Here is a 64,342-nt window from a genome sequence, read left to right as displayed (position 1 = left end):
TGTTTCATTTGTCACTGTTTTTATTTTAATATACATAAACTATCTGGTAAAATAGTTGGATTTCTATGCACTTCTGTGATCGTAGACGATGCATGACTTTTATTTTGGAGGTACTGCATGACGTCATAAGACTGCGCAGGGCTTCTGCATCTGCTGTGATTCTGCTGAAGAAAGATTTGAATAAAGGTCTGAATAAAGAATTTAATCTGTTTTAATCGACAGAAATAGTTTTAATGGTTTTTAATAGTTTTACAAGCGATGTGAAATTAACTATTTATTGTAACATTGTGATTCTTTATCTAACTGTAATGAAGGATATTTGTGTGAGTAAAGCTCATATCCACTGATGAGAAACAGTAAACCTGCGTCTCATTTCTCTCTATATATATCATAAATCGGTTTATCATGAACACGAGTTCAGTCTCTGGAGAGTTATGATGGAGGGTCCGTGTACCTTCGGATAATTTATTTGGGTGATAAATGTATGTGTATACAGAAGAAACCTCTGTCGGCTCTGCCCTGGCACGGGTTGTGTTGAGCCATTGATTAGTCTGGCTGTTTGATGAGAATGAGATTAAATGTAGTTGCAATAAACTCTGTAATAATTTGTACAAATGTATCAGATAGATATAGGCTACTATGGAGCTGATATAGGGAAAGGGGTTCAGCGGAAAGGGGTGTTTTATTCCCGCCCTTGTAGAGATTGAATGTTCAAGCTGTTTATCCATTTTGGTTTTATTGTTTTTCCATTTGGCGGATTAGAACAAAGTGTGATTAAAACGAAAATAAAAATATGAAAAAACGACTCGAGATTTGTTTATTTATGCTCATGAGGAGGGTCGAATATGTGATAAATGAATGCTTTCTTCGTTTTTACGTTTAGAAGACAAAAAGGAGAAAACAAATTATCCGAAGGTACACGGACCATGGAGAAACTGAACTTTTCAACTCCAAGTCAATTTAATCGAACACTTTGAGAAATAATTCAGTGAATCATGACTAGGGCTGCAAAATTCCGGGAATTTTCAAAGCTGGAAACTTTCCATGGGAATTAACGGGAATTAAAGGGAATAAACAGGGAATTTGCAAAATTGCAGGTTAGCCTATAGCAGGGTACTTAAATGTAGTTGAAAAATACATCTTGCAACATAATGATGGTTAAAACAACCATATTTAATGCAATTTTAGTTTAATTTTTACCATGCACATTCCTCACACAGCACACTACTTACTGCAGGGCTATTGAGGACACACACGCTGCATGCACTGTGCATTCCCCCAGTCCATAACATGCACATTTGATCAAAAATTCAGAAAAAAACTAATATTGTGAAACATAACTACAATTTAAAATAATGGTATAATAATTGATATACATAAAAATATAATTTACTCCTGTGATCAAAGCTGAATTTTCAGCATCATTTCTCCAGTCATTCTAACATGCTAACACAACTGTTTCCAACAATGATAATAACAAATAAGTATCAAATCAGCAAAATTAGACTGATTTCTGAAGAATCATGTGACACTGAAATAAATAACACATAACAATTGCTGCAATAAAATATATTTAATTTACATATATACTAAATTAGACTTAATTGAATGCGAAAAATAACTGTTATTTCATGTTATGACGAAACAAAATGTTTATATTTGTTTTATATGATGCATTTTATGTAAATATTATAAATCTGTATAAATTTCCCAAAAGTTTCCAATTAATTCCCATAAATTCCTGTTAATTTATTAAAGAGGAGACTGAAGACATAAAGATGGAGTTTATTAAAGAGGAGACTGAAGACATGAAGATTGAAGAAACATTCAGTGTGAAACATGAAGATATTGAGGAACAAACAGGTTGGTTTTATTCTCACAGCTGAACTCAGTCATTTGATCATTATTAAAATGTCCAGCTCTACAGAAATAGAGAATATTATAGAAATAGCCAGAACAAAACAATTATTTTCTGCAACAATAAACCCAATATCATCTTCTGAATAGAGAACAATGGAAAAGATTTTTTTTCTGTTCATGCTCAAAAGAAAAAAAATAGTCTGTAATTTGGTCTTTATTATTTTTGTCAAACTTGCAGTTTTGTGCATTCGTATTTATATTAAATGTTTATAGACTAAATACCATAAAGCAGTGGTCGCAATAGGCGGCCCGTGGGCCAAAACTGGCCCGCCAGCAATAATATCTGGCCCGCGCCCCGCAGCCAGATTATTTGAATAACGGCCGGTTCTGAAATAGATCTTCGTCTCATGGTGGCGTATGTATAGAGCATACATGTTATTGGTTTTGATGTATTAACCCTCTGGAGTCTGAGGCTGATTTGGGGCCTGGAGAAGTTTTGACATGCCCTGATATTTGATATTCTATTATATACTTTAAAATAATGTATTTCTGTGATGCAAAGTGTCTGAACAATTATGTTACCTCTATGACATTTCATATAGGCTTTTAGCTTAAAAGCATGCACATTTGGAGAAATATTGATGGATTCTTATATATTTATGTCAATTTTCTATACAGAGGAGTAATATTTATTCAATATTTATTGTCATCACTGTGTGCGCTGGATACTGTGTTTTCAATTCATACTTGCAGCCGGAGGGCGCTCGGTGCACCTTTAGTCCACAAATGCCTGCTAAAGAAGAATAGACAATCCAGGAACTAACCGAACTAACAGAGGCCAGAGATCGCTAACTATGGCTATTCAAAACACTTTTCAAGACAATAAATACACGATTGAGATGATGTATGCATGTATTGACTGATTTTGCGTCTGAATAGCGCTCCTCCGTGGGCGTGGGCGCATTAGCGGATAATGAGCTGAATCACGGACTTCTGACATATCATATCATACAAATTACATAAACATTGAATATTTGTTTTTGATTTGACACGATTTAAAGGTGATAGAAAGGATTTTTTCGTCGACTGAGAATCCAAAGACTGTTACTGAGTTTTTGAAATGAGCGCATGCGTAAGAACAGCCCCCCTCCTTCACGGCTCATTTCAAAGGAACGCCTCCCAAAACTCGTGCACGAGTATTGGAACACGAGTGTTTACCACCGGCATTCACTGTGTCGTGTTTTTTGGATTCATTATGTCGGACTCACCGCAGGTAACTCATAATCTGCAGTTGTTATTCCTGTCTCCTGACAAAAACACTGCATGCAGTGCCTGTGGAGTGTGGAAAGTTACTGGAGAGCGCAGCCGCTCATGTCTCTCACAAGGAACGTCACGGCAGTGATTGACAAGCCAGAGGGCCAATCGTTTACGCGATGATCGCGTAAACGATTGGCTGATGTTTTTAAGGCCCTACCTCGTGCACAGATGATGTATATTAATATTATTACTGTCAGTGCACCTAATAAATAGTCTTTTATCAGTTAGTAAAGACAGTTTCAAGTAATATTGCAAAAATGTATAAAACAAAACATCCTCTTTAGCACCTTTAAAACCTGACATTTCAATTTTTTTAGACATAAGTCTATTTTTTTTGTGATTAGTATTCACTAAGTTACAGTTCATTTTCTGAGAACTATCAGATTGGACTTCGTTCAGAGGGAGACGAGAGATCACGCATCATGTTAGTTTTCTTTATTTTGCAAAAAGCACAACATTTTGTTTTTACTCTGAGTGTACACAAATAAAAGAAGATATTCCACAGATTAAAAATGGTGTATAACTCTTAATTGTATGTGCAACATTGACGGAGTATTTTGAGTCTCTTTCACACTGGTAAGAAAAAAAAACTGCGGTGGTATCGCCGGCGATACCTCAGACCTCAGAGTGTTAAATGTCTCAACTGTTTTATGTCTGTTTTTGTCCTAGACCTGATGGCACTGAAAGAGGCGAGTCATGAACTTAATGAAAGGAAAAAAGAGAAGGAACATTACGATAAACATCATGATTTCATGATTGGAGAAAGATTAACACAGGCTAAAAAGTCTTCCTCACAAAAAAGAGCTCAAAAGACACGAACTAAAAGTTATTTCACCTGCCAACAGTGTGGAAAGAGTTTTGACCAACATAGAAACCTTCAAGTCCACTTGAGAGTTCACACTAGAGAGAGCCCCTTTACTTGCCAACAGTGTGGAAAGAGTTTTACACATGAAGAAAACCTTCAAGTCCATACAAGAATTCACACTGGAGAAAAGCCTTACACCTGCCAACAATGTGGAAAGAGTTTTACTGTGAAAGGAAACCTTAAAGTCCACATGAGAATTCATACTGGAGAAAAGCCTCACACCTGCAAACAATGTGGAAAGAGTTTCAGTCAAAAAGGAATCTTTAAAGACCACATGAGAATTCACACTGGAGAAAAGCCTTATACCTGTCAAGAGTGTGGACAGAGTTTCACTGTAAAAGGAAACCTTATAGTCCACATGAGAAATCACACTGGAGAGAGTCCATTTGCCTGTAAACAGTGTGGAAAGAGTTTCACTGGAAAAGGAAACCTTGAAATCCACATGAGAATTCACACTGGAGAAAAACCTTTCACATGCCAACAATGTGGACAGAGTTTTACACATAAAGGAAACCTTAAAGTCCACATGAGAATTCACACTGGAGAAAAGCCTTATACCTGCACTCTGTGCGGGAATGGCTTCACACTGGAACTAAACCTTAGGAAACACATGAATACTCACACCGGAGAGAAGCCTTTTACATGTGATCAGTGTTGAAAGAGTTTCAGATTTAAAGGTGACCTTAAGGTCCACATGAGGATTCACTCGAAAGAGAACTGTTTTAGAATTTGTCACTATGGAAAGAGCAGAGGTGTAAAGAGTGTCTGAAAACCATACTTGAGTAAAAGTACAGATACCTGACAGCAAAAAGTACTCCCATTACAAGTTAAAAGTGACATTCTAATACAACTTGAGTAAAAATCTTGGAGCATCTGATTTTAATATTACTGAAGTATTTTACTCATGCTAAATGTAGGCTTAAAGATGCACTAGTCCTCAACACCTGAGAGAAATGCCAGTAAAAATAAACAATTGATTTGATTAATGAGAAATCATGTTTATTTTCTAAAATCAAAATAAAACTGAACACCTCAATATTGCAATAAATCAAGGTTGACACAACAGGCACGCATTTTCGTCAACCAAAAATGAGTGCAGGTCCCCTATCATCTTGATGGAGGTCAATGCAACCAGGAGTACTTAAAGTAACTTTAATCATGCCATGTTTAGTGTCTATGAGTTCATATCGAAAAGATTTAAATGCTTGTGTATACGGTATGTCCATACCTGTGCAACACATCAGTATTACAAGGATCTTTAATAGTTCTTATTCAAAAACTCAGCTTGGTAATCTTTCTTGGGCATAAAAGCCCTGACAGGAGGAGTGTTGTTGCCCGGAAATACAACACCTTCATTGGCTACATCAACTTTAAGAGGTTGGACTTTGACCAGAGGTTAAAAGCTAGAGAACAATGTCACTCCTTCTCTTTTCCTTGCTTCTGGGAGCACTGAACAATCGCCTTGCTGAAAGCCTCTTCAGGCCAAGGCCTACACACCAGCCACGTGCTCAACATCCAACATAAAAAAAGACTGGCAACAACTTCAGATGAAAACCTCAAGATTTATCCTCAACCTGCAGATCCGACGCTCCTCAGCCTAAAGGCATCTTGCAAGCATCGTACATTTTAACATTAAACAGCGATTTAGTATTGATTTGTAAAACTTACCTTTGTCAGCAAAGGTGTTTTTATTACTGAAGAGACTGATGATTCTTTTCCAGATTGCCTTTGACTTTTTCCTATAGCTCTATCAATAGTTCCACTTCCGGTTCAACTCTATCATTGCTCATTCTTACCTATGTATGTGTGTGACCTTGTATGTTATGTGTTTGTTAGTTTAGTTATGTGTTTGTGAGTTAATAAAGATTGTGCACAATACAGCACATTTGAGGGCCCAGTTTATGGCCGAGTCCCTCTCTGTCCGTAACAGCGGACAAAGGTTTGCTACATTGTGATTGGATCTTGGTGGCCTAACACAAACAAACTGTCCAACGCCATCAGATAAAAATGTAAGGACAAGAGGAAGACCTCTTGTACCAAGCCTGGAAAGGACAGGACTTCTCATTGGTCCACAGGCAGTTTCCGCCCTTCACCCATCTAGAGACTACTTCCTAAGGTTGGCCAGAGACCCGCCATAAAAATTCTTCAGGACCTCAGCAGCAATGGGTGTGTCAGGAAATGAACACAGACAGAGGATCCAACTGCAAGTATTAAAACATTTATTGACAGAATTCGCTGTACAATAACTTAACTCCAAATGGACAGTCGATGCAGAGACTGTGGCATGCAGAGACGGTGGCATGCATAGACGGTGGCATGCAGAGTGGCAACGAGCCGGGTGGCGCAGGGCTGCAACGGGCATCAGAGAACCAGGATAATCCAGCCCAGAAAGCAGGGCACACGACGATAGTCCAGAGATCCGAGAACCAGGGAGAGACAAACAGAGAGCACGACACCAGGACAGCCTGCAACGAACTGACAAAGACGACATGAAGACACACACATTTTATAACAAACACTTAACAAGACACGGCTGGCAACAGATCGCAATCAGACCATAATGGGTGACGCCCACACAATCATTCACTCACACACGTACACACACAACAAACACACAAGGGCGAGTAAAAGAATCCATGAACCGTGACAGGGTGAAACAAAAAGAGATCACAAAGATTCATCCGAATCCATTCAAAACTATGTTTGAAAACATTAGAACTGATGCAAACTACACATCCATTTCATACTTATTCACAGAAATAAGTATTCTCAGTGACAGTTATTTGTAGTGCAACATCTGATACAAATGCAGCTGTTAATGTACAATTGAATGACAGTTCAATCTTTTTCCATCATGTTTAGTCTCTATTTGTGTAGAATATTGCCAAAGGTATTCTGGTGGTGGTTTGGAAAGTGAGAAATGCATTGGTAAACTTTAAAGACACTGTAAAGACTTCCAACTTTGTGCTTTATGCAAAGGAGTTCCACAGGGGAGAGAATGGTGGGCCACACTGTGTGTGTCCCCTCTGATGCCAGCAGCCAATCACAGCACTCGAATGGAGAAGCACCAAAATGCAATCTCCTCCTCATCGGAAAGGGATAAAGGTACCCTTTCAACAGACACTCCGTGTTCTGAGTCTGTCCTGTACGGGGATAGACATTAACAGATATACCGTTCTGAGTCTGTCCTGCACAAGGATAGACATTAACAGAAACACCGTTCTGAGTCTGCCCTGCACGGGGATAGACATTAACAGATACACAGTTCTGAGTCCCGGCTTGCAAAGCTGAGACACAATAGATACATCGTTCTGAGTCTCCCATCGGGTGAGACACTAACAGATACAACACTATTCTGAGCCTCTGGTCCATCCAGAGAGACGACAACAGATCCCATGATCTGAGTCTACAGCTTGTGAGGCAGCAACAGAGACGACCACGTTCTAAGCCTCCAGCTTGTGAGGAAAGAGACATCAACAAACACTACGTTCAGAGTTCCCATCTAGTGATACAGTAACAACATCTACAACAAGGTTAAGCTCAGGAGAGCAAACTTTCAATCCAAGGTACCTTCTTCTGCGTGTTCCAGATTGTTAAGGACCTTCTGCACCTATGCCAGGGCCTCATCTGTGTGTTCCAGATTTTAGGACCCTTTGGTGCTCCAGGAGATCAGCATCCCACAGAGCTTCGTGTTCAAGACTGTTGAAACAGATTCTGGCTCCTCTCCCCACTGCATTGTCACCCAGTACAACCAGTGGAAAGACGTTATCGGAATCAACCAAGTGGAACGTAAATATCACTTAACCAAACCTCTTTCCAGAGACCTTGGCATTGTTGTATATTATCAGTATATTATTTCCTAATTCCCATTAGATGTAATATAGCTGATGTTAGTTAATAACAAATAATCTCTAGTTTATTTGTTTAGTGTATAATAAGGTTCTCCACCTTATTATTTCCAGAGAAACAGTTTATCTTTCCGTAAGATAACGTAACTCTTCCATAGCCACACTCAACTTTATCACTTGTATTCTATGTATCTTATGCACTTTCCTTTATCATTCATGGTATTCATTTAGTAGTTGTGCTAGTTATTCTTCTTTATCTTTTGTTAATAAAATTTATTTTATTACACTTGTGTCTTCCTTGTGCTGATAATACAGAAGAGGTTCTACAAGTTAGCAATTTCACCAATCTTTCAGATAAATCAGCTGACCACTTTACATTAATTCTAAATGAATGAAAGCCCCTGTTGGGAGTGTTCTCATACTGCCAAGGTAAAATACCTTGACTGGTGCCCTGAACTAGGGAAAGGGGGGAAGTGGTCATCTGATGTACTCATAACCACACGCTAAGAGATGTGTAATCCTAAAATCACAACATCAGCGGTGAGAACCAATCCCTATTTTACTTCGCGTCCTTGGATGGACACAGTAAAAATCACTACACATGTTTGGTTCTGACTCTGTCTGCTAATAAATTGCCTCTTAAGTGATTTAGATCCTGACTATGTGCTCTGAGTATTACGGTACAATAAGAATGTTATTTTTCCATAACCTGGAAATTAACATTTACATTACATTTACATTTAGTCATTTAGCAGACGCTTTTATCCAAAGCGACTTACAAATGAGAACAGTAGAATCAATCAAATCAACATGAGAACAACAGTATGTAAGTGCTGTGTGAAGTCACAGTTATGACAGTAAAGTGCTTGTAGCAAGGAATTTTTTTTTTAATTAACACTCTGAGGTCTGAAGGTATCGCCGGCGATACCACCGTGGTTTTTTTCTTATCAGTGTGAAAGAGACTCAAAATACTCCGTCAATGTTGCACATACAATTAAGAGTTATACACCATTTTAATCTGTGGAATATCTTCTTTCATTTGTGTACACTCAGAGTAAAAACAAAATGTTGTGTTTTTTGTAAAATAAAGAAAACTAACATGATGCGTGATCTCTCGTCTCCCTCTGAACGAACTCCAATCTGATAGTTCTTAGAAAATGAACTGTAACTTAGTGAATACTAATGACAAAAAAATTACACTTATGTCTAAAAAAACGTTTCACGAGTTCACACTTACAAATAAGTCAGGTAAATTAATTGGTAAACGTATTTGGCGTGCTGTCCGGGGAGAGGGCTCCGAGCTCGGTAATCGGCCGAACACAGAGTACCCCCCCCAAAAATGCAAAATGTTGGCTACGGACAGCAGCCGGGAACTGTAACCCCCCAAAAATATAGAAATAAGGCTGATGTTTGCAAGGAGAAAGCTGTCTGCCGGATCGGGAGGGTTCTATCTGATGGGAGTTCAATACTCACAGCGAACCGATGAATATAAACCTCTTTGACCAGCAAACTAAGATAAGGTTTAGATGTTTTGGCTGGGGGCATCTGCAGCATCCGACGGGAGTTCAATACTCGCGGCGATCGGATGGGTAAAACCCCACCAGCCAGAACACTGAGAAGGAATGGCATCCGACGGGAGTTCGTTACTTGCGGCGACTAGAAGGGTAGCTTCAGCTGAGGGGGCCCCTTTAGGTGTCCGACGGGAGTTCAATACTCACTGCGATCAGACGGGTAAGCCCCAGCTGACGGTGGGGAGGACGTTTAGTAATTGGGGGGCTCTTGCGGCATCCGACGGTAGTTCAATACTCACTGCGATCGACGGGTATGCCCCTGTTGGCATGGGGTGAATGTTTAGTTATTTTAGATTGGGAGGGTTCTAGCAGCATCCGACGGGAGTTCAATACTCGCTGCGATCGGACGGGTAAGCCCCCCCGCTGATGGTGGGTGGACGTTTAGTAATTTTAGATTGGAGGCTCGTGTGGTGTCCGACGGGAGTTCAATACTCATTGCGATCGGACGGGTAAGCCACTGTTGGCATGGGGTGAATGTTTAGTTATTTTAGATTGGGAGGGTTCTAGCGGCGTCCAACGGGAGTTCAATACTCGCTGCGATCGGACGGGTAAGCCCCCCCGCTGGCAGAGGCGTTAATGTTTGGTAAGGGCTCTTGTGGCAGCCGACGGGAGTTCAATACTCGCAGCAATCAGACGGGTAAGCCCCCGCTGGCAGTGAGGTTAGCGTTAATTATTTTGGATTGGGAGGCTCTCATGCGTCCGACGGAGTTCAATACTCACTGCAATCGGACGGGTAAGCCCCTGCTGGCAGTGAGGTAAACGTTTAATTATTTAGATTGGTAAGCGCTCTAGCAACGTCCGACGGGAGTTCAATACTCGCTGCGATTGGACGGGTAAGCCCCTGATGGCATAAACGCAAAACGTTTAGCTATTTTCGACTGGGAGGGCTCTCGCGCAGTCCGACGGGAGTTCAATACTCACAGCGATCGGATGGATAAGCCCAGCCATAGTTGAACGAGAATAGAAAATGTATACTGTTTCTGAGGTTCTTATGGGAGCTCAATACTCATGGTGTCAGATAGAAGTTTGACGGATTTGACTGGGTGGTTTGAATCATCTGTTTAGAGGGTGCAACATTGGATGAGGGTGAGTTTAGGAAGAGCTGGGCTCCTGCGGGAACGGGGTGACATCACTGCTGCGGCAGTGGAGAAATTAGCCAGAAGAACTGATCTGTAGGAGCCGAGGCAACATCACTGCTGCGGCAGTGGAGAAATTAGCCAGAAGAGCTGATCTGTGGGAGCCGAGGCGACATCACTGCTGCGGCAGTGGAGAGAAAAAGCCAGAGAAACTGAGCCCCTGTGGAGCCGAGGCGACATCACTGCTGCGGCAGTGGAGAAATTAGCCAGAAGAACTGATCTGCGGGAGCCGAGGGGACATCACTGCTGTGGCAGTGGAGAGAAGGGCCAGAAGAATTGAGCTCCTGCGTGAGCCGAGGCGACATCGCTGCACTGGCAATGAGATCATTCCCATTTTATTGGAATGATGGTATTAGTTGAGTTTGATATGGCTTGTGGGTATGTGTGAGAATATGAGCTGGAGCTGAAAACCTAGCTGATAAGCGTTTGTTAGGCTTCTTTAATGTGGAAACAGTTTGATGTAGTTCTTAAAAGCTTCTTATGACCAGTGACCAAGTGTTTGAATCTGATGCTGGGAAAGGCCTTATTGAGCAGCTGTGGTTGTTGCTCCTATGGGGAACGAATGACTGGAAAAGTGGTCTGCTGGGAGCTTGGAGGTTCTTAATGCTGTTTACATGATATGAATAAAGTAATGTTGAGAAGAGAAAATCAGGAAAGGCAGGCTGGAGGAACGGCTGGACCGAGGCCACTTGCAGAGGCAGCCTCATGCTCGGGCTGGCCCCTGGAACCTAGGGAGGAACAAGAAGTGTAGAAAAGAGGGAGCTGGGAGTCCAATAAGGCCTCTGGGCCTGCGCCGCTAGCGGAGGCAACCTCACGCTTGGGTCAGTCCCTGGAGCCTGGGGAGGAACAAGAAGTGTAGAAAAGAGGGAAGCTGGGAGTCCAATAAGGCCTCTGGGCCTGCGCCGCTAGCGGCGGCAACCTCACGCTTGGGTCAGTCCCTGGAGCCTGGGAGGAACAAGAAGTGTAGAAAAGAGGGAAGCTGGGAGTCCAATAAGGCCTCTGGGCCTGCGCCGCTAGCGGAGGCAACCTCACGCTTGGGTCAGTCCCTGGAGCCTGGGGAGGAACAAAAAGTGTAGAAAAGAGGGAAACTGGGGAGTAAAATATGGGATCTGGGCCTGCGCCGCTAGCGGAGGCAGCCTCACGCTAAGGTCCGTGGTTGAGCTGTAGACCAAAGACAAAAAAGAGAGTTTGAGACTGATGACCAGGCCTGCGCTATTAGCAGAGGCATCCTCACGCTAACATCTACAGGCCACAGACAATGGATAGGGTAAGAGACGGTGGGATGAAATGGCTGAAACAGCGGAGCTTGCTCTGCTAGCAGAGGCATCCTCACGCTAGGAGGGAAGGCATTCGCCAAGAGGGCGAAGAGAGCTGTATGTGGTGTGGCACCTGGGAAACTGCGGTGTGTGGCTAGGCGGAGGGAGGAGGAGAGTGGGGAATCTGGGGCCCAGCCCAGGCTCACTGCGGCCTGACGCCTGTCTTCTAGTGCATGAATCGAAGAAGCAAGAGAGAGGAGATGAAAAAGCGACCTGCGGATTATGCGCATCATGCTGAGCAAAGATAGCAGTTCCTGTTTAGAATAGTTTGGACCATCTATGAAGATGGAAACAAATAAAAATATCCTATTTTTCCTTATGTGGTGAGGCCTAGAAATTAACTGTATTTAAGTTAAAGCCCATAAATCAGTTTGAGTTCAGCAAAACTGTGCAAGGCTGAGAAATCGATTATTAATTTTTATTAATAAGCCTAAAATGCTTTATAACCTGCATATATTCACCTCTGGCACGATTGTTTGATACCATACTGTCTTTACAGTTTGTACTGTCATTGATTGATGTTGAACGATCATCAAACAGCAAAGTAGGCTACAGACTGATTTAGATGATCGTTTGTTCTTTTAACTGTTGCTGGTTTGAGTCACGTGCACCTTCATTTAGTAAAGATCAAAAGAGACTAGCTTGTAAAAAGAGAGCTTTGCATTTTTTTTTTTTTTTTTAAATTTGTTTACTTTTTAGTTCTATTTCCCAATACTGATCCAGACCTGGTACTCAAATTACTCAAATCAAATTCATGCTTTCTCAAACTGCGTAGGAACATACAACATAACAGTTTATTCACTGGTTATTTGTCTATGGTTCGTTACGTTACTTACAGATTTCTGCTAGTTCTAAATATAGATGAACATACAGATGAATAGGAACGGTAAAATTTATTTAAATGCATCAGCAAAAGAACGATTTTAAGAATTTGTCCTACCAGTCTGTGCCTCGTCTCAATAGTGAAGCTGTGGGTTGAAGTTACAGAAATGCATACTATTACTTTAAGTTTCCAAGCGATTTGTTGATAAATCGCAGAACAGCGATGACAGTAAGTTCCGAGTTTCATAGTGATTCAGCGTGCGAACTGAACGTGATATATGAGCCACTGTTTGCGTGTTTAACCACAAGGAAGCGGCACAGTAATTTATAACGGCAAGTCACAGAAACAATCCCCCGATCAACATTGATCCAGATGGAATGACTGAAAATTCAGGAAAGAAGACGAGAAGGATTTAAACTGTGCTTCTTGCGGGGTTGAGCCGATGGAGTGGAGAATGTGAGCCGGCTGGGAACTGGATCTGCACTGCGTGCGGCTCCGGGCTTACTGAAGGCCTGCTGCGGCGGCCTGGCGCTGGAAGAAGGCCCGTTCCGTCGCGGAAGAGGCGGCATTGCCGAGACTCGAGCTTGGTGCTCGGTTGCCTTATTGTCATTTTTCTATGACAGTAATGATTGAATGGGCCAGAGTATGGAAATACACAGAAGGATATCGCGGATGATTCGGACGTGGTGACAGGCCTCGTCGTTTTGGCATGCAGGGACCCGTTTGTTTGGGCTGACGCCCCTCCGAAATAATGCCGTTGGATTGGAGAAAAATTGTTCTTAAGGCCAGAGGATTGTGGCAAAGATTCCTCGAGGATGAAAGATTCTTCATCGGACGCGACTTCGGACATGTTAGGAACTTAGGGCGGGACCAAATTCTGGAAACTGTCAAGGATCCTTGGGTGAGTTTGACTGTGATTATATACAGGCCTGAACTCATGCCGATTGGGTAGATATGTTGATTACAGATTGTTGACAGCTGGTTGAGATGACGTAATGATTAAGATGTTGTAATGATTGGATCTTATTTGACTTGTTCCTCCTGAACTACGTTTATAAAACATCATTAAGATGTCAGGTTTTAAAACATATAAGTCAAATCGAAAACAAACCTTCTGTGTTTATGTAATCTGTATGAAAAGAGAGCCATGTCAGAAGTCTGTGATTCAGCTCATTATCCGCTAATGCGGCCACGCCCATGGAGCGAGCGCTATTCAGACGCAAATTCAGTCAATACATGCATACATCATCTCAATCGTGTATTTATTGTCTTGAAAAGTGTTTTGAATAGCCATATTTAGCGATCTCTTGCCTCTGTTAGTTCCTTGATTGTCACATGATTTGCCTCTTCTTTTACTGAGGCATTTGTGGACAAAAGGGGCAGAGCGCCCTCCGGCTGAAGTATGAATTAAAAACACAGCATCCAGCACTCATAATAATGACAATAAATATAGAATAATACATATTACTCTGTATAGAAAATTGATATAAACATATGAGAATCCATCAATATTTCTCCAAATGTGTATGCTTTTAAGCATATTAAGAAATTATGGTCAATATAAGATTTTAAGAGTCAAAATGTGAAGCTTGAGTCTTAGATCTTTTTAATGATGTATAGTTTGTCAACTGCACATCAACATTTAGGCTCTATATATAACAATATAGTAGCCTATATGAAATGCCCTAGAGGTAGGAATGTTCAGACGCGTTGCATCACAGAAATACATTATATTTTAAAGTATATTAAAATAGAAAACCATTATTTGGTTAGAGACTTGAGACTTCTTTTAAAAACATTATAATGGCAATGTGTTCAATCTTTTGACTGGTAGTGTAATTTAACATAGGCCTATACACAATTTTCTTCATATCATGTGCAATAATACGTGCATGCATGAGATCACAAAAATCATGTTTTTTTTTTTTTCCTGAGTGGACTTTAATCCTGTTATCAGCATGATAACAGAGGGTTTTTTCACAGCCTACCTGACTGAAAGCCTCATTAATATGCAAGTCATTTCAGGTCATTATTATTCAATTCTTTTTGTCTTCTCAGGTGAGAATCACCCATTATACATGAGGATTCACGCCTCCATGCACACTGTGTTTCTTGACCAAAAGTGTCTTAGAAAATTAAAATCTCTCTATTGTTTTATATGAAGGAGTAGGCAGCATAATTTTTACTTCATTCTGAAGCAAAAACTCTAGTCTACAACCTCCAATACCCAGAAGTCTTATGAACACAGATTTAATATACTTTTTTTGGCCTTATTTCAGTGACTTAAATTTTTTGTTTTTTCAATAACCACGCATAAACATTATTCCTTCAAAAATACAAACATGTACGTACATGTTCCTCACATATTATTGTAGCCTAGTTTGTGCTGAATACAGTGTAATGACACTTTTGTCATTTATATGTTTATGAACAACTGAAAAAAGCACAAATGTCAGGGCATGTCAAAACTTCTCCAAGCCCCAAATCAGCCTCAGACTCCAGAGGGTTAATACACAAATAGATGGAATGAAAATAGAAATCAAGGTAAGTGCTACTATTACTGGGTCAAGTGCTGACGAAAAAGATATGTCTTTAGCATTTTTTTGAAAGTGGCTAAAGATTCAGCTGCTTGGATAGAGCGTGGCAGGTCATTCCACCAGCCAGGAACAGACCCAGAGAAGGTTTGTGAGAGTGATTTTGTGCCCCTTTGTGATGGCACCACAAGGCGCCGTTCACTTGCAGAACACAAGTTTCTGGAGGGCGCATAAGTCTGAAGTAGTTAGTTAAGGTATAGCGGTGCAGAGCCAGCGATCGTTCTGTAGGCAAACATCAGAGCCTTGAATTGGATGCAAGCAGCTACTGGCAGACAATGCAGACTGATGAAGAGAGGAGTAACACTTCTTAGAATTCAACAATCAACACTGAGTGTTCACTGGACGAACAGGTTAATTGATTGTAATATTAATCTTAATGTAGGTACATCCAGTTAGTCTGATTAACGGATTTACATATTCATAATTAATCATAATTACTAATCATGAGTTATGAATAATTATTAATATTTCCCCTTTGAGTTAATTCCCTACACACAAGACCTTTTCTGCCTACAACATGCACACAGAGGAATCACAATGCCACACTTAAACATGCTTTTTATAAAGCCACTAACACACTGTGCTGATTGCAATGCACAGGTATCCTCCATAACAGAACGCAGCTCCCCGGCATTGGGCTTGTCTCCTGAATTGAGATCAGTGTTGGGGGTAACGAGTTACAAAGTAACGGATTACAGTAATGATATTACTTTTTTGGGTAACTAAGTAACGTAACGCATTACACTAATAATATTGGTAACTACACTACTTTACTAGACTATAGGAACGCGCTTTCCTTCGTTACCCAAGCCGTGTTTGCCTGTGTGTAAAGTTCTGTCTGTTTAAGTGGTGCGTGCATGCATGTGCCTGTATGTGTGCCGTTGCCATAGAGATCGATTTGACGTAGCTGCTGGAGCTGGAAATGGAGATGGAGAGTGGAGACAGGGGGTTTCGGCAGGCCCGCCGCCACGAGGTTTCAATTTGTCCCCTTTCACCCGATCGATTTTAACTTTTTTAACGTGTACGATAACACCGTGATGAGAACGTTCAATACGCTAAATTCAAACCTGTTTTCCCGCTGCTGGCGCTGAGCCAGAGATTGACGCGCTCTGTGCTTTTCATATTTCACAACTAAGTTTTCAACCACATGTTTATTTGAGGTTTCAGACGTTTGAATGAGGACTAGACTATATATAAAAAAGACATTTATTTGTTAAATGCAGATTCCATACACTCATATGGAAGCTGCGATAATCCTTTAAATTATAATTTGACGAAGTTGTTTATTCATATCAGATACAATGTGTATGAAACAAAGTTTACTCTCTTATCCCAGTTCACCAGCCAACACGTTTATTTCGGGAAAAATTGATGAATTTATGTAATGTAAATCCGACAGATCCTCTGTTTTATCAACATGATCATTATAGGTGTTTAAACAAAACGCATTCACTTCCACATATATGGCAATCGGAAAATATCATATAATTCATGATATAGCCTAGTTAACAAGTTTGTGAATATTTTTAATAAAAAGGAAAAACAAAATAAACGCGATACCTGTAGCTTGGCTGCATGACGCGTCGCCAAGGAATGAATGTAAATAATGTTCTAAAAAAACAGGGTTTCTCAAACGGGGGTTCGCAAGGGAATTGCAAGTTGATGACAAGCAATTAATTAAATTATAATTAAATCATTACAAATCAAACAAATAGACTAAATAATATTCAAATTAAAAAAATCTAAATTTGGTTAACAAAACTTAATATTTTATTTCTTTATTTTGCATGTGACCATTCAGTTACAGAACTGAACGCGTCTGCTCAATTCAAAGTGGGCTGAATGAGAGTCGGACCTAACTTTGCCCATTTCGCCTCACCTTTGACTGAGCGCCTATTGTCATTGATTGTATTGTTTTGTTGTTGGTTTTTTTTTTTTATTAAGAATAATAATAAACTCATCATTAATGAACCCATCATTAAAATGTATTCACGGTCGTTCATAACGTGCATGTCCACTGGCGCGGTGCCGTTATGAATGCCCGTGCAGCCGTGAGCATTATACTTTCACTTTTGAATTAGCGATTCAAAGCCTGTGTTTTGAAACTTGTGTGTTGACACCATTTTAAAATGACCCCACCATAGCCTTCTTTATTTCTGTTGTTTACGGTGAGGCATATTTCTTTGTGCAGACGGGGTTATTGTTCTTTCATATGGTTCAATATTTATACAATAAACTCTATACAGAAAGGTTAAGTGATGATAGGGCTGATGATTGTCCATGTATCTACACGGTAAATTAAGAAAAAGTAAAGTAATAAGTAGTGAAGTTATTTTTCAAATGCAGTAACTAGTAAAGTAATCTCATTACAATTTACAGAAGTAACTAGTAACTAGTAACTAATTACATTTTTTGAGTAACTACCCCAACACTGATTGAGATACACCATTAAACAAATAAAGAAACAAATATTAAAAAAGAATCTTGACCTGTCACATTCGCATCTAAAATGGCGCAAGCACAAGTAACTCTGGTAGGTGGAAATTTCACATTTAAAAGAAAATTAGATGGCACTCTGGTTAAACACAAAGTTGTTTGCATACATTGTAACAAAGAACTGTCCTACCATCGAAGCTCATCGAGTTTAAAATATAATTTAAATACAAAGCACATAACAGGTTCCACTAGCAAACTGACGAGTCGAGTCGTGAACAACAACAAACACTGGATCAGTGTATACGGTGTGTGAGTAGACATGCGTCAGCCAGACTTACTACTTCCATAGCAAAGTGGATTGCCAAAGACTGCTGTCCAGTCAACATCGTTGCTGACCAAGGCCTGAAAGAAGTGATCAGGATTGCCACTTCTGACCCATCGTTTGAGCTACTGTCATGATCAACAATTATGTCCAGGATTCACAAACTGTACATTAACGGAAAGAAATGCAAAGCAGAGCTGCTATCACAAACAAAGAGTGTAGCTTTGATTGGGAGGCACTGGACATCGACACTTTGCCACTTGTCCCTGAAGATGGCTGTCACAGAAGATGACCCTGCTTATGCTGTATGCTTTAAGGATGCATTCAAAGAGGATTTGACATAGCGCAAAGAAAAAACAAACATTGCTTGGCTCAAGAAGAAGAGGGCTGCTCTGACACTCTGACACTGAGAATACTTAAAATGTTAAAAATCTTCTGACACTGAGGTAAAATTTGATCCCAACAGTCATTAACCGGCTGTCTGTGAACATGTCAAACTAGAGATCAAAGACTACAAATTTTAGGCTAAGATTATAGGAATCTTTTAGGATTTGCAAAATTTGTTTCAGATAAACAAAACGTGGCCAAAATCGCACAGTGTGAACCAGCCTTAAAGTGGAAATGACCCAATTCAGTACACACATTTAAGAGCCCAATACCTACAAAAAAGTCTTGGATCGAAAGCTCAAACGGAACAGGAACGACATTGTACTTTAACAAACTCCTCCTAGAGCTTTAATCAGATCAACATCATATTTGGTCAGTCTAATCTAAAGGCCTTTGTGAGGTTAAATTGCGAAGATCTAGGCTGCGGCCCACTCCAGTTTTAGACATGCACTCGCGAACTTCCCTAAACACTTCCCCTCGGGGGAATCCCTGCCGCCATTTTGAAGTGCGTTCCACTTCGTGAAGTGGACAAGGGAAGTTTATATGGACAGACCCTTGCTCCCTCAATTTTAACCGAGGGAGCGATTCTACTTCACATGTACACTTCAGGCAGCTCCATAACCCACAATGCAACACGATTATGACGTCACCGCATATCGCGTTTAATTTACCTCACCATAAACAACTCTATGATATATTAATTATTTTTTAAAACATTTAAAACACACATATATACATATAGAATGGTGTATTAAATAATTTTGTAAGGGGAAAAAATAAATAATAAATCAGCTCCATTGTGGATTCCAAGTGATCAAGGGCTTAGGACATTCCATTTGAGCCCATTGCAAAGGTTCCGCCAGTAGTGGGCACTCGTGCAACATAAGCAATGACGTACTTACGAGTCAACGAGACTGAGGGAAGTTATAGAGGGAAGGGCATTTAAAAAACGAACTGGAATGCAGCCCTAGCGTTTTCGCTGAAGGGCTTGTCTGTGGCAGCCTGACAAATTTCGATGTTTCGCCATGAAACAGAAGGTGTTGTAACTCGGGTATGCAATGTCCGATCTGCCCCAAAATTCACATGTTTTATTAGAGTCCTAGCCTGAAGATATCAACCTAGCAATATTCAGTTACAGTCATAGCGCCTGCGGACAACAGGAAATAACTTGTTCCCTTTCGAAAGGGAAATCAACTCTACGTTAGAATACGCAATGGGGAACATCACGTGACACAGGTGTCTGAAAGCCAACTATCCATCAACTCCAATCCCTATTAGCCGGAGACAGGCTATGACGTAATATGGTGCGACCCAGATTATAAAGGAGCACCTGAATAAACAGTCAGCATCTCATCGTCTTTCGATCCTGTTCTGTCTGATCACGATTATATTGACTCCGGGTGGGTTTTTATATATGTCTTACAAATGTTCAAGAAAGTGTGTTTCTCTGTGTCCCAGGGTTTGACACTTGATATACATATTTTTCTGGGTGTTTTCTGTCTGGAGAGGAGCTCGCATAGACAGTGCTTGAGGGCGCCGTCTGTGTGTTTGTCTGTTGTTTACTGTGAGCGTCTCCCTATCGGGATGCTCCGTTCTCGCTTGGCACTCTTCCTGAGGGAAGAGCTATCTGCATCTCTGCCTGGTGATTCTAGCCCCGTTTCTGCTGAGGCATAGTGGTGGCTGCAATCATAGGGCTCGCAGAAGAGCTTGTTGGGAAGTTTGAGAAAGTTGTATTCTCTCTCAACTTCCCCGGGGCTGGCAAGAACGAGTGGATGATGTTTGATGTCATCGCGTCCGGCGGCGAGCACTCCTCTGGCTTGTGTATGTGAGCTGCTGTGTGTTTGGGACACACTTCTTGGCGGGCTTTAGCTGCCGGGAGAGCACGTTATGAAAGGGGCCGCGTGCGGACGGCTCGATGACAGTGTCTGTCCATTAATGCGCCAGATTCCATGACTTTCCATTCCTTTCTGATCTCCGTGCTTGAGATCGGGAGGGCATGGAAAAACCCCTAGCCATTCAGATTTGTATCTGAACCCAGACAGACGGGAGGAGGAAGAAGCGAGAGTGAGATGGGTGATCGATTGTTGTAAACACAGTTGCGTTTGATTCCCCAGCTACATAGGGTGATTTATATCTACCCTCTCCTCTTCTTCTTCCACCTCCTGTATATATATATATATATATATATATATATATATATATATATATATATATATATATATATATATATCTCAACATATATCATGCTCAGATGCTTTTTATGGTCAGACTGATGGCTGGGCCCATAGTGATTATTTCTGTCAGCCCGCTATTTCTGTTTGATAGTAAGAGGATCTTTTAGGCTTAAAAGAACCTTAGATTCCATCCTTTCATGTAAAAAAGGAGCATTAGGAGTCTTCGGTCTTTGAGGCGCAGGAGGGTCTATATTTTATGTGTTTAAAATAAGACCTTACTTTCCTGTATAGTTTTCTGAGCATGTAGTCAGAAAAATTAGGTTTTTTTGGGGCAAACTGATGTTGATGGACTGGCTAGAAAATATATGTTGTGCAGGCCACAAAATGGCCGCCTCTTAGCCACCTGTTTAGAGTAGCTTCTCATCTGCTGTTTTCTAGAGTAGTTTGAGTTAGCACTCATCACTTCCGTTAATATGTATGTTTAGGTCGGCCCTAATCGGCCGCCTGACAAAATGGCTTGTGAGCTTCACTTTCTTTCTCTTATCCATGAGATTTAGAGGTGAAACCCAGGCTTCACTAGGCTTGTGGCCCTGTAAGAAGGCCCGTAGCTTAGCGGCCAGGCTAGAGCTAGGTTAGGTGTGTTATTTACATATAACCCTATGTAACCTATCCCTTGTTAGGTTGTATAGTTCCTAGTTCTGGCCTCCTCCCGAGGGAGTTGTTAGGCCGTATGCCCATTATTCCCTTGTTATGTAGGTGCAATTGTTGAGTTTAACAGCTAGATTGTAGACTGTTTTTAGACTCCCTGATGCTGTTATCTCAGGTGGTAGGCCCTTATCTTTGTGTAGATAAATCAAGCTGTGTGTGCTAGGCCCCACTTTTTATGCTATGGAAAATGTGTTCTTTCTTCTGAGCTACTTGTTTTTATCAAGTTTGAGTTGACCTTGCTAATGTTTAACATCCGTCCTCTATGGCTCAGTACAGATTTGAGAATCTGAAGGGAGAAAATTATTTTCCTCTTTGAAAATAGCATATACATCAAAGTGTTGTGTAAAATTGCTTTGAACCTTTGCCCTACATTATATGTGAGCTTACTTATGCTGCCACATGTTAGCACCTGTTCTCATAATAGCAGGCTTTTTCATGTAGCTGCTTTTGGAGACATTGGTGACCTAATATTCTCCATTTGTAGGTTTATTGTTATTACCGAGTGCATCACCTGTTGGACAGTGTTTGGAATAACGCCGTTTAAAAGAACGGCGTTAGGTGTCGACGTTATTTTTTCAGTAACGGGGTAATCTAACTAATTACTTTTCCCGTCGTTACAACGCTGTTAACATTACTGGACGTTAAATGCGGTGCGTTACTACTATGCATTGTTTGAATAAACTGTGTGATCCGAACGTCCCTGGCTCACACAGCTAGTGAGGAGGTGGGTTAATAACGAGATAAGCGATTATGATGGGCTAAGGCAGAGTCATGTGTTTCACGGTAGCCAATCAGAGCCAGTGTTTTACACACATGCCAGCACACGCGCCAGCGGCGCCACACACACACACACACACACACACACACAACAGCTAAAAGAGATTCGCAGCAGCAGCAGAGATGGCGAGTCAGGAGCAATCCGATGAAAAGTTGGCATTTACAAGGTGGAGATATAAGCACTACTTCAAATTCATTGAGGTCAAAGGCAAGAACGTGCATGTAATGTTTAAATTATGTCCAGGAGCGAAGACTTTGTCGACATCCGTTGTAAGTAACTCTAATTTAATGAAGCATCTCACAACGACACACGCATCGACAAAGCTAGTGGCCAAAAACACCGATACCTCCACCACAGATGATAGCTCGCCATCCACTAGCAAAGAAGGACTCGGAGCAAAGTCCTCCAAGCAGCAAAAACTAGATCTTTCTGCCTTACAAAGACCTATGATGATGACACAGGCTGAAGTCAACCGTATGATAGGCAGGTATGTTGTTACAAGTGTTGCCATTATCGACGGTGGAGGATGATTCATTCCGAGCCATTATTGCTAAAATACCTAGGAAAGCAGGGGTCTGTACGCCATGCTCAAAGACTTTTGCTAAATACATAGATGTTGAGTATGCCAAAATGAACACAGAGCTTAAAAAGAGTTTTGAAGAGTTGGAGTTTTTGTCTACAACTGCAGATATTTGGACTGCGCGCAACCGCAGTTACCTTCGGCGTGACTGCCCACTGGTTAGATCCACACAGCCTAGAGTGAAAGAAAGCAGCCTTGGCCTGCAGACGTTTCAAGGGCCTGTCATACATATGACAGCATTGCTACTGAACTGGACAATATCCACTCATCCTTTAGTATTTCTAACAAAATCACAGCTACCGTCACAGACAATGGTTCGAATTTTGTGAAAGCCTTTAAAGTTTACCAGCGCGTTCAGGGAGATGACTCTGGGGAGGATGATGATGATGATGATGATGTGACTTTTGTCGACCTTCATGATGTCTTACAAGACATGAATGTGGAAGAGGGTGTGGAAGAGGATGTTGTGACTTTGCCACCACACCACAGATGTGCATCGCACACAGCAAACCTTATTTCATGCTCTGATGTGGACAAGTGGCTACTTTCAAGGCCAGACATAAAAGCTGTGTACAGAAGTGCCACCTCCAAATGCACAGCTTTGTGGAACAAGGCCAGCCGTTCCACAGTGGCTGCAGAGATCGTGGATGAAGTCCTTGAAAGGAAGCTCCTTGTCCCATGTACGACCAGATGGAACTCCTTTCATGATGCCGTTGCTCGTGTCTGTGAATTCCCAATCGCCGAGTTGAACACCATTTCCTACAATTTTGGGTTGAAGGCCATCACAGATCGGGAGTACCTGTTCCTCAGGGAATACTGCACAGTGATGAAGCCACTAACGGTAGCCCTTGACATTCTTCAGGGCGAAGACAACTGCTTCTATAGCACCCTTCTACCCACACTGGAGACATTGATCTCCAAGACCCTGGACTTGAAGACTGGCCTCCAAATCCTTGGTGACCTTCCAGAGGCTGTTGTCAAGGTAAATACATTGAATACATACTCTCATACATGAAATATGTATTAATTATGAAATCAAAGTAAAATGAAATGTATATCTCTTAGCTGTCTGTGTGTCTCTGTGTCTCTGTGTCTGTGTGTCTGTGTGTGTGTGTTTTCGATTCCCAGGGAAAGCAAGAACTGAGAGGAATGTAAATGTGTACCTTGAAATGCAATGTAAGTCGCTTTGGATAAAAGCGTCTGCCAAATGCATTAATGTAATATGTGTGTGTCTGTCTCATTTCAGGCAATCAGAAAATAGATTTGCAGAGGTGCTGGAAAGTGAGACTGCCATCTTGGCTGCGGTGACACTGCCCAGATTTAAACTACGTTGGCTGCGGACACAAGAAAGGAAGGACAAACGCCAAGGCATGTCTGCTGGCGGAGTGCCGAAAAAGTGCCCAAGAAGACCAGCCAACAGGTACCAACGCACCAACGAGCAGCCTCAGCACCGACTCAGCCATAGATGAATTCTTTTCCTTTGAGGATGAGGAGGACACCTCTGCTTCTGTGGAAAGCCAAGTCGCTGACTATTTAAAATCAGGAGCACAAGAGATGGACACTCTAAACAGATTCCCACTCGTAAAAAAAATTTCAATAAAATACAATGCAGCCACTCCATCCAGTGCCCCAGTAGAGAGACTATTTAGCCTGGGGAAGCTGGTCTTCACCCCAAAGAGAAACAGGCTGACAGACAAGAATGTTTGAAATGCTGCTGCTTCTTAGATACAATCAGTGGTTTGAAGGGTAGGATGGTTAGGCTACATGGGTCAGTTGGATACAAAACGGACACATGAATAGATGAGTGTTTGGATGGGTAGATGAATATCTAGGAGCTGAAGTTCAATCTTTAAAAGCTCTTCATATTGTTAAACTGTTTACTTTTTTAATGAAGATAAAGAAATACAAGCAGCCTATGTCTTTACTATTTATCTCAGGTTGTTAGAGTTTTATTTATTTAATTTGCTACAGTTACTGCAAACACACTTTATATTATTTAACTGTTTACTTTTGAAGAAAATACTTGAAGAACAGAATGTCTACCAGACCAGTTGTCTGACATTGGGAGTTTGATTTATTAAATTAAGAATAAGACTACGGAGCTAAACACACTTTTTTGTTGTTTAAAAATTTACTTTTTTTGTGAACAAAACACTTGGAAGTACAGGTTGTTTACTTGACCAGTTGTCTCAGGTTGAGAGAGATTGATTTAATTTGCTAGAGTTAAATGCACTTTATATGGTGTAACTGTTTACTTTTCTTACAAAGATAATACTTGAAGTGCAGGATAAAACTGTTGCTGTCTGTTGACATGCAATAATAAATATCAAAAGTTATGTACAAACACCTGTCTGTTCTACTCATTTCAACTGACTTGTGAAAACTACTAAAAAAAAATACAAATTCTTTGACATATAGCAACTTTTTTTTTTTTTTTAACAGTAATGCAAATAGTTACTTTCCCTGGTAACGAGTTACTGTTATTATAGAGTAATTGAGTTACTAACTCAGTTACTTTTTGGAACAAGTAGTGAGTAACTATAACTAATTACTTTTTTAAAGTAACGTTCCCAACACTGCTGTTGGATTGCATACTCTGGGTAGTATAGAACAACTTTTTGAGAAAAACTAGTTTCTATTAGCTCCCTTTTTGTGATCTTGTTAACAGCTATATTGCATATAACTTTGATTGTAGGCTCTTACGCCTGTTTCACACTGCAAACGTGAGCGTCGCGTGAGCAGCACGTGAACATAACTACACCGCCACTGCAGCTGCAGATGCGCGGGTATTCACACTGGAAGCGTTTGTACAGTGTCGCAGCAGCTCCAAGCTACATATAAAGTGAGCATTTCTTTACAAAGACAGCTATAAATGTTTTTATATGTTGGTCATTTATAAACTTGATAGTCTTGAAAGTTTGTTAACATAGGGAGGTGTACAACATTCTCACATAAACATAAATACATAAATAAATAAAAATAAATAAATAAAAGCCTTGTGTCATCCATTACTGCACACGAATGAGGTAAGCTTTGTGTTTGACATCATCTGACGCGTGAACATGTTTACAAAACAGCAAACTCGGCGAAAAAAGCCAGCAAACTCTGGTTTGATTTGGGTATGCTGCAGTCTGTGTAATAACTAAAATAATGTTTATATATATCATATTTTCTGGCTAGTTTACTTTAGTTTTTTATAATACACCATACTTTTAACCCAAACTGAATAATTAAAAACAAGTTTAAATGGGTAAATCTTCTATAATTATTTTTGATTCTTAATTTTCTTTCCTGTCATACTCAAATTCTTATTAAAACACATTAGACATGCTAATTCTGTGCATTATGAACACTTTTTGTGTGAAATTATATTTATTTTGTCCATCAAAAGTCCATCAATAGTGTCAGCAGCGCAGCAAAAATAGACTCGGTGCCGAAACGACCGCAGCACTGCTGCTTACGCGACGCTCCTGCTTGACGCTTACTCGCTGCTCCTGCTGCCTGTGTGAATGCATCCGTTGGTTAACATGCACGCCAAAAAAAATATGTGCTGCTCATGTGCCGCTTACGCTTGCAGTGTGAAACAGGCCTTATGATTAATTAGCCTTTTTCTAGTTAGCAATTGTACTTCTAACAAGTGCTGTTAGCTGATCATAGTTTGCTCACATAGTTTTCAGTATTTCACGAGCTGAAGCCACGTGTTATTGGAATGGTAGGCCCCTACAGGCCCACGCGGGGCCTCTTTTTTTAGCTGACTTGTCGACAGGATGCCTGGGAATCCGAGAACACCCCAACTCTGTTGAGTAGGCCTTGAGTAGCCTCTCGTGGAGTATGGCGGCGTAATATGCATTCCTTCTCTAAGTAGTGCGTGAAAGTTTTCCACTGAATGCATGGCCTGATGGTTGATATGGTCTTGGACTGGCTATTGCCACGTGTTTACTACAGTAGGCCCTAATAAGGACACCTTTTAGTTTACGTGTTGGCACAGTGTGTGATATATGGACAAACGGGCTGAATGCCACTTGTTGCTGAGATTGTAGGCCCTATAGGCCTCCTTTTTAGCTGACATATTGGCAGGATGCTTGTGAATCCAATACCACCATCGGCCACGCCCCACCTCTGTTGAATAGGCCTTAAGCAGGCCTCTCTTGGAGTATGTGGCATAATATGCACTCCTTTTAGAAACTAAATCTTTGAATGCATGGCCTAATGGTTGGTATTTTTATGGTTGGTATTGTTACAGTCGCCACCTGCTAATGCCACGTGTTTACTAAGGTAGGCCGTATGGACCTCCTGCGTAGCATGTTGGAGTTCAGTTATGTACTCCTTTCACTTTGAAAGTAAAAAGGTGCTTTTTCCGAGTACTGTTCTGAGTGGCTGACCTCTCAGGGTGAGTTCTGGTGGTAAAACCTTACTGAGGTTTGGTTATAACTACATCAGCCTCCTTGAGTCTGGGTGGATTGTCCAGTGGGCACTTTACAGTTTAACTACTGTCATTGAGTCATATGTCCTGCTCTTAGCAAGACAGGTGTTCAAGGTGGCCCTCAGAGGCCACCATTGAATGCCCTTCCATGATTATGTGCCCACAGTGTGGCCTACCTGTTAGTTTTTTTTGTGTAATAGTACTTAGCTCCCTAAGCTGATCATGGGTTGTAGGCTTCCATGAGGCCTCCTCCTGAGGTTCAGCCCTAGGCTGGTTTGTGCTCCCCTGTATCAGGGTTTCTAGCACACGGTCTGTGTTTTTACTCTACAGTTGCTGAACGCCACTTGTCGCTGAGATTGCAGGCCCCACTAGGCCTCCTTTTTAGTTGATTTGTTGGCAGGATGCTTTGAAAAAGCCTGACCACCTTAAAAAGGCCACGCCCCACCTCAACGGTTAGGCCCTAATCAGGCCTCTTCACGTTGGGTGGCAGCATTCTATGTATTTCTTCTGAGAAATACTAAATACATAGCTTTTGGGTGGACTGGTTATGGCAGCCACTTGCTGATATGTTTACTAAGGTAGGCCTCATCTCAGCCTCAGGTGTAGCATTTGGAGCTCAGCTGTGTACTCTTCTTGCTGTGAGAATTTATGGTGCTTTTCTGAGTACTTTGAGAGGCTAGCCCCTCAGGATGTATGCTGTGGTGAAACCTTAATGAGGTTTGGTTTAAACTGCATCTGTCTCGAGTCTGATCTTACGCTAGTTGAGCTGATAGCCACCTAGATGTCTAGGGTGGATCTATTGCATGCTCCTAGAGAGTTGGCCAGGGGTCCAGATGATATTTAACCTTCTTTGTGTCTGTTATTTATCGTTCTTTGGTGCCTAAGAACACTGCCACGAGCTGATGCCACGTGTCTGTTGAAGTGATAGGCCCGCACGGACCTTCCTCGACTGTGTGTTGCCGTATGTTGTACTCCTCTTGCTTGAAAGAGTAAAAAGGTGCTTTTACTGAGTACACTGCTCGTTGGATTGTGTTGGGTAGATTATCATGCGGGCGCTTTGCAGCCTCCTATGCTGCCATTGAAGTTGCCTGTCTGCTGCCAGCAAGACAAGTGTTCAGGGTGGCCCCTCCAGGCCACTTCCTGAATATACTTCTGTATCATATTCAGTTACTTTCATGCTCTAGGCCCTCTTGGCCTCCATGAGTATGTGCCCATTGCATGGTCTACCTGTTAGGTGAGCTTTGTAATTCCCTTTCGGGTTATGTACGTAATAGTGCTTAGCTCCCTAAGCTGATCATGGTGGTAGGCCTTAATTAGGCCTCCTCCTAAGATTCAGCCATAGGCTGGTTTGTGCTCCCCTGAAGCATCAGGTGTTTAGCGCACAGCCTCCGCAATGCATTAATTAAGCGCTGAGTAGATCCTAGGATGAGTGGGTCATACTCCCCTCAACATGAGGGTTCATAGCACTCAGCTGAGTTCTGCTCTCCAGGATCCCGATCTCTACACGTGGGTTTGAGTTGCTCCTGCCCTTTTGCAGTCACTTTTATCCGCTCCCTTCTGTGAAGGATGCGTTTTTGAGATTCTGTGTTCAGACAGGGATTGGCCAAGACTAAGCTTGTCTTATGATAGACCAGGTCGGCCTCCCTGGTGGCATTGGGGGTGATTTTGTTCCCCTCTAGTGACTGGTTGGGGTTCCCTTCGGTTCCCTGCAGTGATGCGCGGGTCAATGTATAAACAACCTGCACCCGACCGACGTTTTCAACTAACCCGCCCGCAACTCGGACCGCAAAAAAAAAGAAAATATTGTACCCGACCCGCTTCTTGACCCGTATTTTTTACGACGTGACGCTGACGTGGTGCGCTCAGAGGTGCAGCGGCGAGAGCAGGCAGTTCTTGAGGCGGCCCATCATTTTCCATTTCAGCTGCATATTATTGATGAATGCGATGTTTATGTTTCCACCCTGCTTGAAGAATTCATCAGCAGGTCAACTGAGAGAAGGCCCACTTTTGGAAAAGTGTGAAAGCCCTTAGGAGCGCAAACTGTTCTTTTTCTGAATGCTGTATGATATAGCCTAGTGTTATGTAATAAAGGCTTGATTTATTCATTTATTTCGTTTCATTTTCTTAACAATTAATATGCTGCATGTGTTTATCCAGTCTAATCGAAGTGTGCGTCTCTCCCCCGACTTTCCCAACAAAAATCTCGCCCCTCTCAGAAAATACATAAAACTGACATTACTGAGCTATATGCGTTTAAAAGTAGCCTATTAAAATGGCATTGCTCAGTTCAACGTGTTGGGAAATCGGGCATTTTGTCCCGCGTCAGCATTTATTCAAAAGTTAATAACGCACAACATTCAAAAGGTAAATAAGGATTTCCCACTTGTATTAGTAGGCTTAGGCTATTTCGCCAAGTGGATGCCCAATTGAAGCTCTCACAAGCATAAAATGCAGGCATAGAATATGTTAATAAAGTCTTTATTAACGCATTTTAGACAAACAAAAGGTAGGCTAAGCCAAAGACTGAGGCTACAATATCCATAAATAAATGTTCACAAATTGGCCTACCCATGAAAGTAAAACTGAAACACTTAAACTTAACCTGGGCTTAAAAAGAAGGCTAAAGGGTGCCACTTGTTGGTAAAAAAAAAAAAGAAAAAAAAGAAAAAAAGTAGCCTAATACAAGATAAACGCAATATATGCATTTGTATAAGAAAATAAAATAGGCTGCATTGTTTAGCCTACACAAATATATCCATAAAACTAACACAGGAACCTAAATCAGATACAGTAAGCCTAACTTGGGCTTAAAAGGGCTATAAGGTGCCGTTGGTGGCCTAAAACAGAAGATTAGCTTTCCTCGCGCTGTGTAGAAATAATATTGAATCAACCGTCCCTGGGTTGAGACGGTTTCTTCTCGCCTCTATGACACGACCTGCGGAGCTGAATGTGCGCTCACTGGCTGCACTTGATGCTGGAATGCAGAGGATCCTCCTTGCCAATGCACGAAGCCTCGGGAAGGTGGGTGCCTGTCTCTCCCAAAATTCAAGCAACCGGTCCTCGTCACAGTCATCCAGCGTAAAGTGTGCAGCACGGTACCGCTCCAATTCATTCGTTAGGCCCACATCAGCGGCATCATCGGCCCATTCAGCGAAGTCCACTCTAGGTCTTTTCTCTCTCTGACTTTCGTTAGTGACGTCTATGGAAGGTAAAATAGCATTTGCCAAAAATGTCATTTACCAGCATTAAATTGAAATATCCCATTCATCATTAATAACGCAGCCACTTACCCTCACCTGTAGATGTCCGTGGTGCTGTAGTGCTTGAAGTCTCAGGAGAGTCCGCGGCTTCAAAAGACACAGGGTATATGAGGTTGCCAATGATTCTGTGGAGATTTTTCCTTTCAGTCTCGGTCATCATTTTGAGACTTTTGTAGCGGGGGCAGAGGAAGAGGGCGATTTTGTGCGTGTCTGTGAGGATTAACTTTTGATGGAGTAGAGCAAGTGCGCGCGTACGGAGCAAAGCCATGTACTCAGGGTCTCCAAAGACTGGTTGGCAATGTGCACACAGATTGTAAAACCACAGCATCACTAAATGCAGTGTCGGGTAGTCCTCTCCCTGCAACTCCTCAGATGCTTTCTTGAAAGGCTCCAAGAAATCTATCACGGTTGTGAGCGTGTTTTGATATATGCCTTCCATGCGCTCTGACTGCCCCTTCTTTCGAGTAGCTCGTTAATTTCCCTGTATTGCTTGCTCACAGATTTGAGCATGTCAATTTTGTTGTTCCAACGAGTCTCACACTCTTGGACTAAGCCATGTGGGAGAGCTGTGCTTGCACTGGCTTTTTTAAGATATTTGACAATGCCCTTGCACGCGTCAATCATCTCCGTTACCTCCTCAATGTCAGATCCACTGAAGGTATGTTTCAGAATTGTGTTCAGAACATGGGCTGGTAACATGGTATCCAATGATAATTTTTTAGGGCAGCTTTAATGTTAGAGCCCTGGTCACTCACGAGCTCCACTTGATCAAATGAGATCCCGTAAGAACACAGCTGCTCATTAATCTGTTCGTGGATGTTGATTGCTGTTTTGGGCAATGTGCAATCGAATTCCACTGTGCACATAACACGGCTTGCCAGCTTCCAATCCTCTGTGATATAATGGCATGTCAAGACAGTGTAGGACCTTCTGTTAAAATCATCAGTCCACATATCCGTCGTTATTGCAACCCCTCCATTGTCATGCACCGCTGACTTCAGAACCTCGGATAAGGCTTCTTTCTCGACCATGGCCTGTTTTTTAGCTCGATCACAGACTGTCTGCCTATGAGGAAACACTCCATTTGCGTCGACTGAGCCATAACGTGCTCCAATGTTGATGAGACCCTGTGCCACTTTCGTAAAACCTTCCCCCGAAACAATATCAAAGGGGCGCAGGTCTGTGCAACAAAAGTCCACGCAATAATCCACAAATTTAGAGAGGAAAAAAAGAGGAATTTTCGTGTGGTCAGGGCGCATAAAGGCATCTATAGTTTGTGGCCTGGGTTGGCCTGACACTGCTCTATTCGGCTGTGATGGCTTCCCGGGGCCGCACTTGTGACGCGCCATGTTGGTCGTGCCAGCTTTGTGGCTATCAAATGTGTAAATAGCATCACAAGAAGTACACATGACAAAGCCAGCACTTTGGTTATCATCTTTCATTATTTCGGCAAATGTCTCCCACACTTTGCTCTTTCTATTTGTGTATTTGTGGAGCTTCCACTCCCCACTCTTCACCTTTTCTCTTGCCGTTGCCGCCTCCATCTCTACCTGCAGACTGAGCTTGTGCGTCATTTTCGCGCCAGTTATTCAGCCAATAAAGTGTAGGCCTATGTATTTCATAGAAAATTGTGTCTACTACTATATAAATTAAAAAAAGTTTAATTGCCATCTTTATTTCAAACGACCCGACCGACCGCGACCCGAATATCATTAAAAATATTTTTGGATGACTCGTAACCGCGGGTGACCGCAGGCACCCGCTCATTTTGAATCAACCCGCGCATCACTGGTTCCCTGGCCTCATTCCCTAGAAGTGACCACTTTGTCTGTGGAAAAGTTGGTCTCAGATGCTCTAGCGGCCTTATCTCTCTATAGAGGAAGGCCTTGTGTAGGCTCAGCTTGGGCTGTTGGCCATAGGGAATGCTGACAGCCTGGTGTGAACCGAGGGTGAGTTACTAAGTGTTTCCTTCGAAACTGCTTGACGTTTGTCAGCCATATTTTTGGCATGCACTCTCCTCAAGCATGGTGGCGTGGGTATATCATTCCCCATTGCGTATTCCGACGTAGAGTTGAGTTCCCTTTCGAAAGGGAACGTCTCAGGTTACATATGTAACCATGGTTCCCTGAGAACAGGGAACGAGACTCTGCGTTTCCTTGCCATGCTTTGGGTTGCCTGCCTGCAGAACAGTCCCCCAAGACGATAGCTGCTGACTGTTTCTTCAGGCTCTCCTTTATACTCCGGGTCACGCCATATTACATCATAGGCTGTCGCCGGTCAATAGGAATTGGAGTTGTTAGATAGTTGGCTTTCAGACACCTGGGTCACGTGACGTTCCCCATTGCGTATTCCAATGCAGAGTCTCGTTCCCTATTCTCAGGGAACCATGGTTACATACGTAACCCAAGACGTTTTACACTGTGATTAACTCCTCATAGATTCAACCAAAACCACATCATATATGGTCAGTCTAATCTTAAGGGCTTAGCGATGTTACTCTGCAAAGATCTTGAGTTTTCATTGAAGGGTGTGTCCGTGGCGGCTTGACAAAGCCTGAGTCCTTCCTAAAGACATCTTTATGACAATTTACAATATACATAGCACCACCAGCTGGCAACAGGAAATGGCATGCTTCACACTAATTCACTACCAGAAACACATTTTAATATGCCACAAAGTACCAAACATGTTAGGCTGCGTTCCACTCCAGTTTTAGACATGCACTCGTGAATTTCCATAAACACTTCCCCTCGGGGGAATCCCTGCCACCATTTTTAAGTGTGTTCCACTTCGTGAAGTGGACGAGGGAACTTTATATGGACAGACCCGATTTTGACAGAGGGAGCGAGTCTACTTCATATGTACACTTCAGGCAGCTCCATAACCCACAATACAACACGTTTATGATGTCACCGCAAATCGTGTTTAATTTACCCCACAACTCTATGATATTATAATTATTATTTTTTTAAAACATTTAAAACATATATAGAATGCTGTATTAAACAATTTTGTAAGGGCAAAAAATAAATAATAAATCAGCTCCATTGCGGATTCCGGAATGGAGGGCTTAGGACGTTCCAGTTCAGCCCATTGCAAAGTTTCGCCAGTAGTGGGCACTCGTGCAACGTAAGCAATGACGTACATCCCAGTCAACGAGACTGAGGGAAATTAGCAAGGGAAGGGCATTTAAAAAACGAACTGGAACACAGCCCTAGAAACACGTTAAATCATGCAACTTGTTAGGCTCCTCCTCTCCATCTCTCGTGCTCCTCCACTCCGTCTCTCGCTCATAGCAGACGAACGGTTGCAGAGGAGTGGTTTACGCGTTTTCAACCCAAGTCGTCAAACTGACGTAATCAGAGAAGGAACGCCATTCCAGACCGGAAGTAACTTTTCAGATTTTGATTAAAGATTACAGTGACAAACAATTTTTTTCTGTGTTTTAACTTGCACAGATTAATTGTTTACCACAAGACTAGTAATATGCACTAGCAAAGTTAAGAGTCGAGATCTCTATTTGAGTCATTAATTCTCAGAGCCATTTTGATTACTCTCTGATTGTTCAGCCACTGCACACAGCCACTTAAAAAAACTTCACAAGATTTTATGGGTTTGATTTTGGTTGTCATTTGTTGATATAAATAAAAAAAAATATATGTCGGTTTCTGTCTGCTGAATGCCCATCCTATTCTCCTCCATGGACATATGGGAAAGTAAATATTTACACCCTACCAACAAAGAAATGGATCAACTTCTGTCAGCTTGTTGAACACATTTATTTATTCTGACATTTTCTACCATATGATGGCTGAAGCAGCAGCGCGTGACACAGTTCTCATGGTAACCAGATCAACATTGTAAATCGAATTCAACAAAACTGAAGTGAAAACACTAAATAATCATTCAATGGGATAAAATATCTTCTCTTCCTTGCAAACGATACCATGAAGAATGTTAATATTTAACCAAGTAAAAAAATGAAGTAAGCAGGTTCCATATTCATTTCAGTATCAGCAGACACAAAATTATATTTTAAAAAGTAAAAAAAAAAAAAAAAAAACTATACAAGTTACATAAATGGTAAAAGCTCATTGTGGTTTCTCGGTTTGATAGATTTGAGCAACTATAACAATGCAAAAAATAGGAATTTTGATTCCTATATAATAAAATCACTCCTTGCCCACCTGCCGCATTTCGCGTGCAGCACTGACGTCATGTGCAAACAACTTATAGAGAAGGCATAGGACGTAGCGTAAGCTTTTTGAACTGTGAGCGTTTCACGCTTTTAACATTTAAGAGGCTGTTATGTTGACCTTGATTTATTACAATATTGAGCTGTTCAATTTTATTTTGATTTTAGAAAATAATGAATCAAAGCTTAAGGCTTTTCTCCAGTGTGAGTTCTCATGTGGACTATAAGGTTTCTTTTTTTACTGAAACTCTTTCCACACTGTTGGCAGGTATAAGCCTTTTCTCCAGTGTGAATTCTCATGTGGGCTATAAGGTTTCCTTTTTGACTGAAACTCTTTCCACACTCTTGACAGGTATGAGGTTTTTCTCTAGTGTGAGTTCTCATGTGGACTTTAAGGTGTTCATTTCTAATGAAACTCTTTCCACATTGTTGGCAGGTGAATGGGCTCTCTCCAGTGTGAACTCTCATGTGGTCTATAAGGTGTCCTTTTTGACTGAAACTCTTTCCACATTGCTGGCAGGTGAAAGGTTTCTCTCCAGTGTGAATTCTCAAGTGGATTTTAAGGTTTCCTGTCTCATTAAATCTCTTTCCACACAGTTGGCAGGTGTAAGGCTTTTCTCCAGTGTGAATTCTCATGTGGACTTTAAGGTTTTCATTTCTGATGAAACTCTTTCCACATTGTTGGCAGGTGAATGGGCTCTCTCTAGTGTGAATTCTCATGTGTTGCGTGAGGATTCGTTCCTCTGTGAAGCCATTCCCGCACAGAGTGCAGGTGTAAGGCTTTTCTCCAGTGTGAGTTCTCATGTGGGCTGTAAGGTTTCCTTTTTCACGGAAACCATTTCCACACTGTTGGCAGGTGAAAGGCTTTTCTCCAGTGTGAATTCTCATGTGGACTTTAAGGTTTTCATTTCTAATGAAACTCTTTCCACACTGTTGGCAGGTGAAAGGCTTTTCTCCAGTGTGAATTCTCATGTGGACTTTAAGGTTTTCATTTCTAATGAAACTCTTTCCACACTGTTGGCAGGTGAAAGGTTTTTCTCCAGTGTGAGTTCTCATGTGGGCTGTAAGGTTTCCTTTTTCACGGAAACCATTTCCACACTGTTGGCAGGTGAAAGGCTTTTCTCCAGTGTGAATTCTCATGTGGACTTTAAGGTTTTCATTTCTAATGAAACTCTTTCCACACTCTTGGCAGGTGTAAGGCTTTTCTCCAGTGTGAATTCTCATGTGGATTTCAAGGCTTCCTTTTTGACTGAAACTCTTTCCACACTGTTGGCAGGGGAAGGGTTTCTCTCCAGTATGAATTCTCATGTGAACTTTAAGGTGATTTTTATGTGTGAAACTCTTTCCACACTGTTGGCAAGTGAAGGGACTCTCTCTAGTGTGAACTCTCAAGTGGACTTGAAAGTTTCTATGTTGATCAAAAGTCTTTCCACACTGTTGGCATGTGAAATAACTTTTAGTTCCAGTCTTTTGAGCTCCTTTTTGTAAGGAAAACTTTGTTGATTTTTCTCTTTGTTGATTTTCTCTCTCTTTGTTTTTTTTTTCAGTCATTAAATTATAATTATAATTTATAATTTTCTCTTCATCCCTTTCATTAAGTTCATGACTCGCCTCTCTCAGTGCCATTAGGTCTAGGACAAAAATAGACAAAAAAACAAGTTAAGACATTTCAAGCATCAAAATCAACAACATGTATGACAGCACTTCTCAAAGTCCGGACCCGGAGGGAATTCAATCCGGACCCGCCTCCATTTCGTATTTCAACAGCAGTAATTGTGTGTAAGGGATTAAAAGTCTGGATTTCCTACTTTGATAAACACATGTAAAAATCATTTGTTTAGTGTTTTATGTCTTTTTGGAGATGGTCCGAAATTAAAGCGAAGGCGAGATATTTAAAGTTTTCCTCTGTGATTCAGTTGCCATGACATCCAGTGAGTCGCGCAACGCGACACTTCACTGCAGTAAGCGTTTGAATGGGTGTGGAGCAGTGGTTCTCAACCTGCGGCCCGTCACGAATGTAAATGCGGAGCGATATGCTAACCACAATTTAAAAAAAAAAAAATAAAATAAAAAAATAATAGCATACAATTTATTTTTGTTTTAAAATTTAAATTAAAGTGAATTAAATAAATATGAATGAGCTATAATGCTTTATTTGTCATATAAAATAATTTTGGTGAGTATTTATTATTTTCAGACATCAGGCAATCACTCAGTTAATGAAACAAACACAAGTGCACGCTTAGGAAGAATTCAAACAGTAGCCATTAATTTTGTAAATTTAAGCCTCAAAATGGTCAAATTTGTTATTAAAGGAGAAAAACTAAATGTGGAAGATAAAATGAAGGAACACGTGTGGCAGGGGGGCGTGGTTCAGCGGAGTTTGCAGCGGGAGAGAGAGGGAGGAGACGCGCGGTGTCTGAGTGGATTAGACGCAAATATTAAACACCTGTCTCTTGTTTCAGTAATTGGCGTGGAGAGAGTATTTAACGCCAGGAGAAACAGGAGCCTGCGAGAGAGAGAAGGACTACTGGCTGTTTCCCCACTCCTGGATGTCTGGAGGTCTGCTGCTGGAGTGAAGTCTGACGATTACTTTGATTATTTTGTGCCTGTTTGCACATTTGTTTTGTGACATTATTATTTTTGGTGCTAATAAACAGCCAGTAGTCACCTGCCGACCCTGTCCTCTTCCCTCCTTACTTACGAACTTTGTTACACTGGTGCCGAAACCCAGGAGGGAAGATGGATGCCGCCGCCATGCCCGAGTCCTCCGCCGCGCCATTTGCGGATCTTATTACATCCCTCGTGGTCATGCAACATGATCAACACCAGGCCACCAGGTTCGGCCGGAAGCCATGGATCAACGTGCTGCGCCCGTCCATATTCCACTCAACAAAATGGGGCCTGAGGACAACCCGGAGGCATTCCTCGATCTCTTCGAGACCTCGGCCAAGATCTCTGGATGGCCGCGGGACCAGTGGCCGATGCGCCTGGTCCCCTTGCTCTCCGGGGAGTCCCAGGTCGCGGTGCAGCAGCTTCCGGTGCGGAGCCTCCTGGACTACAACGACCTCAAGAGGGCCATCACCCAGCGGGTTGGCCGGAGTCCGGAACAACATCGCCAGCGCTTCCGCTCCCTGGAGCAGGGCGAGTCCGGCCGGCCCTTCGTGATGGCCCAACAGCTCCGGGACTCCTGCCGCAAATGGTTGCTGGCCGACGGAAGTGACGTGGAGGAGATCATCGACCGAGTGGTACTGGAGCAGTTTGTCACTCGGCTTCCGAGGAGAACGGCCGAGTGGGTCCAGTGCCACCGCCCCACGTCGCTGGAGTCGGCTATCCAACTTGCAGAGGATCATATGGTGGCGTTCCCCGGGGTCGGCGAACCCCTGCCATCAGCTTCTCTCTCTCCCTCTTTTCCATCTCCTTCTCTCCCTCGCCCTGTCCCTTTACCCAGGTCTCGTCCACCCGGCCCTCCTCGAGTCCCGCCCCGGGGGCGGGGCGAGAATGGTCACGTTCCTCATTCAAATCCCAGAGTCCCGCCCAGGGACTGGCACCAGCCGGGGTGGACACGGCTCCTGTGTCTCCGCTCTCTCCACGCCAGCCGTCTGATCCACTCTCTGCCACTGGAGCGGCGGGGAGGTCTGGGCCGGCCTGTTGGCGTTGCGGGGACCCGGGCCATTTCGTGGACAGGTGTCCTGTAATGGAGGTGGGAACAATGGTCCGGGTCCTGGATGCCTATCAGGCATTGGTGGATTCAGGATGTCACCAAACCTCGATCCATCAAAATCTGATACAATCTGGGGCATTGGATAATAGCCGCGTGGTTAAGGTGCGGTGTGTGCACGGGGATGTGGTAGAGTATCCTATCGTGCCAGTCATTATTCAATTCAGGGGTCAAAAGCATAGTGTTGAGGTGGCAGTTAATCCGCACCTCCAGCATCCGTTAATTTTGGGAACGAATTGGCCAGCGTTTACAGAATTATTAGGGGTTTTATGTACGGATGCTTCTTGGGGTAAAAATGCACCGGAGGGAAGCGTGAGTGTGCAGGCGGGAGAGACTGAATTGGGACCTCTGAGTACTGCCTCGCGGGAGCAGAGCGAAATCGAGAGACTTATTCTCTCGGAGCGCGATGATTTTCCCCTGGAGCAGTCTCAGGACGAGACGCTGAAACGTGCGTTTGAACAGGTCAGTACCATCGACGGTCAGCCTCTCCATCCTGGACAACCGCTTACCTATCCATATTTTGCAATTATAAAAAATAGGTTGTATCGAGTGACCCAAGACGCTCAGACAAAAGATACAACCCAGTTGTTAGTTCCTAGGAGCCGCAGGGAAATGCTTTTTCAAGCGGCTCATTCTAATCCAATGGCTGGTCATTTAGGACAGGTAACGACACTAAATCGCCTCATGACCCGATTTTTTTGGCCGGGCATTCACGAGAATGTGCGCAGGTGGTGCGCGGCTTGTCGTGAATGTCAGTTGGTAAACCCACCGGTATGTGCTGGACCTGAGAACAAAACTCCACACTTTGGGGTGGCTATCTATGGAGAATTTGTTACAGGCCCAGAACAAACAGAGCCGGTTGTATAACAGGGGGACCAATTTGCGTAAATTTGCACCGGGAGATAAAGTGCTTGTATTACTCCCAACGTCAAGTTCAAAATTACTTGCAAAGTGGCAAGGGCCGTTTGAGGTCACACGGCAAGTTGGAGAGCTCGATTATGAGGTAATACGCTCAGATAGGAGAGGAGCACGTCAAATTTATCACCTCAATCTCCTGAAAAAATGGAATGAGGGGGAATCAGTGATGCTGGCGACGGTGATTAGCGGAGAGGATGATCTCGGGCCAGAGGCGAATATAAAACAACAATCTCTCGCACTGGCCCAGGGGGAGATCATCTCTCGCACTCCCAGCTCATTGATTTAACCAAATTACAGGCAGAGTTTGCTGACGTGTTTTCTCCCCTACCTGGCCGTACAAACCTTATTCAGCACCATATCGAGACCGAGCCGGGCGTGGTGGTTCGCAGCCGGCCATATCGCTTGCCTGAACACAAGAAAAAAGTAGTTCAGGAAGAATTAGGTGCGATGCTTGAAATGGGGGTAATAGAAGAATCCAACAGTAACTGGGAGAGCCCGATAGTTTTGGTTCCTAAGACGGACGGCTCGGTCCGGTTCTGTGTGGATTATCGCAAGGTGAATGCTGTGTCGAAATTCGACGCATATCCAATGCCACGGGTTGACGAATTGCTTGACCGGCTTGGTACGGCTCGTTTTTATATGACACTGGACTTAACAAAGGGTTATTGGCAGATCCCCTTGTCTCCATTATCCCGAGAATAAACAGCTTTCACGACGCCGTTTGGATTACACCAATTTGTTACACTACCTTTCAGCGGCTGATGGACAGGGTTTTACGGCCCCATGCTGCATATGCGGCTGCCTATCTAGATGACATCATCATATTTAGTAATGACTGGCAGCGGCATATGCAGCATTTGAGGGCGGTCTTGAAGTCGCTGAGGGGAGCCGGGCTCAGGGCCAACCCGAAGAAACGTGCAATTGGGCGCGTGGAAGTAAAGTATCTGGGCTTCCACTTGGGGCATGGACAGGTGCGTCCCCAAATTGATAAGACGGCAGCAGTTGCGACCAGTCTGCGCTCTAAGACCAAAAAGGAGGTGAGACAGTTCTTGGGGCTGGCGGGATATTATAGAAGGTTTGTGCCTAATTATTCGGACCTCACCAGCCCCTTGACTGATCTTACTAAAAAGGAGGCACCAGATACGGTCCAGTGGACGGAGCTGTGTCAGCAGGCCTTTACCCAAGTAAAGGCTGCTCTGTGTGGCGGGCCGTTGCTTCACTCTCCTGATTTCTCTCTCCCTTTTTTGTTGCAGACTGACGCGTCGGACAGGGGGCTGGGTGCTGTCCTGTCCCAGGAGATAGAGGGTGAGGAACGGCCGGTGCTGTACATTAGTCGCAAGCTCTCTAAGAGAGAGACTAAGTACAGCACCGTGGAGAAGGAGTGTTTGGCCATCAGGTGGGCTGTCCTCACCCTCCGCTATTATCTTCTGGGACGGGAATTCACCCTCTGTTCGGACCATGCCCCTCTGCAGTGGCTCCACCGCATGAAGGATACCAACGCGCGGATCACCCGTTGGTATCTAGCTTTACAGCATAAAAGTCTGCAGCGGGAGAGAGAGGGAGGAGACGCGCGGTGTCTGAGTGGATTAGACGCAAATACTAAACACCTGTCTCTTGTTTCAGTAATTGGCGTGGAGAGAGTATTTAACGCCAGGAGAAACAGGAGCCTGCGAGAGAGAGAAGGACTACTGACTGTTTCCCCACTCCTGGATGTCTGTCTGCTGCTGGAGTGAAGTCTGACGATTACTTTGATTATTTTGTGCCTGTTTGCACATTTGTTTTGTGACATTATTATTTTTGGTGCTAATAAACAGCCAGTAGTCACCTGCCGACCCTGTCCTCTTCCCTCCTTACTTACGAACTTTGTTACAACATGCAAACAAGAAGAGTCGCAGCATCAGCAGTAAAGGTAAGAAGAATGGAAGAATCAGTTGTTAATGAGCGAGATGGGCAGCCTTCCTGTTTGCTCTATAGTAAAGTACTTGACAAGCAAACCTACAATTTCAAAAGACTGAACTGTGAATTCGATGTGTTTGTTTTGTCTATTGTTTGTTTGGTCCCAACTCTGCGCGCGCTCGCGGATCCGATGCTGCGCGAGGGATTGCGACCTGACAGAAAGCTTGATATCGTTAGAGATTGTAATTAGCCTACAGTGCGCTCAGTGTTGTTTGTAAAAAGAGCTGAGTAACATTTGCTTATTAAGGTGTTTGTGTGATTGTTTGGTGACTATTGCGATGCTGTTGAAGAGAGTCATACAGTCATACAGAATTAAATAGCAACTTAAAGGTGCCCAAGAATGCTTTTTCACAAGATGTATTATAAGTCTAAGGTGTCTCCTGAATGTGTCTGTGAAGTTTCAGCTCAAAATACCCCATAGATTTTTTTTAATTAATTTTTTTAACTGCCTATTTTGGGGCATCATTAACTCTACACTGATTTTTTCAGCACGCCGGCCCTTTAAATCGCACGCTCCCTGCCACACGAGCTCTCGACTATGTTACAGCGCATTTACATAGTTCACACAGCTAATATAACCCTCAAATGGATCTTTACAAGATGTTCATCATGCATGCTGTGTGCATTATGCATTATTAATTATACAGACTGCAAATGTTTAAAAATGAAAATAGCGACGGCTCTCTTGTCTCCGTGAATACAGTAAGAAACGATGGTAACTTTAACCTCATTTAACAGTACATTAGCAACATGCTAACAAAACATTTAGAAAGACAATTTACAAATATCACTAACAGACATCCCAACCTGCAAAAAGTCATTTCAGGGAGGTATCATATTTTCATATTTTTATGCCCTTCCCTTGCTAACTTCCCTCCATCTTAAGGACTCAGAAGTACATCATTGTTTACTCTGAACCAACACTGGCAGAATCTGTCTAGCTACTTTAACCTTTGTGCAGTACACTCAAGGGGCTCGCACACCGGACGCACAGCTCAGAGGCGCGCAGCGCAGCGACACGTCTTTACTGGATCTCTGCAGCCATCTACTGGTAAAAGTGATAGTTTTTTTTACTTAAAGATGGGCAATAATCTTACACTAAACCATGTCAAATTATCCATGTTATCCTCCTGAATGAAAGTTAGAAATGTGGGTCTTTTATAAAGTGAATTTTACATAAAAATCTGTTTTTGTATAAAAGCCTACTCAAAAACTGCACAAATATGAAGTAAACTGACATTGCCTGTAATGATTACTGAGATGGCACATTCGGATGGGACTAAAATCACTGACAACCTCTGGTAATAATTACTTTACCCCCACCTCCTCATGTAAAACTAGGCTTTAGCCTGAGCGCTTTGATCAGATTTTGCGTGGTTTAATTGTCTTGCTCACGCCTCGTCAAACATAGGCAGTATTGGGTAAGTTACTCAAAAAAGTAATCCACTACAAATTACTACATTAAAATTGTAATTTGATTACATTACTGATTACTGAATGTAAAAATTAATAAGATTTCTAAATACTTTACTTTCAAGTTACTTTGAAACCTACAAAAATACACCACAAATTGAAAGTCATAGTTCTTTCTGTAATTTAATATTGACTGAAAAATATTACAGAAGTATGAAAACAGCAACTTGACTCGTTAATCATCTATAGGTAGCTTATTCTTTCAAATGCAAAGAGGGCGCCTGAGGGTCGCCTGAGGGCGCTCAACGACCACGTCATCTGTGAGTGTGAGATTCTAAAAAACTAAAAATAACTTATAAAAATATTAAATGTAAACTAATAAATATATGAAATATTATATACTTATTAATGTTTATTTTTGTTTGCAGTTTTTTTTTATAGTATTTAATGATTATGAACAGGCCCGGATTAACACAATGTAGTCCCCTAGGGCAGTGGTTCCCAAACCTGTCCTGGAGGACCCCCAGCACTACACATTTTGAATGTCGCCCTTATCTGACATGCCTAGTTCAGGTCTTGCTGTCTCTACTAATGAGCACATGAGTTGAATCAGGTGTGATAAATGAGGGAAACATACAAAATGTGCAGGGCTGGGGGTCCTCCAGGACAGGTTTGGGAACCAATGCCCTAGGGTGACCACATTTGAAGCAAATAAGCAAGTCCAAGAAAGACTGTTGCAATCAAGCAATCATATTTACAGTTGAATTCAGCACCACAGACGCGCGCAGCAGCAAAACACACACACTCTAAAAGAGAAAACCGTTCAACAAATTTCAAATCGAAAACAGCGTCACATATTTGCCAAGAAATAATGGTAAAAAAGCCTTACCTAAGCAGAATTTTTTTTCTAGAATTTGTGCATGCAAAATCGTCAATTAATTCTGCGTAAATACAAGCTTCCTAGGTAACAAATTGCACATGAACAATTACATATATGTGTAATCATTTGAAACGTATTGTATGTTTTATATACAGCGAAATTTGCCTGCATTTGACAGAAATTACAGAATAGCACTGTGAATATTTATATGGTTGTCAGACCATGGGGCACCACATAGGCCTATAATTTTGGTTTTAATGACATTTTCCCAATAAATAGGCACGCGCAGACCTCCGCGAGGGCAGGGGCGAAATCACGTTCTGGGAGAGGCAGTGCTTTAAGTGGGCCGGTACGCACCGGTACTCAATACCGCCACTTCCAAATATAGCTCTTGAGCGTACCGCCACCTCTCCGTGTGCCCAGAATGTGCTTTTAGCGTACCGGTACGCTCATTTGGACATCTGTTTTAATAGAGGTTTTAATCCTTTGCCTGTGCCGCCTCTTTTCAGAGCGCCCTTCACAATGCACGCTTCCTAATTCGTCCCACCGAGAGCAGAGACTACATTACCAATACACCCTTGAGTTTTACAAGTGAAAAGCGCATGCGTCGCTTTTGCCGCTGTCAGTGTCAACAACTCAACGTGGCCGGAGAGGGTGTGTGAAACGCGCACACTCGGCTCAGTAAAAATACAAATACAGTGAACAACACTTAATATGCTCTCCTGGCTTCAGACTCTGAGTACTAAAAGAACACGGTCAGAATCAGCTGACTCGCTGGCTGACACCCCACCAAGTCAGAATGATATCCCTGCAGGTCAGACGCAAGCTAATGAAAGCAGCACTTGTTCCACGGTCGAGAACGAGGACGAGAATGACATCACTTCTACCGATGACAACAGCCGCGTTAGCGATCATGAGTGGCCAGAATGTTGGTCCCAAGCACAAGTCCAGTATTTCTCCACAAGTGGCTGATGAGCAGAAATCAAAAGTTGGGTTGTAGTGTGTGTAGTCAAGTTTGTGCTCGCGTGGACATGCAGCAAGGGCAGAGAATGTCGCAGGAGTGGAGTGGGTGCTTAATCTCGTCTTTTGGAAGGGACAAGGCTGCACAACAAAACTCACTACGAAAGAAAATAAAAGAGCGCAGAGACTCAATTTATCACAAGAAAGCAGTTGAAATAAAAGAGAAGGCAACACAAAATACAATGCAAAAACACATTGAAGATCTGAGAAAGGCTGAATACGCTTCAACTTGCAATGTGTTTAGAACAGCTTATAAGATTGGCAAGCATGGGCGTCCTTTTACAGACATGCCAATAGATGTCCAGTTGCAAGTCTTAAATGGGGTCAAGATGGGCAGAGTTTTGCACTCTAATAACTCATGTGCAAATATACTGGATCACATTGCAGCTGAAATGGAAAAAGAAAGTAGTCAATGACATAGTGATGAATGAAAGAAAATTGTGTGTGCTCATTGATGAATCCACTACAATAAGTGGAAAGTCTGTGCTTGTCGTGTGTCTGCGGTCAGCTATTTCTAGTGAACAGCCAAACACAATATTTTTTGAACTGATTGAGCTGCAGGGGACCACAGCACCTTTGCTGAAGCACTGTTAGGATGTCTTCATAACAATGGCTTTGACCCTCACTACCTACAGGAACATTTGTTGGCATTTGCTTGTGATGGAGCCTCAGTGATGCTTGGGAGGAAAGCAGGAGTTGCTGCGCAGCTTTGTTCTAAATTCCCTTACCTGTTTGTCTGGCATTGTTCCAATCACAGACTGGAACTGGCAGTTTGTGATGTTTTGAAGGAGGTAGGAGGAATCAACCACTTTAAAATATTTTTAGATCAGCTTTACTCCCTCTACCACGCATCCCCAAAAAACCAAAGGGAGTTAACCGAGAGTGCTCACAATGTTGGACAGCGTCTCCTTGTGATAGGCCGTGTTTTATCAGTGCGTTGGGTTGCTTCAAGTGAAAGAACAGTGAAAGCAGTATGGGAGAACTACCAAGCTCTGCAGGTACACTTTACAAGTGCTGCTGCTGATACCAGCAGAGATGCAAGAGAGAGAGCAAAATACAAAGGACTCAATGATGTTCTCACTACAGTTTCTTTTGTGGTTAATCTTGGCATCATGTGTGACGCTCTCACAGAACTCGGTGACCTCTCAAGAATGCTCCAGATATGACTTTGGATCAAGCCGACAGGCAGCTGGACCGACAAATCCGGGTGTTTGAGTCAATGGTATCCACACCTGGTCCCTACACACAAACTGTCATTTGAAGCTGAAAAGAAGAAAATCTTCAGAAATGTATGCCTGCATGAAAATGAGAGGGTTATAAAAATCAACCCTGCACAATTTTTCCGTAGCCTGGCTGAAAATGTTAAGTGCAGGATGACTCCAACAACTTCCTCACAGGTCAGTAGAACCTCATCTGAAAAGACAGAGAGTCACCTCCTCTCAGACATCAAGGTCCTCCAATCTGACTCATGGCCTGCATCTCTAGATATTCAATATGGGGATGCAGTGATCAGACGTCTATGTCAGAGATTCAGAGTTGGGGAGAGGGAAAGTGTCCTAGGATTTAGGGAGTATAAAGACCTAAAAGCTTCCAAGACACCAGAAGCCCTGAAGCCTCTTCTTAAAGCTGTCCACACCATTGCAGTATCAAGAAGGGAATGCGAGTGAGCTTTCAGCGCAATGAATGATACTTTGACAGATAAAAGAAACTCTCTCGACATCAAAATGCTTTCAAATTTGATCTTCCTGAAATGCAACGGACCACCCTTGGATCAGTTTAATGCACAAACATATGTGCAGACATGGCTGGCACTAGGGAGGAGAAGTGCAGCATCCACAAACTGTCAAGCCCAAAGTGCAAGAAAAGTGGAGCCCAAAACGTGCTGGAGCCTTTTCTAAGTAAAATTATTTGTACAGTACTTCTTATTTTTCATTTGATGTACTGTGATTGTATTTTGCTGAATCTGCTTTTGTTTATTTTTCAGGGGTAAAGAAATGAACCATCTTCAAGACTTCAAGACAATGTTTATGTTCTGCTGTTCTATGGTTATGTTATGTTTTATAATTTATTTTATGTACATTTTGTTAAAAAAAAATTGCAATACCCTTTTGCACATTTTATTTATGTTCAGTAGCTCTTTCTAAGGGTATTTTTCTAAGGGAAAGGAGAAGTGGGAACGCGGGGGCACCGTGATGTAGAGACCTACATCGGAGGGGACGGATTTTTCAGTCCCGCGCCCGCTTCCCACAGGAATCATTTGATTCTCCCGCAACTCGTACGCGAGTAGTGTCTTACCGCCCGCACCGTCCTCTGTTGCGTTGGGTCCCGCGGATCCGGGAGTGCAGGTCTCACCGCGATGGGACCGCAAAGGGCACTTTCACTTTCGCGATCAAAGGGTCAGGGCTCTTTATATTCTCTCTGTATATATTGTATCATTAACTGTTAATTTTGTATCTGTATCTTTCCAGCTAAATAATATATATACAAAACATGATTTAAAAAAAGTCTAGTCATTATCTCAATCACTTTGTGCCCTCTATTGGCTGGTGCCCCAGGGCACTCCCCCAATCCCATCTATGGATAATCCGGCCCTGATTATGAACACATTATGCATGACAAAACTTACAATCGATGAAACTACAAAGCTGGCACGTATGTATGATTACAAAATAAAGTCATTAAGATTGTTATTAATATTATTTTATAAAATAACATGCAGGATAAAAGCAGGCCTAGTTTTATCACGTGTTGAGCCATTTCTGTGACAGCTCCAGCTCTCCGACGCACAGTTATAGGCTACGTCGGCGTCCAAATTTACTCCATTTCGTTCACTCTTTGCAGATATAGTGCACTCAAATGGCACACACTATATAGGGATTAGTGAATCGGAGAACGAGTGAGCGGTTTCGGACACAGCTTAAACATTCCTTGCTGTGTGTAGCATGTATGTGTGGTAGCTTTTTTGTTTGTATGTAACTGCATTAAAGGGGTACTTCACCCCTGGAAAGATGAATGTGTATTTAAAATTGGTCATTTATGTAGTAGAAATGTGAAATTATTTTTGAATTTGGAGCTTTCTAGACTGAGAAAAGGCAGAAAATGTATTTTTGACTAATGTGGATGAAAGACAACAACGACAACAACCAGAATGCACTTGTTTTGCTGCCCTTGCGAGGCCACGCCCAGACCACTAACACAGATAACACAGTAGCCTATATGTAGTGTTGTAGGTAGCAGTAAAACTGCAAACTTAGCAAAGTAACGTTAGATAGACAATTACATATAAGTTGCATATAAGTTGACTGTTATCAAAGTAAAGCCACTGTTCTGTAAAACTGAGTTAGTCTATTTATCTATTTATGCTAACGTTACCACAAAAGCCTGTTGCTGTATTGGTTGAGATGACTGCAGAGACCGATAAATTTGCGAGATGAACCACTGATGTAGTGCAGACTATAACAAAATAATATTAATTACTGTAAGCTTAAAAATATAATTGACACCCACTTTTGATAAAATCTTTGATCTATGTCCGTGAGTAACCTCAAGCGTGCATATGTATGGGCGTGGTGAAAAAATGCGGAACTACCTGCTATTACTGGCTGTAGTTTTAAGCCTCTGGCCAAAAAAGCCTCCGATGACGCAAAATGACGATTTTTGCATCATCGGAGGCTTTTTTACAGAATAAAAATGCATAAATCTCTCATCTCGGGCTGATATGAAGGGGGAAAGCACGGTAATTCGAAAATAATAGTGGTATTCTACTAATACAAAGCTTAATGCTAAATCCTGAAGTAACCCTTTAAAGACAGGAAAAAACTGCTGAAAGCATTTATAATAACATTTGAAAACAGTATTGTTCAGAAGTTACCTTCCCTCCCGATCCTATAAACATCAAATCTAACTTGTTTAGGTGAGGTTGGAGCGCGCTCATCTTGGGAGCGGGTATCCTCCTCCACGAGTTCTCCGGTGATTCATAATGACGCATCCGCGCCAAACATGATTTCTTTGAATTGCACTTTACCTAACTAATTTTATTGACATCAGTAACTGTAATCAAATTACATAAATTTAAAATGTAACTTTGTAACGCATTATACCCAACTCTGGTTATAGGAAACATGTTTAAAGTCACTGCAGAAACAAGGTTGTGTTGTTGCAAAGCGGCGGACGAGCAGAAAATGGAGACATATTTTGAAACCAGCGGAGACGGCAGTACAAAAAATTATATATGATTCCACTAAATTAGCTTATCTTTGTAAAATGGCAAAGCTCTTAACATTAAACAATCAATCAATCAAGCATTCTACAATATCATGATAATCATTTACATTTTAGTAAGTTTTTAAGGAGATGTTGTAATATTGCAACGTTGGGCATAGTTAGGAGCAGGATTTCTGTATTTGTACTCACTTTGTCTGAACAGATATACAGAGCATTTAAGCATTCGTTTGCAGGGTTGATTACTTACTTAGCCCCATAACAGTATATATCATGAGTAATAATCACACAACAATCATATTTTTATGAATAAGCATTTATTAATAAAAATATTGGAAAAAATTGTATTTATAAAACTTTTTCTTCTATCACTTTCAGTGTGGTTTGAATGAAGTCTGTGTTTTGCAGTGATAGTCCCTAGGACAGTTCTGTTCATCTGAGAAGCACAGGCGAACATTGCACTTTCTACAGTGTATTTGTGTATCCATTACTGCAGTGTCTACAGCGTCCTCTCTTCGTCTTTACTGGGAAATGTGCAATCATGTCTTTGCATACATCCAGTGGATGGTGGTCCGATGACATCTTGGCATTCTGAAATGGAAAAAGTAAAAAAAATTAATAAGTGAATAATACACATGGGTCTTATATTGTAGTAGATAAACTGAAAGAATAGACAGGGTGGTAGATCTCTACCCTCAACACATGGTCTAAGTATTATCCATTAAAAGTATTATAATTTCAATGCAAATGCTAATCAAAATTCCACTACTACATCCAAACATAGACTGTAAAAAATATGGACGTAGTGTCCGTGACGTCACCCATAGAGTTCTGAACAGCAGTTTTGATGCAAAAATGAGGCCGCGGCCATCTTAGCTGCACGTGACCGCACGTCACTCACGGATAACTGAAAATGGGCAAAGAGGCGGGACGTAGTTGGAGCCCATGCGACTTGTTGCTGAAACCACGCCCGCCTAGCTATCTATCTTAGACACTATCTAAAATATTAATAAAGATAACAATATCATTAGAAAGTACTAAAGGTTTACTGTCAATCTACAGTGATTTTTAAGATAACGTTATAGATGCTCTAACACCAGTAGGCTAATTAATTTGTGTGGGGTGTGCAAATAACACAAAAAAATCAACTGGGACTTCATACCTTTAATGAAATAGAGATCGCGAGATGAATCCAATCCGTTGCACTTGGGTAAAATGTCCATTTCAAAACATAAAACATCGTTTATAATGTAAAACTCGTACATATATAGTACATATATAGGTACCAGATATCTGTATAATGTTCTCTCAAACTAATGAGCACGTGTCCAAAGTATTATTTTTTTAAAATAGTGCAGCAGTTTTAGTTATATCCAAGCAGTGCTGTCGGAGTTGTATATCCTCCTGGTATTGTCATTGTAGTAAATCTCAGGAACAAAACCTTTAGCCAATGCCACGACGATCCAACAACGTGTGTTCCGCATGCGAGCACATGTAACGTTACACAGACTGACATCTGTCTCGAGTATGCAGCAAGCCATATATTGTATAAAATAATCCAGAAAAAAGGCACAAAAACAGCTGAGATGCCAAATTCAGCGGCTGGAATTAGCTGAGGTAACATGACGGCTCACAGACAGCAGTGCCAATCCACCTGTCACTCAAGTGACCACGCCCTTAATTATGCAGAACTTTAAGGCTTAATATAATTTAAACGGATGAGTTATAAAAAAATTCACCCCCCTCAGAGTTGTCATGAAGGACAAAATTAGCAGTATAGACCAAAACACAATGTGAACCAGAGTGTAAACATGTTTTTTTCTGCTGTAAACTTGGCTATTTTAACATGATGGTCAATGAGATTCTGCTCCCTTTTGCAGCCTGTCCCTAGCGGCCAGTCGATGAATCGCAGTTTAAGTTACTTCCGTATTGGCTTCACGAGAGAAAGGGGGAGGTTGCCGCTTGCATCCAAACAATACTGTCTGGCTGGCCTATTATGCTCTCTACTTATCATACTAAAGGAACACATGCATCCCCCCAGAGCACTTACAGGTTCATATTCAAGACCATTCACACCTGTCTCTGAACAATGCAACAGGCATCTATCTATCAACAGGCAACAATCTCCAAGTCAGATTTGATTAATGTTTTCCAAAGTAACTACACATATCTGTGTTCTAGACATTATAATATACACAAAAATATGTAAGGAATTTTACTTACTTGAATCTTGACAAATCCAGTCATGTAAAAAAAGGAGATGAGCTCAACGTGAAGTTTGCAGGTAGAGTGAGTTCATGGCCAGATGACCGGACCTATAAACACTTATTCTGTCCAATAGCATTGTGAGGACAAACAACAAAACCCATTAACTATGTAAATGTGGTCTTGAGAGAAAAAAAACATTTGCAGGCATTTTTTAAAAATTGTTGAAAGTGATGTTGTAATTCTGCAAAAGTGGGCTTTACAGGGTTAACGAGAACTAAAACTTGGTAACCATGAACGCATATTTGTCATTTTAACTAAGCAGAACTGGCTTAAGATATTGTTTGTCAATCAGTGTTTATGTAAAACAGATAGTAGTAATTATTATTAAAAGAAGATAATACTACTAGTAGTAAGTAGCGCTGCTTCTGGTCATGAGTATGAGCAAAGAATATACTCTTTGGTATGAGGTAACACAGCTCTGTTTATCATATTAGATACATTTGAGTGTGTTGAAAATGATGTTATAACGTTACTCTGTGCATTCGCTCGGCGGCTGCTGTGAGACACTGTTACACACTGCAGTAAGAGAGATCGATTTTACAATATCATATTAAATGCTGGATGGCTTGTGTTGATAAATGACATGCAATTAATTTTAAAACGTACTGTATGATGGAGAAAATGCTGTATTACTGTTACTAAAAATAAAGCTGCATCTGATTATGCTATGTTAGCTACTTGACAAAATAGTGTTTTTCTCTGAGGCATGGTAAAGCATGGTACTCGCAAAAAATCAAGAAAATTAGATTCAAACAATAACACTAAACATGTTAAGCTATTTAACACCAAATCGTTTTCTGCCTATGAATATATAAAAAGTTGTTCCCTTGTCTATTAAAACATGTGATTTATCAAAGCGTCTTTGGTGTTTCCTTGGTTTCTACAAAATAAAACCGGAAACCGAGGGTAACGTGGGTATGATGCAATTGACAGGCGACTCCTCACACGTCCTGGAGCCTTGGTTAAGATTGCAATTTTCTCACAATTTACAAATAGTTGGAAACATTTGGGATATTGTAAGTACTCAAGTGAACAAAATAACACTGGCCTAGTGGTTTTTGGATATTTTACTGCAAAAATATTACATATTGCACCTTTAGCCCTTCACAGATTCGAAAGGTGTTACATCTGTGTGACCATAAATGTCTGAGTAGCCTATTTTAGAGTTGTTTCCACTTTTATAAGAAAATTCAAGTGATCGCGCCGGCACCTCGCGTACACACAACATATATCAGTTTTAGTAACTTGACATTGCAACCTGTTAATTGTAAAAATAACATACATTCAACCAAATATGTAAAAATTTATAATAGTATGTGTAAATTAAAAGTGTTTAAATAATATAGTTTAGCCTCCAAATCATGAATATGGAAACATTTGGATTTGTGCCAAATTGTAGGTTATAACACCGGTTTCTGTTTCAGTTTAGCTTTAAATGAATTAGTTTTTACTTCACACTTATATGTTATTTTTTTCATAATTAAAATAGTAGTGGTGCCCCCCATATCTACAAATATACCCGTGTGACTTACGACTGGTTTTGTGGTCCAGGATCAGATTTAATGGAAACACTGAATTTTAAAGTGACATACATATTACTACATTTACTCACTATAGTAATGAGTTAATAATGCTTAATTACAAGTAACCAAACCCTAACTCTAGCTCTATAGTAAGTCCACTTGAAGAAGTAAATGAACCGAGTGAGTGAATTAGGACACTTTTCTTCAAGATTATACTTCTGTATATTCTCTATTTCTGTAGAGCTGGACATTTTAATAAGGATCAAATACAGCATTGAGAATAAATTAAAACCAACCTGTTTGTTCCTCAGTTTCTTCATATTTCACACTGAATGTTTCTTCAATCTTTATTTCTTCAAACTCCTCTTTATTAAACTCAATCTTCATATCTTCTGTCTCCTCTTTAATAAACATCATCTTTATATCTTCACTCTCCTCCTGTTTTTTAAACGCCATCTTTAAGAAAGGAATTATTAACAGAGTTAATGGTCTTAAATGACCCGGTTTGACAAAAAACAAACAAACAAACAAACAAACAAACAAACAAAAAAAAACACTCAAAACTAACGCTGCAAATGAATTCAAATGAAACTTCATATTTAGGCATGTATGACTGATGAAGTTAGTGTTTGTTGTTCTCGTTCATGTTCACCGTTTGAGCGGAGGGCTGTTTCATAAAACAAGACAAACTTAAATTACTTCAAACTCAGTTACTCTGGCAACTACAATAGTCCATTTACAGTTATTATCATAAAATACACTTACTTGTAGGTTTAAAATTGTACATAAGGCACATTTAATGGCCAACATCAAATATTTTAGCGAAATGTATATTTTAGAATTATCGCGCTTCTATTGCGTTCCGTCTGTTTAGCGCGCATGCGCACAGCAGCGCTCATTCATTGTGAAGTTTAGCAGCAAAATGGAAATGACTTTCGAGACTTTCATTTTGCATGACTTTCCAACATTTAATAGTATTAAAATTGTTTAAAACAAAACACACAACTATAAATCATTTAACTGTTTCTATAGATTTAAACAGATTACATTTTTAAAACAAACCTTTCTTCAGCAGAATCACAGCAGACGCAGGATCGCGGCGCAGTCTTTTGACGTCATATCGTCACTCCAAAATAAAAGTCCTGTTCAGACGCTGCATTGTCTACAATCACAGAAGAGCATAGACTGTTTTATATATATATATATATATATATATATTTTTTTTATTCAAAAGATTTCTAGATTTTATTCACTCATTAGTCTACAATATAATAGCCATATAAACGTAGCGTAATTATAATAATAAAATATAAGATGTCTATCAAAATTGTATTATATATGTGTTGGTCTTAATGATCATTCTTTCATTCATTTTGTGTTTCTTTAGTTATTTGCAGTGCGTTAACGCCATCTACCGGACACTTGTGGTAATGGCAGGTTTGGTGTACAGTTTCTATTTCCTGTTGTATTCTCGTTTGTATTCTCGTTTGGAACGAGATTAGTGTTCGCTTAGTACACGACTTTTCCAGAGCGAGTTATACTCCGTGTTGTGTAAATTCTGCTGTCAAGTTTCTTCAAACTTCGCTCAGTTGTGTTTCCCTCGGGGGCAATGCCGGTGAGTAACACTGTGTGTAATATAAGGTGTTTTATATTAGTCGTTTTCTTAAGATGTGTAGGAAGAAAATTAACGTGTTGCCACGAAGTGTAGATTCCTCTGTTTCCCGTGTAATGGCGGCTCATACTTAGTAGAAAATGATGTATGTGTTGCATTTGGTTTTGGAAATGATTGAAGAAGGCAATTTGAGTAAATAGGTACTTTTATTTGTGTTACAGTTTTACAGCTTGTTTTTGCACTTCTGTGTGTAAAATAAAGGAGAGGAGAAAAAGGACCTTGGGATAAAGCATCATCTCTTTTCTTTGTTCACCTCACCTGGCTGTTTATACGCGCTGGATAGCTAAATACGCATACGTTTAGTGAGGCCAGTACAGTAAAACGGCATACCCCCGCCTGTCGAGAAGAAGACAGAACTTCAACTGCTAGAAAAAACAAAAAAAAAAAAATCGTTGCCCGTCGAGACGACGCCATTAACCTGCTCTCACCAAGCCTGCATGTGACTTGCCCAGTTTCCCCTGCTCCATAAGACATGGATTCTCCGACCGAAATGCAACTTCCCACTGGTGTGACTGATGCAGAAGCTGGTGACTGGGAGGTGAGATCAGAGCTATTTGCATCAAGATCTGTTCGTGCACCATCTCAACACGGATCAACATGCAGCTCACGAAGGAGCACTGCGCTAGCAACCGCTAAAGCCAGAGCTCAAGCAGCAAGAACCAAAGCAGCCTATTCTGAAAAGGAAATGGCACTGAAACTTCAGAAAGCTGAAGCAGAACTACAAACTGCCAAAGCAGAAGCTGAATTGGAGGCATTGCGGTGTAGAAAAGAAATGGAGGCTGCAATAGCTGAAGCAGCAGTTCTTCAAGCAGAATTAGATGATGACAACGGCCTCAGGGAACCGGAGTCAGAACTGAACCAAAGGTATTTCAATGCAAACAGCGTGCCACCGCAGAGAGATATAAAACAAGAATGCTATAAAACTCCGCCCAGCCTGCACAGCCACCCTCTTCCACCTGCACGTCCTCCAACGCAGCCAGCCATAAGACCTCCAGTACAGCATCCAGCAACATCGCTTGCAGAGCTACCGACACACCCACCAGCAGAGTCCCTGAGACCGACACCAGCCCCAAGACGGCTGCCACCGCCGTCACAGGTACCACTACAGCCACAGCAGCCATCCATGTTATCTGCTAGTCTGTATTACAGCCCACACCAAGCCAGCAACCAAACATGGCAGAGAGGAAAGGATCATGGGCTACCCAGTCCTGCTCCACGCCCTACCTCGCCTCGTCACACGTCTGCTCAAGATGGACACAGCTCCCCGACTGCTGACCTGGCGAAGTTCATCACTAGAAACCAGATCGTCTCCACAGGGCTGATGAAGTTCGACGATAAAGCAGAGAATTACTGGGCGTGGAAAGCTTCATTCTGCAATGTCATAGACGGTATAGGCTTGTCAGTAGCAGAAGAGACTGACCTTCTGATTAAATGGCTCGGCAAAGAGTCGTCCGAACAAGCACGCAGGCTCAGAGCAGCCTACATCAGAGACCCCCAGGGTGGCCTCCGAGCTATCTGGCAGCGCATTGAAGAGTGCTATGGCACCCCCGAAGCTATTGAAGAGGCGCTATTTGCCAGACTGGAAAGCTTCCCGAGAATCTCCAACAAAGAGCCAGCCAAGCTACGCGACTTAGCCGACCTGCTACAGGAACTGTACGCAGCAAAGCAGGATGGATTCCTTCCAGGACTAACTTACCTTGACACTGCTAGGGGAGTAGCCCCAATCCTAGAAAAGCTCCCGTATAATCTACAGGAGAAGTGGATGTCCTACGGCTCTCAGATAAAGCAACAGCATCAGTTTTCCTTTCCCCCATTCGGCGTGTTCGTCAACTTCATTCAGAACCAAGCCAAAGCAAGAAATGATCCCAGTTTCAGAGTCACCATGCCACTTCTGCCTGCCACAAATAGAGACAAACTCAAAAGCATCCAGAGTAGAGTCAACCAGTCTGTTGCAGTCCACAAGACACAAGTCGCCGAGTCCAGCCATAAAGGTGAGCCTGAAGCTGACTCTCTAGATCTCACCAAGCAGTGCCCAATCCACAAAAAGCCCCATTCATTAGGAGCATGTAGGAGCTTTAGAGACAAACTGCTAGCTGACCGTAAACAATATCTCAAAGACAATTCCATCTGCTACCGCTGTTGTGCTTCAACCACACATATTGCAAAGAACTGTGACAAAACCATAACATGTGCAGAATGTCAGAGCATCAAACACGTCGAAGCCCTCCATCCAGGTCCATCACCATGGAAAGCAAAGCCACCCCCATCTACGTCAGAGAACGGCAGGGAGAGCAGTGAGAACCAGCAGCCTCCAGAGACGGTCTCCTCCAAGTGCACTGAGGTATGCGGTGAGGGTATGAGTGCTAGAGGTTGCTCCAAAATATGCTTAGTTAGTGTCTACCCACAAGGCCAGAGAGAAGCAACAACTAGAGTGTATGCTATCATTGATGAGCAAAGTAATAAATCCCTTGCACGTACAGAATTCTTTGAGATATTCAGCGACAATAGCACTCCATCTTCGTACACGCTCAAGACGTGTGCGGGCAGTATAGAGACTTCTGGAAGGAGAGCTTGTGGCTACATGCTGGAGTCACTGGACGAAAAGACCTGCGTCCCTCTTCCTGTCCTCATTGAATGCAATGAACTCCCGAACAACAGATCTGAAATCCCAACTCCCAGTGCAGTATTACATCACCCTCACCTGAGATGCTTAGCCAGTGAGATTCCTCCATTAGACCCCAGTGCCCAGATACTGCTGTTGCTAGGGAGAGACATTTTGAGTATACACAAGATCAGAAAACAGATCAACGGCCCCGACAATGCCCCCTTCGCTCAAAAGCTAGACCTAGGCTGGGTGGTGATCGGCGATGTGTGCCTCGGCACAGCACACCGCCCCTCTTCAGTCACTTCCCTCAAAACATGTATCTTGGGAGATGGCCGCCCCAGCTACCTCACACCCTGCTCCAGCCACCTGCGTGTGAAAGACCCTCCACACAGCCACTCAGTCCTTCATGATCCTCCATCTCAGCGAGCCGCCGTTCACACTGCTTCTCTGCTGCACGGGGATCACCTGAAGTCCTCCGTCTTCCACTGCACCGACAAAGATCACCAACCTGCTCCGTCCATCGATGATCGCAACTTCCTGAGGATCATGGATACTGAGGTATATCAAGATAGCACTCAAAACTGGGTCGCACCCCTACCTTTTCGGACCCCGAGAGAACGTCTGCCAAACAACAGAGACTATGCCATGAAAAGACTCAAGTCAGTCTGCCGCACACTAGAGAAGAAACCTGACATGAAAGAGCATTACATGCAGTTCATGCAAAAGATGATTGACAGTCAACATGCAGAGAATGCCCCCGTCCTCCAAGAAGGACAAGAAAGCTGGTATTTGCCATCCTTCGGCATCTACCATCCCAAGAAACCCGAACAGATTCGAATAGTGTTCGATTCAAGTGCTCAGTATGAAGGGATTTCACTGAACAGTGTCTTGCTCAAAGGCCCAGATCAGAACAATGACCTGTTAGGCGTCCTCATCAGGTTTAGAAAAGAGAAAATTGCTGTGACTGCAGATATTCAACACATGTTTTACTGTTTTGTAGTCAAGGAGGAGCACAGAGACTACCTGAGGTTTCTATGGTTCCGCGACAACAAATGGGACAGTGACATTGTAGACTACAGAATGCGTGTGCATGTGTTTGGCAACACACCGTCTCCTGCTGTAGCAATCTACTGCCTCAGGAGAGCAGCGAAAGAAGCAGAATCTGAATTCGGCTCTGATGTCAGAGCATTCATCGAGAGAGACTTTTATGTCGACGATGCTCTGAAGTCGTTTGCAACAGAGTCCGAGGCCGTCAACTTGGTGAAGAGGGCACAGGAGATGCTCTTCCACAACAGCCTTCGGTTGCACAAGATCACATCAAACAGTGCAGCTGTCGTGGCTGAATTCCCCCCTGAAGACCTTGCAAACAGCATTAAAGACCTGGACTTTGCCACGGATAACGTCCCTGTGCAGCGTAGCCTGGGTATCAGCTGGAACATAGTCACAGACACATTCACCTTTCAAGTACAGCGAGACGACAAACCTTTCACACGCAGAGGCGTTCTCTCAACCATAAACAGCATCTTTGATCCGCTCGGCTTTCTCTCACCTGTCACTATACAGGGGAGATCGTTGCTGAGAGAGCTGACCATAGAAAACGGTGAGTGGGACGCGCCATTACCTGGACACCTCCAAGCGGAGTGGGTGAGATGGAAGTCCTCCCTTCAATGCCTTCAAGACATACAGATTCCCCGCTGCTACACATCTCTCTCCACCTCTGCAGCAAGCATGAGAGAGTTGTGTGTGTTTGCGGATGCTTCAACCAAAGCAATCGCAGCGGTTGCCTACTTGAAGGTGACCGATGAAAATGGACGCTCCGAAGTCGGATTCGTGCTTGGCAAAGCAAAGCTGGCACCAGTGAAGGAGACTACAATCCCCAGACTCGAACTCTGTGCTGCAGTCCTTGCGGTTGAGGTAGCTGAGACTGTTGTGAGTAGCATGGACTCGCACATGAACTCTGTCACTTTCTATTCTGACAGCAAAGTTGTGTTAGGTTATATTAACAATGAGCAGAGAAGATTTTATGTTTATGTAAGCAACAGGGTCCAACGCATCAGACAAGCAACGTCACCCCAACAGTGGAAGTATGTCCCCTCAGAGCTCAACCCGGCCGACCATGGCTCCAGATCCGTTACTGCTGCATCATTGAGAGACACCAACTGGCTGACCGGACCCGCCTTCTTGTCTGGTAAGCCTCCAGCTGATCATCAGTCACTGTTTGATCTAGTTGACCCAGAATTAGACTCTGAGATCAGACCTCAGGTCGCAACGCTAGTCACTGAAATCACACAGCCCAGCTTAGGAACTGAACGCTTCGAGCGCTTCTCAAAGTGGACTTCTGTGTTAAGAGCACTTGCGGTCTTGATTCATATAGCACAGTGTTTCAGACAAACGGACAAAGACGAAACATGCAGAGGGTGGCATACCTGTAAGAAAGCAATCACGCCAGAGAACCTGGAAAAAGCAAAGAAACTACTGATCAAGAACATGCAGCAGGAAAGATATCCTAGTGAATTCAGCAACATTCAGAGTAAGTCAGACATTCCAAAACAGAGCAACATTGCAAAGCTGTGCCCAGTGGTTGACAGTTTTGGACTTCTCAGAGTGGGCGGACGCATCAGTCAGTCTGGCCTTGAGATAAACCGAACCAATCCCCTCATCATCCCAGTTCAGCACCACCTAACGACTCTCCTTGTGCGCCACCATCACGAGCAGGTAAAACACCAGGGCAGACACTTCACAGAGGGGGCCATCAGGGACGCTGGACTGTGGCTGGTGGGCGGAAAGAGATGTATCAGAGGCACTCTGTCCCAATGTGTCACCTGCAGGAGACTGCGTGGCAAGCAAGAGCATCAGCTGATGGCAGAACTGCCTGCAGACCGGCTACAAGCTGCCCCACCGTTCACTTACGTCGGCTTGGACGTGTTTGGCCCATGGGAGGTTATCAGCCGTCGGACGAGAGGTGGACAAGCAAACAGCAAAAGGTGGGCAGTAATGTTCACCTGTCTGTGTGTGCGTGCTGTACACATTGAAGTGATAGAGACACTGAGTGCGTCTAGTTTCATAAATGCTCTACGGAGATTTTTCTCCATCAGAGGCTCTGCCGCACAGATTAGGTCTGACAGAGGCACTAACTTTACTGGTGCTTCAAAAGAATTGAATCTGGAAGATGACGCAGACATGCAACGTTACCTACAAGACCAACAATGCACATGGATTTTCAACCCCCCGCACGCCTCCCATATGGGAGGTGCCTGGGAGCGACTTATCGGGGTGGCCCGTCGCATCCTAGACTCCATGTTCCTGCAGCAACGCTTCTCTTCGTTGACACACGAGGTCCTCGTCACACTCATGGCAGAGGTGTGTGCAATTATGAATGCGAGACCCCTGCTGCCTGTGTCAACTGATCCCGAGAACCCTCTCATACTCACCCCTTCCATGCTTCTGACACAAAGGACAGGAGCCCCATCGTCGCCTCCGCCTGACTTTGGCAAGGCAGAGATCATCCGTCACCAATGGAAGCTGGTACAACATCTCGCAGAGACATTTTGGCACAAATGGCAACGTGAATACCTGAGCACCCTGCAAAGTCGTGCCAGGTGGCAGGACAAAAGGCCTAACTTGCGAGAAGGAGACGTCATTTTGATGAAAGACAATGCAGCGCCAAGGAACCACTGGCCAATGGCAGTGGTCAGCAAAACTTTTCCCAGCAGAGATAATGTTGTCAGGACTGTAGATATCAGAGTGATTCGTCACGGCACTCCTAAAGTGTTTAAGAGACCTGTAACTGAACTTGTCTTACTTTTCTCCCCTAAACAGGATGTTACTTGTGTTTAAGTAAAGTGTGTGCATTCAAAAGGTAATAGATGTGGTATCCTTAAGATACCAGGCAGGGAGTGTGTTGGTCTTAATGATCATTCTTTCATTCATTTTGTGTTTCTTTAGTTATTTGCAGTGCGTTAACGCCATCTACCGGACACTTGTGGTAATGGCAGGTTTGGTGTACAGTTTCTATTTCCTGTTGTATTCTCGTTTGTATTCTCGTTTGGAACGAGATTAGTGTTCGCTTAGTACACGACTTTTCCAGAGCGAGTTATACTCCTTGTTGTGTAAATTCTGCTGTCAAGTTTCTTCAAACTTCGCTCAGTTGTGTTTCCCTTGGGGGCAATGCCGGTGAGTAACACTGTGTGTAATATAAGGTGTTTTATATTAGTCGTTTTCTTAAGATGTGTAGGAAGAAAATTAACGTGTTGCCACGAAGTGTAGATTCCTCTGTTTCCCGTGTAATGGCGGCTCATACTTAGTAGAAAATGATGTATGTGTTGCATTTGGTTTTGGAAATGATTGAAGAAGGCAATTTGAGTAAATAGGTACTTTTATTTGTGTTACAGTTTTACAGCTTGTTTTTGCACTTCTGTGTGTAAAATAAAGGAGAGGAGAAAAAGGACCTTGGGATAAAGCATCATCTCTTTTCTTTGTTCACCTCACCTGGCTGTTTATACGCGCTGGATAGCTAAATACGCATACGTTTAGTGAGGCCAGTACAATATATGTATATTACACAATAAAACTTTTGTATATTTTATATATTATACAATAAAACAATATAATAAACCACAACATCCTGACATAATCACAACTAAATCACTTCATCTCAGGATACAAAGTCTTTTGTTTTGATGTCCATGCCTTCTCAACAAAGGTTGCCATACAAAAAATGTCATTTTCAAATAACCAACACATGATTTCACCTTCAGGCAGCCAAAATAGATCCGGGTTTTTCTGTTGCATCATATTATACAAATCAATTCTTAAATTGTTGTACAGTGGGCAATAAAACATAAAATGAAATTCATCCTCCACCAAACATAAATCACATACAGAGCATAACCTGTCCTTCTCTGGGACTCCTTTAAAGCGCCCCACTTCCACCTCTAGGGGCAGCACTCCAGCTCTGAGCTGAACACACAGAGACCTCTGTCTTCTTTTCAGATTATATTTGACATAAGGTTCAGTAAAGAAATTTTCCTTAAACTGTACATCATTTCTTAATTTAGGCTTCCGTAGCATCTCTAATTTCCACTGTTCTTTATAAGTTTCAAATAATGTTTGTCTGATGTTGGTGATCTTGCACTGTAAACTATTCAAAAACAATTGTAAATTTACTACTGAGAAGATCTCAAGGATCTCCTTTGTCCAAAGATGTCCGTGAGCTCTATCCCAGTTAAACACTTTTTGTGTGAGTCTTTCCGCTGGTAAACACACAAGGCGGTTCCATAGCCTAAGGACTTCTGCTCTTTGTTTGACCACACAGGGCTCCCAGCCCACGTCCCCCTCTATGGCCGCCCTAGTGGTAAACCTGTGTACTCCAAGAAAATATCTCATAGCTCTACTTTGGACCGTATTACATTCTGGAGCATCTTCAAAAAAGCCCCATACTCCAGCAGCATAGAACAGCACAGGTCTAACCATTGAATCGTACGGTTTAGTAAATGTGTCAAAGCTCAGCTCAGAGCAGACCTTCATCTTATTAACCACAGCTCCAAGTGCCCTCCCAGCAGACTCTGATAACACTCGTCTGCCTTCTGAAAAATTCACATTTTCATGAAAAACGAAACCAAGATACTTGAATATTAATATAAAGTTACAGAATATATCGGTAATGTTTGTCCAAAATAGAATTCATAATCACTCTGATGTACAAAAGGCTTTCTAAAGTGAACTATTTGTGTTTTATCACGATTAATGGCAAGTCTCCATTTGTTACACCATTTATACATAATATCCAGCATCTTCTGTAGTTTTGGCCTCCTCGTCAGCAACCAAAACAATGTTCGTCAGCGTACAATAATATACTAAGATTTCAGATCATCAGTGTCTTTTACCCAAGTTAGCTCTCTTTATTTCTTGAGCTAAGTCATTCACATAGATTGCAAATAGTGTTGGTGAGAGAACGTCTCCTTGTTTCACTCCTAATGGCGTATGAAACCAGCCTGTCCTTAGCTCATTTGCCTGCACACAGGCTAGTGGGGCCTTGTAGGGCTTTATTGGATTTATAAAAATGACCATCAATGCCACACATAATTAACTTGTATTCCAGAAGGTCTCTGTTTATCCAATCAAAAGCTTTTTTGAAATCAACAAAACAAACAAAGGTACTTTTGTCTTTCTGTAGTCTTGCTCTCACCACTGAGGACAGCACATAGATGTGGATCGATGCACACTCTGTTTTTCCTGAATCCATTCTGCTCATCCACCAAGATTTTATTCATTTAGGCTGGACGTAATCTCGTCACACCAGTGGCCCTCTTTCCGCATCATTCTTCGAACGTTTAATCAGCCAGTAGTTGTCGTGATCCCTGAGCTTAGACTTCCTACGAAGCACAGCCACTTTGTACCGTCTCGAGCTCCGCTTTCACCAGCCCTGGTTGTCGTCCTCTCTGCCTTACGCGATCCACGGCCACCAGCTTTGGCACCAGGTCACAGCGCAGACCCTCACGCAACAACTCTTTAACATCGGCCTCCACGTCTTCCCCTTCTGCTTGCGGCAGCCCGACAATAACCAATGTGACGTCTGGATCAAAGAGCTTGCCCCACACCTCCTTTGTGTTCATTTTCATTTCAATGCTTTCCATTCTGGAACTTAAAATACTGACTTCCAAATCCAAATTGTTGCGCATTTCGTTGACCGCCTTCTCCAGCTCACTTTTAAAAGCGGCTTGTCCATCGGAAATGTATTTCTCCAAACTTCCACGGAGTGTGTTTATTTTCACATCCCATCTGTGTTTCAATTTTGACTTGCATGCTGTCCATTTTGGTCTGCATATTGTCCATTTTAACACTTAGCACACACAATTCATTCATTAAAGAGGACTGTTCACCGTCAGAGTCCTTCTTGTTGCGTTGACGAGTATTATCAGCCATAATGCAACTCCAAACGGTCCAAAATTCCCAAAAGTTCAAAGATACAATCATAAGTAGTCAATTAATTACTTATTTAGACAATATGAACACCTAGATATAGAGTTATTTGAGGATTTATACTGATCAGGAGAGGACAAATCATTCATGCAGCCATCTTCCCAGCATGCACCTCCACTATTACTATTTAGAGTAAATAAACTAATAATAAGAATACATTAAATTAGAGTAAAATTAAGTTAATATAAGCTGTTAGTTTTATTAATAAAATAATGATATTAATACTGTTAACAATAATAATTAAAATAAAATATAATTATTGTTATTCATTTTAAACATTACCGATTAAATGTCTAAATATGAAATATCAATAGTAGTGGTATTAATACTGTGACACTGAACAGCTTTTCTGAGGTAGACTAAATGTGACATTTTCACAAGCTGTTTTGTTGATCCCTTTTCGCTATTGAAACAACGGTTAGTAAGTTGTACTGTATGCGTACTGAATCATACTTTCGGATGTTCATTCTTGTTTATTTTGGGTAACTAGTAAAGCGGAAGAGATGGTCCGATTGTGTAATAAACTTACTGTGGCACTATGATTTCAAAATTAACGTAATGTCTTCACATA

The 64,342-nt window shown here is 42.2% G+C and overlaps 1 protein-coding gene across 1 annotated transcript; it reads right to left on the bottom strand.

Moving 5' to 3' along the window:
* Positions 1 to 34,397: 34,397 nt before the first annotated feature.
* LOC125268097 (gastrula zinc finger protein XlCGF57.1-like) lies at positions 34,398 to 52,967 on the bottom strand. The gene is made up of 2 exons (XM_048190207.1): positions 52,810 to 52,967; positions 34,398 to 36,224 (listed from the first exon to the last, which is right to left on the bottom strand). The coding sequence occupies exons 1-2, from the start codon at positions 52,928 to 52,930 to the stop codon at positions 34,780 to 34,782; spliced, it is 1,566 nt and encodes a 521-aa protein (XP_048046164.1). The 5' UTR covers positions 52,931 to 52,967; the 3' UTR covers positions 34,398 to 34,779.
* Positions 52,968 to 64,342: the final 11,375 nt, after the last annotated feature.

This window comes from Megalobrama amblycephala, linkage group LG5 (genome assembly GCF_018812025.1).
Source record: "Megalobrama amblycephala isolate DHTTF-2021 linkage group LG5, ASM1881202v1, whole genome shotgun sequence".
NCBI classification, from domain to species: Eukaryota; Metazoa; Chordata; class Actinopteri; order Cypriniformes; family Xenocyprididae; genus Megalobrama; species Megalobrama amblycephala.
This window is presented reverse-complemented; position numbering and strand designations above follow the sequence as displayed.

Excerpts from the sequence above, each read along its gene's own strand:
- LOC125268097 (XM_048190207.1), bottom strand. The coding sequence starts at position 52,930 with ATGATGTTTATTAAAGAGGAGACAGAAGATATGAAGATTGAGTTTAAT. Across the intron at positions 36,225-52,809 it reads AGAAACTGAGGAACAAACAG|ACCTAATGGCACTGAGAGAG; the intron begins GTTGGTTTTAAT and ends TTTTTGTCCTAG.